General features: G+C 41.3%; 1 protein-coding gene across 4 annotated transcripts; it reads right to left on the minus strand.

Moving 5' to 3' along the window:
- Positions 1 to 24799: 24799 nt before the first annotated feature.
- Positions 24800 to 60146, minus strand: opa1 (OPA1 mitochondrial dynamin like GTPase). 4 transcript variants are annotated; one of them, XM_085372685.1, is made up of 31 exons: positions 59985 to 60146; positions 59118 to 59442; positions 58918 to 59014; positions 58677 to 58784; positions 57519 to 57572; positions 55984 to 56066; positions 54230 to 54373; positions 52891 to 52944; positions 52698 to 52802; positions 52328 to 52414; positions 51842 to 51955; positions 51536 to 51616; positions 51357 to 51431; positions 51197 to 51268; positions 50866 to 50965; positions 50631 to 50761; positions 50148 to 50220; positions 49496 to 49568; positions 49293 to 49408; positions 47935 to 47999; positions 47646 to 47722; positions 46652 to 46817; positions 45496 to 45648; positions 45205 to 45313; positions 44836 to 44915; positions 44482 to 44622; positions 44262 to 44378; positions 43960 to 44053; positions 43227 to 43337; positions 26494 to 26567; positions 24800 to 26406 (listed from the first exon to the last, which is right to left on the minus strand). In XM_085372685.1, the coding sequence occupies exons 1-30, from the start codon at positions 60011 to 60013 to the stop codon at positions 26503 to 26505; spliced, it is 3099 nt and encodes a 1032-aa protein (XP_085228811.1). In that variant the 5' UTR covers positions 60014 to 60146; the 3' UTR covers positions 24800 to 26406; positions 26494 to 26502. The 4 variants fall into 4 exon arrangements, with proteins under 4 accessions (XP_085228811.1, XP_085228812.1, XP_085228813.1 ...); XM_085372686.1 differs by lacking the exon at positions 57519 to 57572; XM_085372687.1 differs by lacking the exon at positions 54230 to 54373.
- Between the last annotated feature and the right edge of the window lie 4773 nt (positions 60147 to 64919).

Raw genomic sequence — 64919 nt, forward strand, 5'->3', positions numbered from 1 at the left:
TTCCCTTCTAAGAGTGGATCTTCCCTGTATCCCAGTCTCTATGCGATGAGCACATGTCCCTGAGGGTACATCTGCATGAAGTTTCAGATTCTCTGAAACACATATTGTCTGGCTTGAGATGAACAGACAAGGAATTTTGGCAGTAAAGGGGGTTATTCTGGCTGAAGGGGAGAGGGAGCTAGTAGTGGGATCTTTCAGGATCTCCTGGGGCTTTGTTGGCATCCTGCACAGCTTTGTTATCGACTCCAGTTGGGAACTCTTAGATATTTAAGGGGAATCCTGGGCTGTGAGCTGAGAGGGAGAGATCTGTCCCGTTTGATTTATAGTACATGTACAGGACTTTTAGAGTCTATGGTTTACATCAGGATGGTTTTGTTTTTTGTCTTTTGGGGGTTTTTTTTGCATGTGTGTGTGAGTGCGTCTGTGCATTACTATAAAATATGTTTTGTTCCAGGGAAGCTGTAATCTGAGTTACAATTATTCAGACAAGTGAAACTTCCAGAAACAACGTGCTTGTCCAACCTCAGCTTTTGAAACAACTGAAGAAATCCTGCAATAAGTAATTTTATCTTTTATTTCAAAGTTCCCGCACATTTTGTTTTTTTTAGCACACAGCTAATTAGAGCATAACTTAACTGACTTTAGCCTGGGACATCATTCACATCCTGTCAGGGTTCGTCTGTTGACACATTAGGTGAACAGGAAAATCATGTCACATCAGGATGAAGGAAAAACACGAGATTCAACTCAAATGAACTGTTCTTTTGGTCACTCCCTAAACCACGGGATCAACACAACTTTCGTATTCATGGTTTTATACGTTTTTCTTCTCTGTTTTTCACCACGTAAAGCTGGCTGTGCACTAGCTAGTAAAACACTGATACAAAATAAACAAAATATATAATGTGTGTGTGTTTCTGCCCTGTCAGGAGTTGGGAAGCAGCCTGACACAGTAATTGTGAATTCAGTATAAAAGCTAATTAATGTGCAAAACAATAAGATGCATTTTAAATGAAGGGGGGGGGGGGGGGGGGGATCTTTAACTGGGGTAGATTCAAACTTGAGAAATACCAGGCCAGTGGAGAAATACAATCTCTGCAGCTAATCCCGGGTCTGCCCCGGGCCTCTTCCTGGTAGGACATTTTCAGAGCGCCTCACCCAGTCGGACGCCTGAACCACGTCGACTGGCTCTTTTCGATGTGGAGGGATAGCTGCTCTACTCTGAGGCCCTCTTGAACAACTGCAGTCTTCACCCTATCTCTTAGGAAGTGAAGAGTGCAGCCATTCAAGAGGGGCTTCCTGGTCACCTTGTGTAAAAATGTTTAATGCACAATAAAGTTATAAGCATATTATTTTCAGTACAACTTAGGTGACAATAGGTCAAGTTTTGGCTTTCTGAAAATTTTCTGCCAAGTTACAACCCTCCAAATAAAACAAAAGTAACTTTTTTCTGTAGCACAGTTTTGGCAAGTCAGTTCTTCACATTGTCAGTAATGACTGTGGCTTCAGGGATTTTCATGAGCAACTTCGAGGAAGATTTTCTCTATCTGAGTTTTTCTTTTTCACACCACAATCTGCTTCTGCCGCTGAGTCTCAAAGGGAAATGTTTATCTGACACTTTTAGTTATTACTATGATCCATCATGCAACAAATAATAAGTTTAAGAGCATAAAAGTCACAGGAGACATTTTCTGAATAAAGGACTTTTAATTGTTTGGGTCCATTTTTCTGGTTATACTTACATACATGACATATTCTACATAGATCTTTTACAAGCACAGAGGTCTTTTACTACTTTTATTAAAGTGTGACTGCTTCCTGCACCACAGGCTTCAACAGATAAAAGCATTGCTCTCTGTGACTGATTCACTGTACCCCCTCAGGGACACGTGGGTTTGTAGCATTGACACACCTTGGCCTGTGTGTTCTGCTCCTGCTGTGTGTCTGTCATTTGAGATGCTGCAGGCCTCTCAGCCTCTCAGCTGCTTGCATCCTGTGCCTCCTCGGACGGTGAATAGATAGCTGCTAGGTGAAGCCCCTTTGCCTTACAGCACTTTCACCTACAGAGTGAAGGCAGCCTGGATAATACAGGATCACCTTGCACTGCCTGCAGCTTCATTTTACACACACAGCCTGGGGATGAGCTGTTCAATGACAACTGCATGTGTGTGTGTCTGTGGAGGTATGTGTCGGGGTAGTGTAAAGCAGACTATGTGTGAGTACATTACATGTGTACACATTAACTTCTCAAACAAAGGGTCAGCTTGATCTCAGAGAAATGAATCCCGCGTCCTTTTCAGTGACGTTCAGAGGAATTTTCCCATTAAAAAACCTGCTCAGCTGCCCTAAAATTACTTCACAGACTAAGCTGCCCTTGTCCTCACTTTAATCTAGCCTTTAAAGTCTCTAATCATTATTATGGCACTCCCAGGCACAATGAAAGCAATAGAAACATAAAGCCTCTCTCAGCAAGCTAGCACAACACTCTAGGACAGCTTCCACTCTGGCCTTTGTGGGCTTTTGGATTATAGATTCATTTTTGCTGGACGTGTGGTCAAATTCGTCCCTGGGAAAAGCCCTCAGTATTCCACTCTTTCATCTCAGTCTCATTTTCAGGGTATCTAATGGTCATAATCGAGGCGGCCATGCTGGGCGTGTGTTTGAAGGAGCGGTCAAGGAGCCACTAATCCCCTCATACGCTGTTTGTAGTGGTGGCCCCCGATACAAGGGCTGATTTTGTTACCGAACACTGAGAAAGAGAGACGGAGGGGTGGGTTTGGATTTTGGCTCTTATGAATATACACACCCACTTACACAAAGACACAAATACTCCGGCGGGAATCCTGAGATTTCTGGCACAATAGAAGACGAACGTTTCAATGCCGCAGTGAAATTATGGAAATAAAAACTCAGCAAGCATGGCCAGGAGATATTTTCAAAAGAGTTACCGTTTTATATCCAGGTCAGTGATTGACCTTCACCCATGGGTAGCAAAAAGAAATGTTAAATATTAGTCATTAAGTTTTCCAGTGCAAGAAAATAAGAACTCTAAAAGATCACAAAATGCATGATTAAAGTGCAAAAACATTTCTGGCAGCATAACAGATACATTTTCTGTATATGACCCTCAGCAACCTCTGCAAATTGGTGCAATTCTCTGATAAACGATGTAAAAACTATTTAACTATTAACCTGGCCTTTAGATATTACTCTATAGTGCTAGCACTTGAGAACTGCTTAAGAGTTTACACACCATCGTCCTATTAACAGAAGAATTCTTACATAAAGCAGTGTAACAGTATATAAAACTACAAAACCCAACAGTGCTGTCAGTCCTGTGCTGTATAATCTATTTCCAACAAAACATTTCAAAGCTTTCAGCTTTTTAATATTTGTCCCACTCGACAGTCATAAAATATGCTTTACACGTGTTTCCAAAGACTCTTCAAAAGCCCCAGCAGCTATGCTCTCTTCTCACATCACTCAAGGCTTCAGGTCTTTTGGTGCTCAGCAGATTACCAGAGTCAAGTGCACCATAGTTCTCGGCCCCAAAGTCCACTCATGTCTCAGCGAGGGAGACGCACAAAACGGCAGTGAAGATGCGCTCTTGAGCAGCAGCCAGTGAAAGCGAGGGGACCCTCACTGTTAAATGCTGGGGGCCATCTTTGGACAGATAGCAGCGGGGTGTCTGCCTCCAACCTCCCCCCTGCCCAAGCGATCAAGTTCACCCTCTCCAGCAGCACCTGGCCCCTTGGCTCGACTGCCTGTCACTCACTGAGAAAGGAAAGGAAAGGAAAGGACAGCCCTCCTCTCTACTTTTTTGAGCAACGTGAACACCAGAGTGGACCGTGTGGAACAACTCATTCCCTACATGCTCTTTAGTTTTCCATGTTTCTTCCATGTCACCATGTCTGCCCGTCCCTTGGGGCTGCAGGTTTCTGGTCCAGCAGCCTGGGACAAGGCCACCATTAACTGCAGGGCTGTGCAGAGGGCACATGGGACAAAAAGCCCAACACGCTGTCCCTGCCCTCAGACAAGTCATGAAACAAATGTTACAGGCCTGGCACAGAAAGGAATCATCCGGCCGGTGTCACTGAATACATTTACCTACCTCAGAGCCCTTTCAGTCCAGTGCTTTGTTTTAGCTCAAAAAGAAGGGAGGGCGTGAATGGAGGGGCGGGAGGAGGTGGTGACTTGGGGGGAAGTCAGTGTTTGTGTGTGTGCATGTGATGAGAGAGAGAAAAAAACACAAGGAGGGAGGAAGGGAACTGAACGCATGAAATGGACGAAAGACGCTCCAGGTTTCCACAGTGACAGCCCGAGCCCCGAAAACACCACAGAGTTTGTGAGGAATGGAAGGAGGTGTGTATGCGTATGTGTGTGTGTGTGTGTCCTCCCCCACGAGGACGCCAGGAGGTCTTGTTGATTGTTGTGTTTTTCTTTCCCTTTTTTTTGGCCTTCTTTTTCTCCTCTTTTGTCTTTGCTATCCTTCCTGTGTTCTTTTTAGGCTAATTGGAGACCTGGAGAGCAGAGCAAACTCCAGACAAGACATCCTCCAAACCCCTTGACTCCAGTTTGGCCAAATAATTAACAGTGAGAGACAAGCATTCGGTCAACAGGAGTGGAAGTTAGAAAGTCGGATTGCTGTTCTGAGTGGCTTTCTGTTGTTTCTCTTAAAGTGTTTGACAGAAGTTTGAATTCCTCACAAGCACAAGAGGTTGCACTGGAGTACTCGAGGAGATACAGATCAGAAATTTAAACCAGCTCTGCAGACACAGCTGTGCAGTGTTTGACTTGTTTTAAAAGGTCAGACATTTCCAGTAGATGGAAAAGTGAAAAAAAACGTTTTCTCTGTCATTATGCTCTGCATATATTTAAAGTTTTTTTGTGTTTCTAAGTTTCTAAAATGTTTTTTACTTTAAAAATCAGCATTTTCAGAGGAGAGTGCACATTCTTTAAACTAGTGTTGGCTTCATTTGAGAATCCTGAATTGAATATTTTCAGAAAGAATGTCGAAACATTTTTAATAGGGCCTAAAACTTTAATTTAATTGTCTGATTTCTTTTTTTAGATTTCAGAAAATTCAGAAAATATCAGTGACAGTCTTCAAATTCATGCAAAATGATATAAATCCTCTGAAATTTATCAATTCGTATAAAAGATAAAACCCAGATCTAAGTGATGTTCATCATTTTGATGTCTATGTCTCTATGTTTCAAAAGCCACTGTGTCCAGAAGTAACTCACAAAACTTCAACCGTGCGCACACCTCGCTCAAGTTTTAAACTCAGATTTGTCCCAAACCCCAACAGAAAGTAATTAGTGTGTCATTTCTCCCATAATCCCTTCAGCTAATCTCCTCCAATCCACTGGGTTTGATTCAGTCATCTTTTCTCTTATATTCTAATCCATTTTGCCTTTGAGTTTTTGTGTGGGTCGCAGCGCGCTGGTCCGCTCACAAAGACCAGTCACTGAGCTATGACATTAAAGGTATTGTTGAGCTGAGCTCGGCCCAGCGGCCCCCTTATATGGGCTCACTGTGCAAGGAAGTGCGTGCTTTCATCCTTGTTGTCATGGGGATGAACACACACACACATAAGTGCACAACTGCCCCCCTCTTGTACTGATTTTAGCTGACATAAATTCATTCTTTTGAGCGGGACGTGCCTTCTCGTCTCCGACTGTGCAGCCGCTGCTTTCATCACTTTAACTTTAATATATGAACGAAAAACCTCAGTGTTCCTGTAACATAAGAGGAGTGGGTGTTTTGGGGGGGGACTATGTTTTATGATGCTGTGGCCTGGGATGAGAACAAGGTCTCGTGTATAACTCAGGCCGTGCCACAGCAACCTGATGGTGCTATCCATAAGAGCTTTCAAAGGAGGCACAAAACGGATGTGAAACAGGCTTAACGTGAAACCAGGTGATCACGATCAGAGTACAGACTGTAAACTATGAACTCAGCATGAGAACCATGAGTGGATGCTGTTCTGTGAAATAGTGAAATACTACATTTTCCCAGTTTTTGAGCTTCACAATATATTAATATTTCTGCTTTTCTTATTCTTCTTCAGTAAAAAAATCTAAATCAGTCGTCTCTGTCTGAAGATTACAGCTCAAACAGTAATTAAGCTGTTTTATGCACTTTATTTGTTTTTACTTTCAGTGTAAAAGGAGAAGATAAAACTATGACCCAATGTAAAGTCTGCCAAGAAAACTTCATGCAGAGACACAGAAAACAACGCAGTAATTTCCTCTAAAGTGTGATAAAGTGGAGCTGTGCAACCACAGCTTCCTAACAATTGTAGTTATATTTGAATAAATGTTTACAGAGTTTTTAAGTACATAAAGCAGGATTCAAATGGCTTTTCCACTTTATTTTTGGCCATAATTTGCAATTATTTGCATGTATGAAAGTGTGTATGTTAGAATAAATGCCACACATTGGTTATATCTCTGTATGTTTGAACGTGTATACTTTTCTTTAGTCTGAGTCTTTATTCAAACAGTGAAGCACTTTGTAATTTTGGAAAGTGCTATACAACTAAAGTTAATATTATTATTGTTGTTGTTGTTGTTGTTGTTATGATAAACTTCTGAAGTACAGTACTTGGGTAAATATACGGACCTCACAGAGTAAAATAAAAATTTCTGTTCTGTAGTAAACAGACGACAATATTAAGTGTGTGGATTATTTTGAGGAGCGAGGACTTTTTAAATTCATTAATTAATTTATTGATTACTTTATTTATTTTGGGAAGTCTGATTATTTATTAGCTTGTTTAATTAGTGCCACAAAAATTCACTTCATTTTGTCTGTCTGACACGTTTATCAAATAAACCTAAACCAGCTAATGTAATATGGTGTGATAAGGACAAAGCTATATGATGTTATTTAACCCATTTTAAGATTACAGATTAAATGAGATACAGAGAATCGTCTCAGGACACGCCTCTGAAAGATCTTCATCCGCCGTTATTATCACTGTCTTACTCTGCCTCGTCACTCCGGCTTTCTCACAGTCTCAGACAGTCTCTGATCTGTTTGCCACTGTCTCAAAACCACCAAAAAGATATGTTTGCCTTACATTCACCATGGCCATATGTCAAAATAGAGGTCCTATTGTGGCACAAGACACCTCCTTCAGACCTCTATGCTGGCTAATTGAGTTTGTCTATGAAGCGTTCATTCACTGTCAGATGTTTGACAGAGAAGAGTGCCAAGTCCTCCCTTCGTCAATCTTTTTCCAAAAGTCAACACTGAGCCAGACATGCATGCACACGCATTGAGTCACACACACTACAATGCAGCGCCGAGGGGTCTGGGACATCCCGCAGACAGCATCCTGTTCCCACTGAATGGCTCTTGTGTCACAAAGGACAATTTGGCTTCTCTCTGGCCCAGCTACCTGCGTGGGATTTGAATGCTTCCCTGACTGACTTGTGGCCTCAGGTTTTTGTGTTTTGTTTTGGGAACGACTCGCCCTTCTTCCCTCTCTCCTCCTTTCTTGCTCCCTCGCTTTTCTCTTTCTCTTCGTCTCAAGTGGTCTGCAGAGGGTGTCCTGGGAACCTGGCTGGCTTCCCCGCTGACAGCCCCCCGACTGCTACCACCGCCACCACCACCACCACACACACCCCCATCCCTTCAGGATGGACCGCTGAATTAGCCCTTGTTATCCCAATGTCTGACATTGAGGCTGGCAACTAACTGATATGCACACGCTTTACATATACACAATGACTATATATAAAGCAGGCACATTAACACACAGGCATGGTGACAAGCAAATACAAGCCAAAATGCACACACACGCACGCACACACACACACACACACACACACACACACACACACACACACACACACACACACACACACACACACACACACACACACACAGTCCTGACAATGGCAGAGTTTAACAAGCAGTTTGCCAGAGAAAGGCCAAGAGGCATGGGAAAAGAGCAATTTGCCAGAGTGAATTTTCTACTGCACAAACAGAAAGGAACACGCATGCATGTGACACACACACACACACACACACACACACACACACACACACACACACACACACACACACGCAGCATCAATCTTCAGAGAACAGTACACTGACTTTAATTTATTCCCTGGAGAATCAAATATTAACAAAGCTGTAAATTTTCTACTTTTCTTGCCCTAAACTGACCTTAAAATGTGTTTTGATGTTACACAGACAACAATTCGTGCTCACATTCACACCTACAGCCAATTTAGAATCATCTATTAACCTAACTCCATGACATTGGACTGTGGGAGGACGTTAGAGTACCTGAAGAGAACCCACAGCATGGGGAGAACATGCAAACTATCACACAGAGAGTCAGTCTGTGGATGCAGGACCGTTCAGCTGGGAGAGCAGAGCTTCTTTCATAATCTGTTTATCCACTCATTTAAATTTTTCATAATGTGGCTTCACAAAAACTTTTTTCAATTCAGTTCAGGTTAATTTATATAGTGCCAATTCACAGCAACACTCACCTCAAGGCATTGTATATTGTAAGCTATTGACCCTTTAAAGAAGCCCTATGAGAAGCACTTGGCAGCAGTGGGGAGGAAAAACTCCCTTTTAACAGGAAGAAACCTCCAGCAGAACGAGACTCAGGGAGGGGCGGGGCCATCTGCTGCGACCGGGTATAACGGGAGAGAGACAGAGCAAAAGTCATACTATGGAAGAGAGCCAGAATTTAATATTAACTAATGATTAAATGCAGAGCGGTGTACAAACATATAGAGAGTGAACAAGGGTGAGTGAATAAAAAACACTCAGTGTATGATGGGAAGCCCACGATGAGGTCTTTAAGTTAAGATGGGACCTGATTATTGAAGATTGTGAATGCAAGGAGAAGGATTTTAAATACATTTCTGGATTTGAAGAGAAGTTAATGTGGGAGAAATATACCCGCCGGGATCAACTGAAGGCATTTCAAGATGCTTTCAGAGCACCCTGATATTAAGGAATTACAATAGTCCACACTAGAAGTAATAAATGCATGAACTAGCTTCTAGTTCCAACCATCCATTCATTAAATCTGCTTAGGTGGTGTCATTTAACTGCATTCGTCTGTATTGACATTTCCTTTTATTTTATAAAATTTGCCCACATATTAGATGCCTTGCAAACTAACCAATGCAAAACATCATTATCTTTATGTGAAAACACCCTGTTTCTATTCATTTTTAAAATGTTATTAAAGCTCAACATGAACTTGAAGCCAGCAGACGGAGCCCAAACCTTTAATGCATTAATCAAATGATCACTCACACTGTCTGCTTGCGCCTGCCCCACTGTCCTTTTGTGTGCACTCAGTGTAACTCAGCAGTGTGAAATCACTCACTGGTGATTCAGGCTGAATGTGATACAGCACTGCTTTACCCGGCTCGACTCAGTTTCAGTGCGTCTTGTTGTAAGTGGAGAGAAACGTGGCAGCAGGCAGCAGTTCCCCCTGAGGGTCCTCGCTCATTACCCAGAGGTCAAAGCCCACGCCTGGCCACTTCCTGCCTGACCTCCCTCAGGAGAGCAGAGCATGCTGAGCGATGGATCACACGTGCTGGTCGCAAACAATCCCACTTCCTGTCCCAGATCGGGTGAGAGACAGAGAGAGAACTAGAGAGAGTGAGAGAGAGAGTTCTGGCTTCTATCTGCCACTTGCTGCGCTTACTTCCTGCACTCTCACGCTCTCTCTGTCTCTCAGTCTTATTCATTAGCCTCCTGACTATTCACCCCGGCCCAGACGGTCCAGCCCCAGCACTGGGAACAAAATACTCACTGGCCATCTTGTTCCAAACTTCCTCCCACACTCCTCCGTTCGAAGACATGACTCATATAGGCCTGAATCAAGCATGAATGAGGAGGTTTTTTATGTGCGGGGCTTCTCAGAATGCTGGGGTAGTTTAATGAAGTGTCCTACTTTGGACTTGAAAGCAATCCTTACCAATGTGTTTAAATTTTAACCAAAAGAGAGAGAGGAAAAGGGAATAAATGGTGCAGCTGTGAAAATTAGGAAGTTTAGGGTTGCAAACTTCTCTTCGTGTAAATGCAAAGCTAATGAATATGATGCATGCTGTTGTAAAATGCCTAAACACACTCTGATGAATTTATCCTTTCATCCTTTCCACATAAATTAAAGATAATAATAATAATAATGACAAATAAATGGTGGGTCTCTTCAACTTTCTAAAGGCTTTCTCATGCCTGTGCAGGACAGCCTGAAATTTTAAATCTAATAACTGATAGATTTCACACATGGTCGCTTTATTTTCAAAACTTTAGATCTATAGCATCTGTCACTTCTTAAGTGTTAGCCAATACTGGGCACTGAGCACCCAGAGAGGACCTTTTGCTGAAAAGCCACACAAAATGAAGACTGATGTGCTGAATAGCATCTCGGGACATCTTATTGATGCCAGATGGGCTTTGTGAGTGCTAGATTGGCCCCAAGAAAGAGGCCTTGCACAAACATTATTGTTTACCAGTCCAGAGTCCATTGTTGGTGTGGCTTACGTACCAGCATCCTGCTAAATTAGACTGCACTGGCAGGGGTGCAGCTATGCCCTCGCTTTCATGCTCCTGCAGCCCCCGTGGCTTGACCACAAGCTCTTTTATCGTTGGTTAGCGACTGCTACAATGAGCCTCTGGGAGACTGACCCCCTGACTCACCACAGGGAGCCAAGCCAGGCCTGAGCAGGGTCAGGGCAGCAGAGGCTATTGGCTGGAGGGCACAGTTCTTGGTGTGGAGGTCAGTCCAGGGTTGTTGACTCTGGTACCTGACCCTGGCCCAGTCTTATCCAGAGGGGTCAGGCTTGCAACTCCGAGGACCGAGATCTCCTGCAGAGAACAGCATGAAGAGCATCTATTCAGTGTGGCTGAACCAGGAGCTGTGTCCTGTTCAGCACTGACCACCCGAGACGGAGCAGGTCAGCTGGGCCAGGCTCCTGCTGCTGGCCACAGATCAGAGCGTGAAAGCAGCCATGCTCATTAGAGAAAGCATTCTGCTCTTAAGATTTGTGTGAAAAGTCCCAATTAGCTGGAATTAGGTTGCACGGGGCAGCGACGCCCCCCAATTGATCAGATTGATCAGACCCCTGGTGTTTAGTCCAATTCCTCACATTCAACAGGGCATGATGGGAGGATAGAGTGTTTCAAATGCAACACTAACAAACCCAGATGGTGATAGTTTCTTAGATTACACGTGCATCAGTATAACAAAGCATGGGAGAAACTGTCAAGCATTTACATGACAGTAAAAGAGATCCACATTCACCCACTAACCCAAATGCTTAAGGCCATGGCAGTCAGAAAACTTCTTTCTTTTTACTGCCAGAAACACCACAAAGTCCACAAAAGTTCATCTCATTTGTATGTGCATGTTTTTGCACAATTTTGCTTGTGTGTCTGCAGTTTCATCATCAGAAGATTATGTGTAAAGCATTCAGCAAACCTCGGAGTTTTACCAAGAATGTAAGATAGCTTTTTGTCTTATATAGTATCTTTGTATTTTAGATTGTCACGGTCCTGGCCAGGGTGTTTTTTCTAGCTGTTTTTCAACATTGCTCTTCAGGTTAAGGAAAGGTTGGAGTTGCCTGGGGTCCACCTGCTGGTGGAGTTACTCCCTAAGCCCCACTCAACCCAGATTCTCCAAGTGAGAGCTCTATTCCCAAATATTAGCTTCCCGCATTAAAAAGTGCCTCGACCAATCTCCTTCTCCTTTCTTCTGGCATTTTCCGCCCAACCTGTCAGTCCAAATGTCCAGAGTCTCAGTTGTTGCATGCTCTTCTAGTTAATCTACAAACCTTGCTAATAAATCACTTAAACTGTTTGCTGTTGCTTTTTAGGGTCTTATTTTTTCATTTTCACCTTTAGAAGTAATGGCAGCCAATAATAATGAGATACTGGTGCCGGTTTAGCTGTTAGAGGAATTGATCAGGTGACTCAGAGGCCCAAGTTTGAATCCGTCCATGTTACTGTGTCTTCCAGATTTCCTGCCTTCTGTCCACTGTGCTATGAAAAAAGAAAACAAATAAAAAATAACAGAGATGTCAGTCTCACTGTAATACAAGAGGAAATGATGATCACTGGAAAATAGTGGTAGATTAACCAACATTGCCTTCTCTACAGTTCCAGCATTAGTAAAAGCACCCTGCAGAACACCGCAAGGTCTACACGTACTGAGGCGCTCTGGGTTTGAGGCTGGATTGAGGGAAAGGGCAAAAAAGTGCAGGGGTCAGGAGGTGAACTGATAACACAAAAGGACAGGTTGTGTCTTGTCCCATAAGACAGTCTCATGTCTGTCTCCTCCTCACCCATCCATCCTTCCACCCACCCACCCACCAACACATCCATCTCTCTCTGTCGACGCTATGTGACTGAGCTCAGGCTTGGAAAGGAAGCCCCTGTCAAGATAGGGCCCTTATCATAGCCGGGACTCACCCCCCTCGGTTCCCATCATCCATCAGGCAGGCAGCAACCTGGGTGACTGCTGGAGCCTCACTCCAACTTGACTGGACATCCAGGCAGAAATGACACAGAGAAGTAGAAAAGATAAGATGGATAAGAAAAGTGAGCACATTCTTGTAATTCAGCCCTTTTTTCCCTGACGTGGTAAAGGTTTGAAAGCCTAACATAAGTTTTTATACACTTTAAATGACAGCTTAAAAAATTAATAACAAATCAGGTCGGTGAAATTCAACACAGAAGCCTATTTCCTCTAAAGTCCAAGTCAAAGTGGCTCAGAGATGTCACCCTCTCCCCCTCACTCCTCTCCTTTTATCCCCTTCACCTCTTTCTACTCTGTTTGTTTTGCTTGTATTAGCACCCCGAAGGGCCAAATTATGGATCGACGAAAGGACATCCATCTCCATCTCGCCTTAGCCCCTCGCTCGTGCTAAAGTAAGTGGCCAATTAACTCAGCGACGACCGTGTGTGCTTGTCCCCCATCTCGCTCTAGATTAATGACCAACCAACGCTTTCCCTCCCCAGGCCCATTTATCAGAACCCACAACTAGGTCAGATGATGATTAAACATCCGGACCGCTGGGGCCTCCTGGGGACCAGGTCCCAGCATTACTGTGGGCTCCAATTGGATTTAATTGCTCTCCCTTCTCTTGGCTTTGAGAGGAAAAAGAGACAGTTTCATTGGCAGGTCCTATTAGCCTGTGAGGCGACGAGCACTAAAGAGTCTGGGATGTCGCATTTCCTGAGACTGTGTGTTTGAAGAGGACTTGTAGGGCTTAGTGCACTTCATTAAAATACACTCATTTAGACCAACTGGACATCCCTGGAGTTGCTACAATGTGGCTGTCTTGTATCAAAGACTCGATGGCCTAGAGTAAGTTGGTACAGGAGTAGAGAAGCTGGGAAACAGGAAGGCCATTTATTAAAGAGGAATTCAAGTTTTATATAACCTGGGTCTTAGTTTTGGCCATCATGTGATACTATAACTGAATTGTCAAAGTAGCTGATTGCTCAGATTGGGGACTGAGTTCAATTCCAGCCCAGCAGCAGTAAGTAGTTGTATGAGGATGTTTTTTACAAGCTCCTGCGTCATTAGCCAACCTAGCTGAACACGCTATTTTAAATGATGCAAACTCCTCGCACACCTTCGTTTTGGGTCCTGAAGGACCTTTCAGTGGCCCCGCTCGCACCCACCACGCTTCCTCTCCCTGCACGTGTAACTGATCAGTACTTGCTCTGCTGAATGTGTGAGCAGTGCGTGAAGTAAGTTAGCCGGAGATCCTTGATGAAATTAGTTTGGGAGACAGTTCTAATAGAATTAACTCAGTCAGTCAGCGAGTCAGTCTCTTCAGGCGGCCCAAAGCCATCAGCAGCTGTGTGAACTGAAGTGAATTAGGAGTCTGGCAACATCTTTTAATCAGCTGCTAATTCAGTCCTGAGTCAACAACTGGAGGAAGTACTGTGTGTGTTTGTGTGTTTCTCTGTAATTGAATAGCCTGCTACACTCCTCCAAGACTCTTTTTTAGTCCTATTTCCAATTAGAAAAACTAGTTACACAAAAGCTCTTCTGATAAACATAACTGCAGCAACAAGCAATATTTTTTTTTTTTTTTTTTTAATTGTTGTTAAACAGTAAATCAAAATGAAACTCTTGACTCTCATAATTCACTAAAGGCCATTTCTGATTCTACTGATGATTGGTAAGGAGACGAGGAGAAATTTTATATTCTTGAAAACATCCTCGTCGCCATCGTGGCAGAGCTCGTCTGTGGCTGACTGCTTGTCACGCGGTGCTGGCCAGAATGAAGGAGGGTATCGATGGCATTTGAAAAGCAGCAGAGCGCTGTGGCCAGTCTGACCCTGTCATGCCCCGTCCTTTCAGCACAAGGCCTTTCAAACGCAGCTGGACAATAACAAATGTCGTCCGGCCTCTGAGCCGATTAGGAACCGGACCAGCCACAGAGGGACAGCGACATGGTCTGACCCCAACGAAATCTAACAACACCCCTCTTACTGACCCATTTGGGGGGGGCATAGGGGCCAAGGTCAGCGGCCAAGGTGACCTCTGATCTCCCGCCATGTTTGGACACGTCCACACACAATGCGTGGCCTAAAGCTGGTGATTAGAATATGTGGCGATGAAGGCGGGCAAGAGGGCTCTGAACTGTTGCAGGCAAGTTGTTTGCATCTGTGTGTATGTTGTTGGCATGGTGACCTGGTCAGTGGACCTCAGACCACCGGACCTTCGCTGAAACCCCCTCCTTACCTCCCCCTGATGTGCAGCTCTTGTCTCAGGTCTCTTTGTTGCAGGGCCAGGAGGGAGGAATTACACCAGGGATGATCCCGTATTACTGGGCCTGCCTGCCTTTCAGGTTGGGCTTAGTTTTGTTGGCTGGCTTTGGTCTTATTCTCCTCGTAGTCTTGCCACCAGTGAGTTGATCCCTTTGATGTCCCCATACACTGACCACCAGATTGCAACAATTCCCAGTTTATCCTTGCACAAACCTGCCCGGACTGTGTGTCAGGGACACGCAGCACAGAGGGTGAAACTGAATCATTATTTTGTACATGAGGTGAAACTTTGGCTTTTACTACAATGCAATTATACACAGGACATGTTGACAGGAAGTAATTCTTCAGTAATAAAAAATATTTGATCATAAATCGTGTTTATCGGGCTTCTATTTAAACTCCAGTCTATATTGTAACATATACATACATACGTATTATTGCAACAAAAACAAAAATGAGATAAAAAAAATAATGCAGTTGTTTATTTTCAAATCATCTGAACTCGTGCCAGCATCCAGTGATGATGAAACTTTCAAATGTAAAGATGGTGAGTTGTCCACTGTGTGGACAAGTTGTTGAACAATTTAAGAGCATTGTTTCTGAGCATAAAATTACACAGAATTTAGGGGCTTGATTGGCTGCAGTGCTTAGTAACTTTAAAGAATTAGAGAATCGGATAAACTCGGTACACAAGTGCCAAGGCCAGAAACTAATAACCTGAGGAATCTTCGGTTCTCAGATGACGCTGCTTTAGAAATGAAGAGACATAATTGTCAGTGAAGACACTTTGTGCCTGCATCCACAAATGCATGTAAAACTCTATCATTAAAAGAAAAGGAGAAGAACTTAAAACAGCTCCAAAAATGGTGCAACCTACTCGAAACCTCGAGCTCATTCGAGATTGACTGGTGCAAAGTGGAAAATGGTAAATGTAGTGATTCTCATGTAAAGCTTTTCTTCTCTACTTGAGCACTCAAAGCGCTTTATGCAACATGCTTCATTTACTCATTCGCACATATTCGTGCAAGCGCTTCTTTTCTATGCCTAAGTGTTGTTTATCTAACATTCACACTCTGTTGAAAGCAACTTGGGGTTCAGTATTTTGCCCAAGGATACTGTGACATGCAGGCTGGAGCACCCCGAGATTGAACCACCAACTTTCTAATTAGTAGATGACCTACCTACACAGTTTTCCCTCTTTCTCCTGAGCTAAAGACACCCCAAAAAACCTCTCCTGTGGTATGATGTTTCAAAATCTGAAGCTGTTTGTAGAAATCCTCCCTGGAAAGGAGACCCTGAACACTTGAGGAGCTGAAATTCTTTCTCAAGTAAGGAGGGGAAACACTTTAAGGTCCAAACTACAGTAACAATAATTGAAACATGTCCTTCTTTTAACTGTCACTGAATTCCATTTTTGTTGACATTTTACTCAGCATCCAAACTTTTATGAAGACGCTGGTTTTAATTTGCCATCATATTCATGAACAATGTGGATAAAATCAAACAAGCATGTTTTTGATACTGAGGTTTACACTTCGCCAGCTTTGCTCTTCCTCGTCTTATTTCGTTTTCTCACCATTTCCTTCTATTGATCTTATGTTTTAATCAAGAATTATAAAATCCAATACCACTTTCTTTTTTGTGTCATATAAAAAATGTAAAATCTAGACTAAGCCGTTCCTGATCTCTACAGCGTCCCCTGCATCCTGTAGCTGGCCCGTCCATTTGGCCCATTTGGACTGTATTAATCTGCGACCCACAGCTAACCCCTCACCTGGCAGCGCTGTGCGCATATGTAGGAGGCAGTGTAGTGAGACGCCTTGTGTGTGACCAGTGGTCCAGGGTATGTGCGTGTTTGTATGTTATTGTGTGCATGTGTGTCGCAGTGGAGCAATAATCGCTGGGGGTCTCGCTCTAACGCCCCTGTGTGTACTCATTCAGCACAGAGGTCGTGTGTCAGGGGGTCAAAGGGTCTACTGGGGGGAGGGGGATGTAGTGGTTATCACTGGTGGTGACTTGGGGGTACGAGGGCGGCGAGTGGGGAGGGTGCAGAGGGGGTGGTCGGTGCACATGCCTCAAGGTAGATAGACTATCTTAATTGGCCTCTGGAGATTACAGTGTGTGTGTGAGTGCTCACTGTCTGGGAAGATAAACCTGCTGTATCTCTATGGACATGAAATAAGAGGATAGGATGATGATGATGATGTGCACGTAAGTGTGAGGAGTTTTTGTGTTTGTTAGCAGAAATGTGTTTGGGCACAGAAAACCTACAAGTGGACATCAGCTGGATTCAGCTGGAACACTCGAGCTTATACAAAAGAAAAGAAAAACTGACTTGAAACAAATGAGCAAAACAAGAAAAAATGATCGATCCAAAAAACGAACCTACAAAGCAAATAAATGGAAACATTTCATCTTTGGCTCATCAAACCTTAGTAAGACAGACGGATCCCTAGTGTTGGTGTGCGTGGCTTTCAGTACTCTGAACACATGTAGGAGATCCTCAGATCCTTACACATAGCAAAGATGAGGCAAAGACTAACACATTTCTCCTTCACATTCTTTATATCTCGTGTTTTCTGAAAGCAGCTGGCCTGTGTGTGTGTGTGTGTGTGTGTGTGTGTGTGTGTGTGTGTGTGTGTGTGTGTGTGTGTGTGTGTGTGTGTGTGTGTGTGTGTGTGTGTGTGTGCACTGCTATGCCCGTGTTTGCTCAAGAACAGTCAGTCTTGTGCCCTGTGACCACATTATCCACCTATTAAAGTCCTTATTTACCTCCCTCCTCTTAAAAGGACAGGCCATGTCTGGCTGATAAAAGGCTGCTAAGTGTGTTTCTCTCAAGGCTGGAGAGACGACGACGACTACAGTCGCCGAGTGTTGGCAGAGCAAACATTCCTGAGAACTCAGGATTACATATACACACACACACACAAACCCAGGCAATGGCTGATAGAAATGAAGGTTTAATCTAAAGGAAGCAGACTTGTTAACAAGCACATGCAAACACACTACATGCAAAGAACTACATGCATTGATATCATTGTATCTTTTTGCTTGTTTTAATCTATGAAATGCATTGCATTGTGGGAAAACATTAAGGACAAACATTAAGGATTTTGCTGGTCTTTTGACAGTGAGTGAGTATGCAGTCAAGATTTGGGACATTGATGTTCTTTATGTATATTCAAATGATGACACCAACTTAAACTGATGCACCCCACGCTTAAACTCCATGAAAAAAACCATACTCACACACACACACACACACGGCCTGTAGTTGTCCAGCAGTATTACAGCTGCTCTCTAGCAACAGTCAAACTCAGTGGGCGCAGAAAAAACTTGACTGACTGGTTCAATATTTGCTGGTCCAGAGAGGAGGCGTGTGGAGGTTGCAGGAGGTCAGGAGTTCAGCGGGGCGAAGCGTTGACCTTTCAGCTCTGACTCGACTGACCAGCAGGTGAACAAACAGGAGGATGATCGAATGGCACAGAGGTGGGTTTTACTTTGACAGTTTAGTTTTGCAAGATGCATGGGGAAGAGGGGGCGGGGGCCAAAGAAAGGCACAAAAAGCTTAAAGTTTACATTTTGAAGACATCCCTGACAAACTGCGATCAGACAATGAGAGCTAAAAGTCGCACACACAGAAGAGTGAGGCAAGTTTATTTGAAAATACAGCAAATCAACACCACACAGTTTTGGCGTCATGTTCAATTTAAACAAACGTGCCTTTCTCTGGGCTGTTCGTCATTCGGTTCAGCATCCTGCTGAATCCCGTTTAATCTCATTTTCAGGTCTCATTTGTGCAGAGGTCATGTGAAAAAAGGTGTAAAACAAACGCGCAAAAATTCCTGACAACACTGAATACGTAACGTGGCAATTCTCTTGTCTTAATCCGGCGTCATGTCAGGCAGGTTGAAGTCCAAGTATTCTGGGAAACACTGAACCATTCACGTAACTTAAGCCTGTTTTTTACTGTTAATTCCCTGAACACATGTAAAACAGGCTGGGTTGAAAATGCAAATCTAATTAAAAGTGTAAGCTCAGTGAAAATGAGATTAGGACTCGGTGAAAAAAGACAAAAGGCGCGCAAAGTTGATTACTTTACCAAAGGTGTCGTCATTTCTGCTCGGCTTTAATGCACTAATGAAACAGAGCCTCGCCTCAAACATTCACATTCAGCCACGCTCTGTGTTTGCGTTTGGTTTTAGTGCCTGCTAAGATACTATTGATGGCCAGTCAAGTAATGTCACCAGACCGTTTTTGGTCTGCCCTCACTATGGCACTTAGACGATGAAAGCCGGTCCTCAGCGTCCCCCATCCTGCAACAAGTGCAGTCCCCTGCCACTGCCACTGTGCAGGAGGACTGATGTAAGTAGTGTGGACAGATACAATTTCAGCCTGGCAACACAGCCAGGATCTGTCAGCCCTCCCCTCTGTTTACCTAAAGGCTAAGGCTGCTGAGCCCAGGCCTCACCTGCTGGCCTCACTGGTTGCCATGAAGGCTCACATAATCCCACTAAGTCCATGCAAGCCCAGAGCCGCTTCATGTGCTAAAAGCTCCACATCCCTCCCTCTCACTAAGACCTCCACTCGATCAAGAAACAGTTTGTGGGGTGATCGGTTTTTCCATGGCAACTTTGCATATCTCTATTCTGCGGAGGGAAAGTTCCCACCCCTCTGTCACACACACACACACACACACACACACACACACACACACACACACACACACACACACACCTCTGCCCTGGGTTTCAGCATTTCATCACTTAGCTGAGCCTAACTGCCATGAATATTTGAGGTGGGATGTTCCTGAATCCCTCCAAAAGCGTCACTCATTAAGACTGCAGTCACACTGTAAACTCAGTTCTTTATAGAATCAGCTACAAAATTAGGACAATAACTTGTAAAAATTTTACCTTCATACTGTGAAAATTGTCTTAGTTTACAGGCCCCTGAACTATACGTGGATTGGTTGAATTATATCTTAAGTTTTCTTTCCTGTATTATTAAACCTTTATAACATCACAAGTTCACAATAGAGCCACATAAAAGGGCACATTTGATCTCTTTAAAAAATGCAACTAAGTCAATTTTACTCAAAGTTCCACAATCTAAAGCTACAGTCTCATCTTTGTTCAGCAAAATGTTTCTATAACCATCTTTAGGCATCAATCTGATAAGAAACACTGTATCATAGTTTCAATAGTAAAATAGTAAATCTATTCAATTCAATTCAATAGTAAAATCGAATTTAATTATTTAACTATGATGGCTTGGAATAACATGTTTGCTTCCTTAATTTCAAGAAGTGCATTTTGGGTAAACTTTAAAGGGTCGTATCAAGCATTCAGCACAATCACTCATCGGTGTAGCCACCTAATCACAGAGACGCCATATAAAGGCACGTGTATGAAGCAGTCTTGTTTTTAAATAAAATGCTGTTATACTAGTCTGCACACAGAGTTCAGCATCCGTTATGACTGGATTTGTCTCTTCGCATTGATTACCCAGCAACAGAAGAATTAGACACATTTTTAATACTACTAAAAAAAATAAGTGATTCAGATGTGAGATAACCCTTTGATGTGATACTTCATGTTACGGTTTGGAGTATGTTTGTTTCTCTCACACAGCTGAGCCTGCGTGTGGGTTGGTAGGAAAATACAGGTCGGCCTGTGGGGATTTATTCATGGGGACCGGTTCCCCTCGACAATGACCTGATTCATTTATGACGTCCTGCGCTGTGAGACGATGAGGTCATTTCATGGATTCTTTCGGGCGGGATGTCAGACATGAATGGTGAGAACATGCGGCGGACCTCTGCAGCGCCACTCCCGTGGACACACACACGCTCACAGATACAGGACCACCACGGGATTCACACGGTCGGCCTTCGTGAGCTCAACATAAGCACAGAGCGCTGCAATAATTTATAACTGGCACAGAGCAGGAACCGGCTCTCTCTATGTGTGTGAGCCTGGGTTGTGACAGGGAAGGTCAGTGACCTCTATGACTTGGCTAAAATCCCCATGGGCCTAATTCAGCTCTGGAATGGACCCCACAGAGCAATGGGAAGATGGCTTCAACATAATGAACACAAAGGCCAATTGTGACGCTATTCTCTGCAGGGCAGAAAGCAGCGGGCCCCGGGGACAGTAGAAGGTTTGTTGGTTAAATCAGAGGAGGAAGCCTGTTGCTTCAACAAGCTTCTGATAAGATTCATCAGCAGTGACTCAACAGTGGCCGTTTGTCTCCTGGGGCACAAAGTGTTAGATTTACATCCACTGTTTCCACTGAGGGGCTGATAAGTGCCTCCCATCAGCCAAATCAGTGTCTTTTATGTATTAATAGTGTCCCCTTAAATTTTACAAGTAGCCCGTCATGCAGCGAGACTAACACAGTGTTTCTTGTAGTATATTTCCTATGGTCTGTGGAATAAATTGCCATTTCTTTAAATATACTGTAATTTTAGCATTTTACTGACTGTTATTGATGTATTCAGATGTTAGGTGCTACAAAAGCAGGATTGGCCCCATTCATCATTTCTTATTTTTTTGCATATTTATCACACCCAGATGCTTCAAATCACCACATTTTTATATTTGACAAAGATAAAGAAAAAAAATCAGACTCAGATTTATTGTCATTCAATTATTGACATTATATCAACAAATAACCGATTCTTTAGGTCTTGGCATTTTCACCAAACAAGAGGTGAAATAATTAGCATAAACACTAGAATAATCTTTAAAAACAAAGCATTAAATATGCCAAATAAAAGTAACGAATAATCCTCATCATGCCATCTGACTGGTTACAAATTCATTTTGCAACACGACTACAACAACATACCGCCAGAAACATGAAGAGCTGTCTTTACTGGGAGACTGTGACTCCACCGTTATGGATGTAATAATTGAAAGTCCTCTGACTTTGCCTTGCACAAAATCAAAAGAGAACAATTCATTGAGCAAGCACAAGAGTGGATGTCTTTAACCCTCATCCACCAGAGGATGTTTTAAATCAGCAGACATGTACAATAAATTCTGAATTTCTGCCTCTCCCTCTGAGTCAACCAGCAAGCCGATAAGAGAGGAGACAGAAAGGCGAGAACAAAGTGGGTGCTGCCAACAAGAAGGCAAACAAATGCTAACACTGCTGCTACTGCCAAAAAACGCCCATCCCCACAACTTATTACCCTTTTCTTGGACTCATTCAAGGTTTTCATCATCTGCCGAGCCACCACACCCCCAGTGAAAAGGCCCTGAATGTGTCTGTATGATTAGATGGTGGATTTAAAAAAAATGAAGCAACAAGATTGGGCTTTTCTTTTTCTGCAGAAAGACTAGAAATGAAGCTTTGTGCAGGTCCACTGCTGTGGCACATTTGACAGGTCTGGCCTGACTGCTTTTGTGTCAGCAGCATAAAGGGGATTGAGAGAAAACACAAACCGCGTCACTGTGCTGTTGTGGCGCCTGGCTATTAGTCAACGTGACGGTCTTTGCAGATGCTAATGGGTTATAGTGTGTCCAGGCCGGCCTCCCTCGCTCCCTGAACATGGCTATCTGATAGCACAAAGGCCTTCTGCTGAAGGTTGACTTTTCCCCCTTTCTTTTCATGACTGCTAGAGTCATTAGGCTTTTTTCTTTTTTTTCACTTTGTTTTTAAGAAAACAGCGGGATATAATAGTAGGACAGAAAGAAGCATTTTCATGTGTAAAGCCTCAGGTGATGGTTCAGAGGCTGATGCCCTTTGAGTAATGCAAGGATGCAATAACAACCAGGCTCTTGTGAAAGAAGAGAAAATGCCCAGAAGTGGAGGACCTCTGGACTCTGACTTATTAATCAGGCAGAGCCTCTCCCTGCTGCCTCGGGCTACAGTGAGTTTCAGTCTGATCTGGGATAAGATAGCAGCCTGCAGAGTTTGTTCAAACCCGGGCCAGGGGCTTCACTCCAAACAGCAGTAGCCAGCTTTATGATAAAAGTACACAACATGATAAATCCATACATAGAACACATAGACGCTTCATCAAACAGGGAAGTAGCAAGCTTGACATCACCCCCGACTTGTTCTGTCTTCAAACTTCAGGCTGAGTATTTTTACTATTGCCACGAGTGTGCTTTTAAACCAGATGTGATGAGCGTGGGGCAGATTTGTATGTCTATATGATATTCACCTGTCAGCCACAAGTAGGCTGTTTATTCATTTCATTAAATTTTCATTCAATAATGAATGAAACTAGTGATTGAGACCACAAAATTATCAGTAAAGCATTTACTGAGAAGGTAAATAAAAAAAACATCTGTCTTTTATATACGGTTCATGTTACAGAGCAGACAAACACTGAAGGTTCAGACAGATGGAGTCTCGACTCTTAATATTTTATTACGTACACCTTGCTGGTACTGGACTAGATCCCCTTTACCTGCCTTCATTCTTCATGGTGCAACAAGATGCTGGAAACATTTCTCAGATATTTTGGCCCATGTTGACATGATAGCATCACACAGCTGCTGCTGCTTTGTTGGACATCTTTCATGAGATGCTCCTGTTGTACCTCACTCCAAACATGCTCTACTGGTGTGTGATGGCTGCAGCTACAGCCATACAGTGGTAATATCTACCAAACATCAGGGTGTTTTTTGTCTGCTGATCAGCCACCATTTATTTCCCCTTTGTCTCTTTAGGCAGGTCTGCTTGTTTGAGTTTGTATTATTGGGTGTCATCAGCTTTTGAGTAGAGTTCTGTTACTTTGACCTCTTCTATGGGCCCAAGATTTAGATTTCTCTGCATAATTTAACCACGTTTGTGTTTGGGTTAAACAAAAAGACTTTAACCTGTGCCTGGCTTTCCTTCACTGCTCGGTCCATCACATGGTGACTGTGGAGGCCATCCGAGTACAGTAAACTCAGTTTTGTAACATGGTGGTTATCCTGCTTTCATGTTGTTTTTATGCTTAATTCTGCCATCTGAATGTTGCAGTAGGAAATCAGACTCAGAAGAACAGGCAGCATTTTTTCTTCTTTTCCCTGGTTTTGGTGGCTCTGTGTTAATTGTAGCCTCAGTTTCCTGTTGTTAGCTGACAGGAGCGAAGCCTGCTGTGTAGCACATCTGCATCAAGGTTTGCCATACTGTGCACTGACAGATGCCTTTCTGCATACTTTGGCTGTAACAAGTGGTTATTCCAGTTAATCATGTCTAGAGTTTCTGTCATGTGATTGGCTAAATAGATATTTTTATGAATGTGCAGTATAGGTGCACCTAAAGACTGACAAGAATGGAAGGAAACTACGTACAGTTAGTGTACTGGAGGCATTATAAGAGAATCATAAAGAATTCTGCCTTAAACTCATTGGGAAAATTTATTAAGAGCAAAACAGCCGAATGAGATGACAAGAGGTTCTAGTGATTCTAAGAATTTACTTTATTTCTCTGTGACCAAGGAAATGAATGATTATTTAAATTGGAATAGCAGTTTGTAGGACGCTGAAGTGCTGGTTAATACAATACCCCCTCCACTGCTGGATGGCCAGAACAGCTGCTCTGTGGATTAAACTGCAAGCTAATAAGCTCACAGTGATAATGTTCACATGCAAACAGGTAGACTGCACAATTTTAGTTTACCCGTTAGTCTATTAACATTAAAACAACCTATTAAAGTTTTTTTCATGTAATTCAGAAAATCATAGCAGCACAAAGCTATCACGAGTCACCCAGAAAAAGCAATCATCTTGATGATGGTACCTTAAACAAATCAGAGGGTCACGATAGTATAATTAGTCATGTTTTGGATCCTGAATATAAAACTGTTATGTCAGTGTAGACTCACCTGAGTAGCATTGTTAGAGGCCACTAGCATGAACCAGCAGGCAAAACTGCAAAAAGCTTCCAGTGCTGCAAACATCGGTTTAATGCTGACATGTCATGAAACAACCAAACAAACGAAATAATGATTTCTTTATTTGTCAATTTTATTTTCAATTTGTACTTTTAAACACAATTTAATAAATAAAGCACAGCGGATGGGATACACCATGCAAACATTATTTTCTACAACATAAAACACGTTTTTGAACCAACTCAACAACTCTGTTACACAGTTCTGCGTTCAGGTGCTGTACATGATAGTAGCTCCACGACTGCCCATTAAGTTTTATATTTTATCTTTTCCCCATGTACAGATAGGAAGGAAGGAAGAGGAACTAACACGGTCTCACCACCACCCCCCTTCAGGCAAATATAAACAGTTTTCCCAGCTTGGTACAATGAGCAGATGTCTACGTGGGTGATGGAGGTGCAAGATAAGAGGGGCTGAAGATAAGAACAAGGAAAGAGCAAAAAGACTGGAAACGAGTGGCTGATGGGAGAATCTGTGATTTGACCAAAGCATTTAAAATCTTCCCTTCCTCTTTTCTTCTTTGTGCGCGATCAAATGCTTAAGCTACAACAGCATAAAGAGGGGACAATCGTGCCTGTGCTGCATACACAAACATTACCGCGAAAGAACATGAAACCTGGTGTAGGTTGGAACCAAACCCACCCTGAGTGACTGGACACTGGACCGGGATGGACTAGACGAGTCCACAGAAATGTGCGATAACTGACAGATGATATCAGCTCTGATCTTTCAAAGGTTATGTAACCTGTTGTGTTTGTTTACTGAAAGCGCCTCAAGCAAACTGCAGAGGTCTTTTTAGTAAGGTGTTTACATTATGCTTAAGTATTCTAAATTAATTAAGAATTAATTTAGAATACTTGTTTTTGTATTGCACAAACCAAGAAACGCCACATAGACAGATCTGCATGGACTCAGACATTTGAGCTTGGAGCTAAATCAGGTAATTGTATGCAAATACTTAATTTTTGCTAATTAAACTTCAAAAGAACCAAATAATAAGAAATAAAATCAAAGTGTTGCATTGTATATTGTATATCATATCCTCTTAATCCTGCAAAGAAGTAGTATGCAGTATTAATTGACTATGTTCTGCAGGTTGCAGAAGGAACACCTAATTTAGGGGAACATATAGCCTGCATGGAGAATCCCCTCGCAGCACAGAGAGACAACGGTAAGTGCTTTAAGTTGGAAGTGCAACCAAACTAAACCAAGACTTGTTCTGTGCCTACCAGCCTACTAACTTGGCATGTTTTAGGAGCACCAGGTGAGACAAAAGGAGCCAATGGCAATAGGGTCTCTCTGTACACAGATCAGTGAATACACACCTGCATAATTACATATACACAAAGAAAACCAGGACATAACGTAAAGTGGAAAAGAAATAAGAAAGTTGGAGATAAACATGTACACAATTTACTCATTTATTGAAAACAAGCGGTCAGACGTCTGTCAGGACTCTGCAAGCTTCTTATTAGGTTTGGGCTCCTGTACAGAAGTCCCTCTGGTCACCCCAAGAAAAAGTTACAAGAAAATCGCAGAGAAAGCCTGAAAACTGTTCCTTCATCTTATCGCTCTGTGCAGGTCCGTCTCTCCATAGGTGTCCGCGGGGTGGAGGGGTGGGTATGATGTGTGTGGTGAGTGTTTGGGGCGAAGACAGTCATTTACAGATGAGTCGTCTTTGCTCAGTGCATTTCTCTGTTGTGATCCAAACTTTATTTTCAAGAGCTCTGATAACAACAAGAATATAAGACGGGCTGCGTTTAGTGAACAGGGCATCAGTTTGGTTAGGAGCTGACAGTTACAGAGACAAATACCTGGTTCATCTATTTCTCCTTGTGAAGAGCTTCTATGAAGGCTTCAAGTTTCTCCTGGATCTCACGAACTTTCTCTGCAGAGAAGCAACGGTGGGTTTGTTAAGAGAACAGAATCGTCAGCAAACACAAAATTAGCTGGCAATAACTTCAGTAACTTTAAAATTGTTTGTCCTCCACTAATAAAAGAAACCACAGAGGTAAAGTTAATATATTACTGGGAACACGTCATACTTTTTAATCTCCGAGGACCTGGCGTCCACGTATGTGGACATTACACTTTGGGTTGTCTAGACCAAAATAATAAATTTTGCTCTACAAGGGCCTGATATCCACTTATGAGGATGTTATACTGCCACTGTTCTATTGAAATTTGAAGCAAATGTCCTCCTACGGGGATCTTATTTTTCTCAGAAACAAAAATGAGGTGAAAAGAAAAGAAAAAAAAATAAAATCACATCATTCTTTGTTTTTACATTCATCAGGTCCCAATCAGCCCAAATAGCAAAGAGAAATTAAAAATGAATGCCATGAAAGAGTTCAGGTCTTAGGAGGTTAATAACACAGTAAAGTAACATGTTACTGTACGAAATTGAGTAATTAAAATGACCTCCTAAGACCCGAACTCTTCCACGGCATGCATTTTTAATTTCTCTTTGATATTTGGTCACATTGGGTCCCAATGAATGTAAAAACAAAGAATTACCAGAATTTTTTTTTTACATTATTTTTAAGAAAAATAAGAGCCACATATGAGGATATTAGTTTAAAATTTTAGAGCCTTGTAGAGCAAAATTCTGTATTTTGGTCAAAATAACCCAAAATGTGATGTCCACATATGGCCTGGTCCTAGGAGGTTAAAGTTACAATTATGTTGTTACTTGTGTCGAGTAGTTCTTCAGTTATCAGCATGTCAGGCAGACAGAAAGCAAATAAATAGAATGTAAAAAACAACATGAGCTGATTTCAGTTCATGACGATGTTATAATATTTATTTATTGTGATTTGCCTGCCACAGAGAAAAAACCCCACTTAAAGTTTTGTACATTATTTTTACAAGAGCACAACAATGAAGTTCAAACTGCATCCAGGACAGAAACAACCACATTATTACTGCTAACACAAACTCAGCTCTTTGCAACCATCTGCACAGACAGCATGCTAACACAGAGTGACCCAAGAACCCAGAGTGATGCTGAAGCTGACTGTATGCTGACACCAGCCCAGCAGCCAGAGCCTGAACTTAACATAACAAAGGCAGTGATGACCAATCTGGACTTTAAGCCTCCGTTTCTACCTGTTCATGTTTCTAAGGTAGAATCACTGTGAAGATTGCTTTGAAGTCTCTCTGTGAATGTGTTCATCTTTGCGTTGTGTTACTGGCTTTGTGTTCATACTTAAATACTAAGAGAAAGTACGTACGTGTCCTCGTTAGGATGGGGATTTGTGTTGGCGTGTGGAGATGTGACCTGAGATTTATACAGTGAACTGGTAATTATGCCACTTTGGCTTTCAGATCATCGTACATGTGAGGAACATAACAGTAATTAATGAGTTGTGTGACGAGTAATTAAATAACGTACTGCATTACTGTTAAAAAAAAGTAGCAGCTAATGAATTCAGCTTTTGTTGAGTAATACAAGTTATCTGATTTGTCTTTCTCTGTTACATATACAAAAACTATAACTATGTGGACAAATACTGAGCTTTTATTTGCTTGCAGAACTTTACTGTGATTTCCTGTGCATCAGCCAATTTTCTTTAAAAACTGAGAATTTGATTTCTGCAGCTTTTGCAGTTAAGAAAACACTAAAATGTCAGTAAACAGAACCAGGATGAGGTGGAGGTTTAATAAATCTGCTCTCATTCCTGTGATATACCTCTACAGTTAGACACTTCAACACATTCTCCACCAATACACCAGATGGTCCCCTCTGACAGTGACAGCAAAACCTCAAGGCAGGCCTCCTTCGCACATCATGATGACGGCTTGCGTACCCATTCCCGGTTAGCACGGACCACATCAAAGCTCTCGCTCCCCCTCCCCTTTTTAAAAAAAGAAATTACTATGTACCTTCAGGGCAGACACGAAGAGAGACACCGTAACAACAACATTTCACATCAATGGGGGTCTACTGAAGAAATAGTCACTCACTTCTTTTCGTGATTAAACTCCTATTGTCCTGAGACTGCGTAAGACGAGCAATCCTTCCACCCAACGTGTACTGTCACACGAGATGAGCGAGCCGTCTAAAGCGGACTTAATCGCTGATTAAACAGTGGTGGAAGGAAGTCTGCGGGCCAGCGCGGGAGAAAAGGAAGCCGTGGCTTGCGATGCCAGCTGTACCTCCAGGCCCGGCTGGCTGGCTGCGCAGCTTCTCTGTCACCCTTGTTAATCTGTCTGGATCTCCCCCAAGCACAAACTCAAACATGAGCTCTGAAAAACAAACTAGCAGTGCACTATATTGATCAGTCAGCGGCAAAGAGATCCAGAGACGAACCATTGTCGATTGTTTTCCTACGAGGCAGGCCGCAGAAAACACGGCTTTTAAAAGACTTTTAAAGAAGATAAATCACTGAGGCTTGGACCCCGGAGCAACAGTGACCAAAGTGTCCATTTCACATCAGTACAAAAGTGATAACTGCGTGCGTGCTTTGCAGTGAAACTAAATATCACACTCAGGCGCTTGTTTGCAGCCCCCCCTTTGAAGGGAGCATGGCTGCTTAGGTATCCTTTCCTTGATTGATGGGAAGAGAAACAGTTGTTGGGAGAGATGAAGGCACGCCCACACTTATGTCCTACAAAACTGAAAACTGGCAAAGCTGAGAAGTCCTGGATTACAAAAATAACCTAAAAAAAAAAAAACACAGACACACACACACACACACAGGTAGGCAGAACTGAGAAAAACTGACTGACAGCCAGAAAAGCTTGGCTGTGAGACGCACACACCACCCAAATGTCTTGAAAACCAGCAAGCGCTGCACAGTCATGTCACCTCCACCTTTTTTCACCTTCCCACACATTTACCGCTGGCAGGTGGCAGGGAAAAAAAACGAAGGAAAAAAATCCCCGGCCTTTGATACTCCGTTAACACACTCGGGCAAAATGGCAGGGCGTTAGGGGGAGATTACAACACCTAATGGAGGCATTAAAGGGGGCCTGTCGAGGTGCACGCTGACAATTCGCTGCAGCAGGTGTGGGGCTGAATGAAACCTAAACCTCTGGTATGCCATTCGAACACGCAGCGCACAACAAGGCACGGCTCAAAGGCTGCTCGCAGAGTTTGGCTTCACAGGCTGTGTGTCCTGACCACAGGACAACATAACTCAATCCGACCCAATAAGAACGGGATTAGCAACATCTGTCCGACGTGAAGAAAGAGATGGGAGTTATGGGGTGAAGGGGGAGGTGAGGGGGTTTTGGCTGGTGTGAGGAAAGGAGGATACTGGCTGTCAGATCATCAAAAACTTGGGAAATCCCCTGGCTCAAGCTTCAAAGCTTTGCAGTGGGTTTAGATGTGGCTGATGATAAGGTGCTCTATAGAGCTTCAGCATTTCAAATATAGACTGCTTAGCACAGGTCAAACATTAAGGATCCTTTCCAGCTACCAGGCAGAGATGCTGAGCTCTGCTAGCTCACTGGAGGCAGCAGTGGTCTAGAGGTGAGATTAGGGGGTTTGCGATAAAGAAAAGACACTAGTCTAATTTCCCGAACCGCCTGAGAAAGCTTACACTGGGAGGGTGAAATCCACTCTTCTATAACACCTGCTGCTGAGGCAACTGAAAACCCATCACTCATCCAGTGGACCACAGTATTATCTAACTCCTATCAAGTTAAGTAGATGTCATTACTATTCAGGTGTATTTAGAGAATAATAGTGGTAGAGAGCTGCTGAATGCAACTCTTTTTCGCTGCCTTGGGGGCGAAACGGTAATTTGCCGGTCACCATTATATTTTGGAAATATTCGACAATGGCTTGTTACTGCATTACAAATGCTATTCAAACTTTATTTTAAGACTCTGACATCTGGGCCTGTAGGGAAGCTGTCAGAGCTGGTTTGGTTGATTATGTTGTGAAAGGGTTACAGGCTTCACGCCGACAGTTTGTTTACTCTGTTACAAATTCATTGACGGGTTTGTAAACTTAAAGCTTTTACCTGTGATTCTGCTTAATGTTTACGCAGAGACAATGTTCAGCCCGCTTACTGGTCAGGACGGGAGCAACAAAAGTAAACACAGGAAGCAGGTGCTGTGTTCTGGACTATTGGACAGCATGAAGAATTTACATTTACAGCTAGTTGCTAGCCCATAGAGATCTTTAGCTTGCCTCATCCCAGAACAAGAAGCTGTTTTTAGCTCATACTTACAATGTACACCTGGTAGTTGTTCAGATCGAGGTCGGAGCACGTTCACACCATAAACGAACCGCTCCGGAGACCCTCCGAAGGGTCTCAGTGCGGCTGTTCTGGTTAGCACCCGAGTGTGATTACTGTCTTCACCTCTACGCAAATGAACTGCACCGAAGAGGAAAACAAACCAGTTCGATTTAAGCAGACTAAACACCACAGACGTGAAAACACCTGACACATGGAATAGCAGGAAAGCACTCTGATAAAACAGGCTGGTTGCTTGTAAAGTTAGATCCGTGTAAAAAAAACAAAAGCATACATGAAGTGTAATGGCTTCAGGTAGACTGTAGCGGAGTTTGCAGTAAAGCAAAACGTTGATTTATGAAGTAACTTGCTGTAATTCATCAGTTCCACTTGCAGCCATGCTCAATTAGCTGTACATCAAATAGCCATATATATTTTATTTAGACTAGATGTAGATCAAAGGAGCAAAGCCCATTTACCATTCTCTTAAAGCAGGATGCTTAACGACTTTAAAATGAGCAGCTTTCAGGAGCCCAGGAGGACACGGGTGGATGTGAATGGCATCTTTCAGAACAGCCAATATTTTCTGTGGATAGAAACTGTGAGGAACAGATATTTATTCCCTCCTTTACCATCTGTTTGCTACCAAAGGACCGGATAAAAAAAAAAAGGCCACAACAAGGCTTTCTTTTCACCGTCCTGTGGAAACGCAACAAAAAAAGTGGACAGAGTCACCATTGCCTGTTCCACACTGAGCAGTGGGAGTAGCGATCTAAAACTCAATTTAAGCGCCTGTTTACCTAAGAGATGAGCCTCAAAACACAGTCATTCAACCGCTCACCCCTTTATCTGGTCATGAATATTCCCATAATCCTCTGGCCTCTATCCCAGAGGCCCCTTCTTTAAGATGCTTGGTGGTGTGTGGGTTACCAAGTGTGGAGGGACTGGCAGACTAAAAGAAAGACAGGGGAGCCTTTTCCGTAAATCCTCTTTTTCAAGGCCTTCCCTCGGCTGATCTCCACATGAAATGATATCTCATTCACTCTCACTCTGTAGAAACCCCTAAGCCTGCCATGGCTGAACTGCTGGCAGAAGGACTGATCCCGAAAGCCTTTAATTGACCTGTAATTAGACTGTGTGGCCCTGCTGGACAAGTAGCCACCACAGAGGAGAGAGAAAAAGACCTGGGGGAACTGCAACTTACTGTGAAGAAGGAGGGGAAAAAACCTAATCCCCTTCCTCTGGGATGTGGTCACTCTTCTTCATTCAATGTGAAAGGGAGGGAGCAGTGAAGAAAAGATGGCTGTCGTGAAAAAAGTGGCGACAGAAAGATTTCGCTGGATGAGTTTGGCGCCAAGGTTCAGGCTTCTTTCGCATGCCGCTCTGACAGGAGAGCAACAGTTTGCAGAACGGCCACTGGAGAGAGTGGCGTGGGGGCTTGGTTCCTGTCCCAGCCTGTCATCATTCACGAAGAAACTTTTTATAGCTCATGACTGCCAAGGTCATAGTGTAGGTGGGGACAGCGAATATTTAACTCTCTGGCCTTTCCTTCTCCGAAAGCTGATCTCTTAATGTAACAAACAGAAAAGCCATTTTCCTCAGCATGCTATTGCTTGATTTGTCACTAAATCTGGATAGTCACGCTATAACAGAAACTGGTCCATGGGAGACCCCGGGAGTGCCGGTATGTCAACAGCCCTAACGCCATGTCAGTGACAGAGCAATGAATCAGCCCTCGCACTTGAGTCTCTTATCTAGAAAACAGATGCCTGTGAGAACGCAGTTTAACCTGGGGAAAGACACAGAGTGGTCTGAACAGGTCAAAACGTGGGGTCAGCCAAAGGGCAGTCTAAATAAAAACAGCAAAATGCTTTGAAAAGAGCCAGGTGATGACTGCTGGTCAGACTTTTAGTGCAAAAGATTGTAAAACTGGGGACAAATTTGGAATAAATTTGCATTTTCGATGGCTTTAACTCTACGGTACATAACAGACATATTAAAAATATATCAGGAAATTCTATAAAACAAGTCTGAGACAGTAAATCTGCTCTGACTCATGGTGTAAATCACAGCTCGTCAGGAGTAGACGTTTTCCGAGACTCACCTCGTGCACTCAAATGGAGGCCAGTTGTGAGGCTAAGTGGCAATCAATCACGAGGATCCACATGAGCCCGGGGATGTGAAGCAGAGTCTGGCTAAACTGATATCTTGTCATGATTCCTCAAAGAAACTCCCCTGCACTGAATCAGCCACAGGTGTGCGGCTAAGGTTAACTGCCAATGAACTCTGCATTAAGCACATGCAAGTAAGACGGGGCCAGCGTTCCTCATCCCTTTTCCACCCTCAGGTAAATACATGCTTCCAGCTGCTCTGGACTCCACACACCTTATATCGATATAACACCGGAAAGACAGAAAACGCCTAAAATACCTTTGAGCCACAAAAACTTGGTAACTTAGTGAACTGCAGGTGTTTTACCTGCAAAGATGGAGAAAGTAGCACCGTTTCCTCTTTTAGTTTACAAGTATTCTTGTAAAATACGCTGCTCGAGAATCCCTTTTATTTATAAAAAACACTTATGCAAACCAGCCGGCATAATAGATTTTTTGGAAACCTAATGATTTCATATTTGCGCCTGTTTAGTTGGACCATTTCCTTGCAAGCTCTCCAATCAATCCTACATTACTTTTATAATAGTATAATGGAAACAAAATGCATCATATTGGCAACAAATCTCTCGCATTTGCACCACATTTTTATTTTGCTATACTGCAACACAGAATCCACAACAATAAAAATCCATTATAAAAAACAAAAACAGAAAACTACACCATGTGCTGTTTTAAACTGCCTACAAGAGAGAGCGTATGGTTTTCCTATTACCTCATTTTAAACAGCACCTGATGTCAGAGCTTGGTGTGTGCATGTGTGTGAGTGACACGGCGATCAGTGGGAATGGCTCCCCGGTGGCCAAACTGTGCTGGGAACATGTGAACAGAAGCCTTGCTTTTCCCTCCCATCACCACACATCTTTCTCTTTCCTATTTTCCCACACTTAACTCTCTCTTTCCCTGAGGGGAATGAGAGATGGCTTCACAATCTCCTTCATTTTTCCCCCTTTTTTTGTTTGCATCACCACTTCCATCATCACCTCTTGCCTGGTTGTCATCTAAAGCACGCAGCTTTTTTTCCTGCTTCTGTAGTCCATTTGATTTATTCACAGATCTTCTATCTAGGGAGGATATTTCCAAGCAGACAAACGGGTGTTACGACGCTGTGGTCTGAATAATGCAGTCCAAAGATTAACAACAAACTGAATAACACTGGAGCTGTTTCAATGAATGAAACTCAATTTTTTAATCTTGTACTGCTTGCGTTTCTTCCTCTTTTTCTAAATTAAACGGTGATGCAAAGGTAATTAAGTCCTCTGTCTAACCCTGTTTAAACAAATGCTCATGACTAATGATCAGCAATAACAACAGCTTGTCAATCATATGATGGGCATGCCTGTGTGTGCACAAGTGTGTGTGTGCAAAACAAAGATTCCTGGTGCTTGACATGGGAGGATGGATAGATGGATGGATGGATGCGCCAGAGTGCAGGAAGGAAGCGAGAAGTCAGCGAGGAATAAAGGGGAAGAGACAGATGATGGGAAAGTGGAAAGAGAAACAGGTCTTGACTTTGGTAAACGGTGGCAGCTGGCTGGTGGGAGAGCTTTGATAACAAGAAAAGAAAGAGCCCAATGAAAGAGAAACCAGTAATACACAGCAGTTGGAAAAAACTGTTGATGGTATTATAGCTGGAAGTAACAGAAAGGAGACTTGAAGAAACAGTTAAGCCGAGCAAAGGTAACGAGGGAGTAACTGAAGAAGCAATCCACTTTATTGTGGTAGGAAGTTCAAGCTAGACAGTTTCAAAAATTACCTTGAAAAACAAGACAAGACGCGTTGAAAATCAGCTGGCATTTATGTAAAGATAGCTAGTCTTATTAACCACTCAAAACGCAATTGTGAACCACTATTCATTCACACACACACACACACACACACACACACACACACACACACACCTGGAGCTATTTGGAGTTCAGGAGGAGGAGAGGGGGAGCTGGGAATCAAACCAACAACCTTTTGATTGCTAGGCATCCTGAACAACGGCTGCTCTCCGTATGACAACAGCAACAATCAGCGAATATTACGGGGAAATAAAACTCCCTCTAATAAAGCAGATATTATGGAAAAACATCTTAGTCTCTCTTCACTTGTACTTTACTGAACAAGTGAACAAAGAGAGCTGTCAAAATGTGGAAAAACCAAAAAGGATTTACAGATATCTGATTGTGCCTCACAACAGAAAAGCAGTAAGTCCCACAACATTTACTAAACAACATGAAATGAAATACACAAAGTACTGCTTCATATTTGCCAGTGTTATGACAACTTCTAGATCTACTGTTTGTGTACTTAATGCTCCCAAAGAGAAAATGAATCATCTGGCAGTGACTCTGCAGTCTGAGGTTTCCTTCTTTGTGGGGGGAAGAAAAAAAAAACCTACTTGTAACACTAATAAGACTCCCGGTTTACAAAACCACACTTCTGACTAGTGTAGATGCATTCAGAGGCAATTAGAGTTAAGGCAGGATACCACAAACAGCTACACACGTCTGATTGGTGATCAGATATATACAAAACACAAACGTAGTACACACAGTAGGTGGGAGGTGACAAGAAGCTTTATACTATGTAGTTGCCAGTGGACCAAAAAAAAAAAGCTTTGTTAATAAGTGAGGACTAACATTTAAGAAAAAAATAGGAGTGCAGAAAAGTCTGTCTGCAAAATCACTGGTCACTGTAGAGCATGGGTGTCAAACATAAAGCCCTGATACCGAACTTCGTCTGACAAAGATGAATCCAGCCAATGGGAAGCTTCAGAAAAAGGTGAAAGAGGGCATACAGTTTGGACTTTTAACTTTTCACAAGTTTTACAGCTTTTCCTACTGATGACCTCCCCCAAGGCCATTCATACTGGACCAAAGTATTTAAGTAATAGAGTGAAGTAATTGATTTTTTATATATTAAGATATCTCAGGAATTAAATGTGTCGTTTAACTTATTCACACTGTCAGAAGAGGGAGTCAGATCTGGGTTGTGGAGGCAGCAGTTTAAACTCAAACATTCCTCATCCCAGCCAGCTGAGGGACATAATCTCTTCAGCCTTTCCTGGGAATGCCAGAGGGGAGAGTCCCAGTTGGACATGTTCAAACCCCTCACCACACACATTCTGACAGTTCCTAGACAGACGTCTGAACCACTGCAGCACGGTCCTTCTGATTTGCTGGAGTAACAGCTCTGAGTTCCTCTCTCTGAGCCCAGGCACCGTTTCTGCTGCTTGTATCTGTAATATTGTCTTGGTCGGCCGTAAAAAAACAAAAAAACAAAACAATATAGTGGCAGTTCTGTCTTCACAACAGCAGATCAGTACAGAGGCCACATCACTGCAAACACTACACAGAACTGCCTGTAAATCTCAGGTTCCACTGTACCCTTGCTTCTGAACAAGACCCTGAAACAGTTGAATTTGTCCACTTGGGGCAGCAACTCATATTTAAACCTGAAGTGGGCACTCACCCTTTTTCGGTTGAGAGCCATGGTACACGCTGCAAGAGTGTGAGCTTGTGGTTGCCATTCAATGAAGCCACCAGGCCCACATCCTCAGCAAAAAAGACAACCCGAGATCCTGAAATCTGGAAGGTGCTGGGTTTCATGAATATAGTCAGTGACAAAGGGCAGCCCTAGAGGATTCAAACACCCGCTGGGAAAGAGTGTGGAAATGCTGTGTTCTGAATGCAGTTGTACAGAGATTAAAAATTATTCATGGAAATTGGCAGCTGTGTTTATTGTAAATGTTCTCATTCTGAATAAAAAGACACCTCTGACCGTGTGCCATTGTAGTTTGACATAAAAACATAGTTGAGGAAAAAGCTAGTTAAGCATCTTTAATGATTGTTTGTGTGCAGATCTGGAAATATGTCTAATTCTAAACAAGCTTCAATAGCAGCAGCATTAATTCCTAATGAATTATGACCTTAAAGTCATAAAGAAAAGCAACAGAAGCACCGCAAAGCTTTGTACAAGCAACAGCAGCAACAGCATGCCACCACCCTCTGCTCCCCTCTCTTCTGAATGAGGGAACATGTGCACACAACACCTTAAGATGATACGTCATCCCTTACAGCAGGGGAGAACAGAGGAGCACTTCTCAATGAGCCTTCCCTAATCACTCTGGAGGAAGCTGCTCAAAAGAGGACGAGGGGGAGGAGATGAAAGGAAACGAAGTGAGCGTGAGGCTGAGAGGGCATTCCGCTGAGCAAGCCCAGACAACCACAGCCTCATTGTGTTCGGCTTCCACGCGAGAAAAAGGAGAAAGTGACTGCATGTGCAAACACGCAAAAACTTCACACATTAGCACTGTTTTCAGAGCACCTTCTGTTGACACCTTTCATTCCACGACCCTCAGCTAACCCTCGCGTCACAAAAGCTCAAATCCATAATTTTCCACACGCTCTTGCATTTATCAGAGCCAATGAGCCTGCTGCTGAGGAGATGAACTTAATGTAAAAGGTTATTCGGTCCCAGGTGTTCATCTGAATCGACCCCTCCCAAAATGTGTCAGCAACCAAAGTGTGAGACTGATTGATTTTGTTGTCCAAGCAGCGTGAAATGCCTAACTTCCCGTGTAGTGACAATCATGAGCTGTCAACATGGATTCAAACTTTAAAAAAGGAAAGAAAGACTAAATGTGTTTTATCATTTCTCCTCAAAACAGTCAAACACATTTGTGGTGAACATTGTAATCAATTATTCAGAAGTTTTACGTTTAAAGCAGAGATGCTCAGTCTTGTACAAAGGAATAACAGACAATAAGTTCACAAAAAAGATATCAAAGAGTGATCAAATACATTTAGAAAAATCAAAAAATCCCCCCCAAAAATCCCAAATAACAGATCCCAGAGTAGTCATGCATCGCTAGCAAAGCTGAGCAATACATTTTTTTGTGCTTAAAAACGCCACTGCAGCATGTTCATAGATAGAGTCTAGTCAGTGTTCTGTTAATGGCTTATTTAATGAGTCACAAATACACAACAGTGGCAGTACAGACTTACTGCAGTTTCATTACTGTTTACGTTCAAGTTCTGCCATGATGGCTAACACTGGATTGGTGGGTCTACTGTGACTTTTTGAGTTGGAAATCGAGTTGAGGGGGGCGTTGCAGATGAAAATACCACCTGGGAACTTGGAAATTCAACCGTAATGACCAAATCTGAAATATATTATTACAAACAACCATGACCAGGTTTTAAACTCGCCAACTAACCTATTAAAAATAAATAAATAGGGATGTAATACTGTATGTTGAAAAAACCCATCCATTTGTGGAGAAATATGAGTTTTTAATCTTGGGACTGAAAATATTTTGGGGAAAGTAGAAAGGAGGTGCAAATGTGCATTTCTATTTATATATTCAGGGACCAGTGCACTGTGTGCACGTTCTTCAACAATCTGACAAGGTAGATAAAAAGCCACCAATGTGGGAGTGACTGCTGGAATCTGCTCCTTCCTGTTCCAAAACAGCCAAACTGGCTCTAGGAAGAAATAAAAAACTGTTCCACCTTCCATTTACACACCGGATTTCGATTTGTGGACACTGCAAGCAAAGCAGTATCTATTATTGTATGATCTACTCTGCAACATAAAGCGCCTTGAGGTGACCGTTGTTGTGATTTGGCGCTATATAAATAAAATTGAATTGAATTGAACTGCAGATGTGTGGTGAAATAACGAGTCTGCATTTATACTAATAATAGTATCAGATGATTTTTTTTAAGTATAAAAACGCATGAATACACATGAAGACACATGAATACACTAAACTCAATGTTAACATAAACATTAAACACCAACTCCTTGAACAGATCTGTGTGTTACAACTGACAAATATCTCACACAAAACAAAGTGCTGACATAGAAAAATGGTGCAAACTCACGACATTAAATACGACATTCACGGCTTGATAAAATAAAAGCAATCCTTGAAACAATGTGGTACAGTGCGCTGTCTATAATCAGCCACCACAGTAGCTCTAACAAGCACAGACGCATGCAAACACACTCAAACACATACACACTGCACTACGTTTCTATGAGGGTCAATGAAGCAGCCAAGCGACAGCCCAGTGGTCTCCTAAGAGGGCTCTGCCTGCACATTAGGCCTGGGCTTTGCTCCAGAGACGGCACTGTGCCATACAGCTGGTCCGGCACACGCTGACAAACACACACACACCCCCGCTTTGCAGCGTACTATTAATTAACAGAGTTTTCATGCTCTCCCTCACGCACACACCTGACCTGTATTTGTAACCTGAGTGATCGTAGGTCTGTCTGCGAGTAGGGGCAAATACGAGTTTAACAGCAGTCCACCCCTGGAAGCGCATTTCTGCTTTTAAGTGTGTTTATCTTTTCTAATGTCTCCCATCTCTCCCACTTTCTCTCCTCTCTAACCGGAGAGGCTATAAAGGTGAAGGTGAGCCCTCCTCTGAGATTTGCCCATTGTGTTTTTCTTTCCCTCTGCCAAGGGAGAAAAGTGATAGACAGGATCAGGTGGATAGATTTTAACAGAGGCAGTGAAATAGGGTCAGAATGACCCAGGGAGTTGGAGCCAGGTTAAAAAAAAAATAGCTGGATCAAGTAGCCTATGGTATCAGCTGGCTGACCTGTGGGGTCAGGCCATAGTTTGGGCCTGAGGCAATCTGACCTGTTGTTTCTAAAAGGTCTGGAGAATGAAGGAGAAACGATATTGCAAAGAAAAGATGATTTCATGATTGATGGAACTACATTGAATAAGGCTGTTTCACACAGATGCAGACAAAAAAAACAAACAAAAATCTTCTCCTGTCGAGAACTGCATGTTTCGGAAGGAACCATGTGTGATTCCTATCATGTGTTCTTAAATGTAGTAACCGCCTGATGTTGCTAAAGACAGATTTAGGGTCTCCTAACAGCGGAAATGTCCTTAAAAGTACAAAGTAATCACTACCTGATACTTCTAATTAAGAATGCTTAAGTTGGGTTTTATTAATTATGCTTTGCCATGTCCAGTTACTATATTTGCACGAGTGAAAAGCTTCTGCAAAGGAAACCTTTATGATGAGCCTTTCAGTTAAAAAAGGAACTAAAAAAAAAAAAAAGAAGAAATCTTTGCCCAGAGGAAATTGAGGCATGTCACCAACTCAGCCCATAAGCCACGTGGTTCAGTCTAGACTCAAGGACCCACATACCCACACACTTAGGTCTAGGCTGTGTTACACCGAATGCCCTGCGCAAAGTGTCCGACAGCTAATGACCCAGATCCTCCACTCACCCACTAACTCAACCTGACAGACTGACAAAGCTCAAACTCTGGAACATACATTTTATTAGCAGGAGGAAAAGAAAAAAAATTGACATCACTGTAAAATTAGGGCTGCAAAAGGGCGGCGTGCTGTGAGGTACATTTCCAGCAGACTGCAATGTTAGGCTGGAATGTTAGTTATGAGTTACAACAAAATAAGTGGTGTTATATTTCAGTCGGCAGTAGAGATAGGAGTGAAGGGAGTGAGATATGAGGAGTAAAATGCAATAAAGAAAACTGCATCTCATGGTCAGTGGTTCATGGTGACTCACAGAGCATTTTATTCTGTTTACATTTACGTTCATTATACCTTCAAATTACAATAAACAGATTTGTTTTTCCTGATGTCAAAATTCCCATCTGACCCTCCAAATGATGGCTGCTTGTATTGATGCAGATTTAAAGAGTGAAGTAAACACTTCACTACAAATAATTCATAAAGAAACAAAATAAATGTGTGTGCATGCACAGGTGTGGTCCTACACTACATGGTTTCTTAAGAAATTCCAGACACACTCCTACATCTATTAGTGAGGACAGTCTTTCCAGATGGAAAGTGGGGATGTCATGTTTGGAAAAGTTTATGGATCCACTTGCCTTATAGAATTTGCAAGGCCAGGCAGGTCTAGACATGGCTGATGGTGTGTGGAATGGAGAGGGGGCTCTGTGACAGAAAAACCCTCAGCAAAAAGCTCCGTGTGTGTTTCTGTCTTCTCTGAGTGCCTCTTAATGTAGCATGACTATGCCTACTTAAATACTGTACATGTGGTCTGCTGTTGTTTACATGGAAGGTAATAAAAGCACTAATGTGTTTTTGACAATCAGAGCTTACATGCAACATATGAAAGTCAACAAAATCTAAAAGAAGTTGACAGGAGAATGATTCCTGCAAAAACTGACTTCACTCTAATGTGTGTATTTGAGGCACGTATTGTTCTTTAAACTCTGAGATCATGCAGGCATTTGCAGTGTTTTAACACTGTGCTTTGACTTGGATTAAATGTGAGAAAATTACAACTTAAAGGCAAGTGTGTCTAAATTGTTGTGTACTTCTGTGGTGACAGGAACAGTCATTGTGCATGCGCATGCTCGTGTGTGTGTCACAGATACTTCTGAAATGGCAGCAAGCCATGTGTGCCACTTTGCAAACACAAACTGCTTAGCAAGCAGAGCTTCTCTGAATAAGACCAATGCTGGAGAAGACTCATTGCACCAGCTTTTAATTAAGAGCCTTCAAAAGGCTGACAGGTAAAAATTAGCAGATATATCGGTCCACCCCCGAGAAAAGTTTCCCAAAACTCACTTACAGAGGAGATACAGCACATGTGCACTGTGTCGCTGTAGGAACAGAGTGTCTTATTTTGTAATTAACATCAGTACGAATTACTTTTGAGAACGAGTCATTTTATTTGCAAAAACATATCTGTGCTTAAGCAAGAGCAGTTTCCTCAAAATTACAGAAGGAAAGGAGGAGATGGGTCAATCATTAATAATCAGTTCTTGCTAGAGTCCAAGTGAACACTTGTGCAAAATTTAAAGGAACTCCCAGTAGGCGTTGAAGAGATTATGTGCACAAGATTAAAAATCTCTTCTGGGGTTGTGTCAGGAAGGGCGTACCACGTAAAACACAGCCAAATTAAACGGGCAGAGCTAGGCGCTGTGGTTACCCCTTATCAGATTGCTGAAAACAGCTGCTTCTTTTTTTTAATAAAAAGTATAAATTTAAATACACTTCTATTATTTAGCTAATGTCTTAATTTCTTTGTTTATTTAAGCTTAATGTGAGAGCATCTATGCTGCGTGTTGTCATTTATATTAACCTACTGTTACTTGATGACGACTGATATAGATGAATTAACCTCAGCGATTTCTCCAACTCTTTTTAGTTTTAAAATGAGAAGCAGTTTTATTAAACTGAACTATTGCCTGAGCTCCTCTCCATCTCTACTCCTCAAAGACTCAGCATCTCTTTTTATATCCAATCATGTATTTGAACCTATTACTAATTCAATAAATTAGTTCTGAAATGTTCCACGTGATGCGTTTTTAAGAAACACAAAACTTTTCTGGTCTTTTCTGTTATTCTGTTTCCCCCGTTTGAACTTCTCATTGCTGTAAAAAATAAGCTTACATATAAATAAATATTCCTTTAAATAATGTTCTTCTGCTTGAACAATTCATTTGTACGTCTTTGTACATTTTTCAAATAGAAACAGCTTTAAATGATTTACAAATATTTTCTGTCTGCTTTTACCTACTTCTTAGAGAGCATCCTATTTTCTAGGCAACTGAAAACAGGCCTTTTTAGCCGGCCTGTACTGTTAGCTTAACTTAAATGCAATAATACTGCCATACTGGACTAATCAATATAAATTCCTGAAGCATCACTGCCACCTACTGATGACTCTAGGATTTTATAGAATGGATCCACGTGCTTAATATAACGTAGTTGACCTGAGTGGTCAAAGTAAGATATGCATACAGTACGGTGCAAAGGTTTTAGGCAGGTGTGGGGAAAAAAAAGAGAAAGTTTTCAGCCGAGTTCCTTCAAAAACTGTGTGCAAGTGTATCAAGAAGAATTGATGCTGTCTTGAAGGCAAAGGGTCGCTACACCAAATATTGATTTCATTTAGATTTCTCTTTTGTTCATTCACTGCATTTTGTTGATTGATGAAAATAAATGATTAACACTCATTCTTTGTTTACAGCATTTTTTTTCTTACCTGGCTAAAACTTTTGCACATTACTGTATATAATATCTGATAGTGTAGTAGGTTAGCATGCAAACTACTGTGACGTTGAGTTAAGAACTGTGAAGCTTAAATAGGAACAATCAGACTCACAGGTGTTTCTTTATAGCCTTTGTGTATCTGCAGTGTATTTTCTGCTCTGCAAGTGTTTGTGTGTCTTACTGAGATCCTCAGCCAGCTGGACTCGGCGGCCAGTTATGAGTTGGGTCTTCTTTTCCATGTCTTCTCCAAAGTCATCCAACACTTCCTTCACGTTTTTCTCCAATCGGCGCACTGGCGAGCACGGACACAGAGACAGATACACAAGAAACAATAATAATCAATGCCTGGCCCAACAACAATGAAATGCACTTTTCTGTCGATCTTTTGTTTTGATGAATCAAGTTATGAAAACACTTTATAATGATTAAAAAGACTCGGAGAAGGACTGTCACTCTCACATTTGTCTTTACTTTATAGATAATCTGGATAACTACTGGAACCTTGCTAAAGGATATAAAAATCACTAAGCCCAACAATGAAAGTGCAGAGACGACTTCAGTCAAACATTTCTAACCAACAGTGAAATCTGATCTCAGTATCAGCTTTGGGGATGGCGTGCAACTAGATTCACTGCACTGCATTTTTCACATGTTTCACACAAAGTACCACTGATGGAACAACTTACTCCACCAGGAGGGAAAAAATCAAAAGGAGGAAGTAAAATTCCTGCCAATAACCTGTTGGTTTTACAAAAAGATACAAGAAAAACAAACCCACAGAAATGACAACTACAAGGCTGAAATCATTAAAAACAGAAGGTTTGATATTCTATAGTTTTACCTTTGTTCCATAAATAGCTACAACTGCTGTTATGGAAATAACATAGCCCCCAGCCCCAGTCCACAGTGCTCACCTTCAGTGTTGGTAAGTTGCTGTCGTAGAGTGTTGGCTGTTATAACCAGCATCCTCTGTATCCTCCAAAACAGCACCACATCATTGCACTCCAACTGCAGAAACAAACAGGGATATCACATTTTTATTTTTTATTTTTGGCCTGGGACAGACACAAATCAAATGTGTGTACCCGCTAGGTCTTCCGCCTTCAGTACACAGGGTGCCCCAGAGTAAAGTTACATTTTTTCCAAACTAACCCTGACCTCAGGTGAAACTGCATAAATACATAAAAAAAAATAAAAGACAACTCTTTCTACTTACCTCAGAGTCAACAAAGTGTCTCTGGTAGTAGTAGAAACCCCTCTTGCAGAGGTTGCAGTGTGACAGTGCCTTCTGTAAGAAGTGTCGCCGATAAAGCTGATGCCACGTATCCTTGATCTGAGCAAGTATGGAAATATTTCACCAGTTAACAGAGGCCAAACATAAGTGCCAGGTATTGCTGTTACAAAAAAAATGTTTGGAATAATCCGTTCCATCTCACCAGCATCGGGTCAACTTCTACACTCCGTGCCTCCAGGTTCTTCCGTACTGTGGTGACTTCATCATTAGCCAGGTAAGCCGTGTGCTCATCGTGCAGCTTCAGCAGGCGGTCCAGCTCATTTTTTGTTTCATTCCGAATATGCTGCAAGGTTTAGAAAAGCAAGTCTTCACTTCAAGGAGCATTTGAATGTAAAATATTACATATTTATATGTAAGCTCTACAGTGTGGATGGAATTAGACCATTGTGTAAGGTGATAGCTTTTATTGATCTTCCACTTCACAGCTTCAAAGCTCCTTATAAAAACTACTGCACCATCACAACTATGACTTCTGAGGAAATCCTGCAATTCTGACCTGATCTGGTGTACGATTCTTCCAACTCAGCCACCTCTCCTTCCAGTCTGGGCCCACCATGTCTTTGATTACTGATTCAGCTGCAGGTCGAGAGCAAAGAGCAAAACAGAACAAAATTAAATCATACGTCAGAAAAAACAGCATGCCTCATTGTGGCAGCAAAAGCACCACAAAAGCATGATCACCTAAAACCTGGTCAGGACAGGTGTGTGACTGATGTCTGGGACAAAAGTAAGAACCTGAAACTGTGTTGATGTGATTCCAACTAAAAACCAAAACTACAAAGAACCATAAAAGTCTACAAATGTTTTTGTGTGGTTAAGACTGCGAGGAGAGTTTTAACATATGATCCTATCATAGCCAACGTACTGTCTTTGAGGCGTGACTGCAGGGTTTCCTCCATGAACTGGATTGCTGCATCCCACTGGGGCTTGTCTGTGATGGAGCGGTCTTCGAGGGCATTGTGCTGAATCACCCTCTGACACAACCACACACAGAGGTACAAAAAACACATTCCACTTGTTAGCATCAGTGCTTCTTTGCATCACGACTACATTCTCTATGCTGATGGCATCTCATCATGAAATTCTGTCTGCTCTGGGAGCTTCAATAAACAAGTGTGCACTTTCTGCTTGTGAGGGTATTTTACTGTGTGTTTACCAGGCTGTCCAGGGCCCTCTCATTCCACTTATGCCTCTTGATACTGTCATCCTTCACAGCCTCCTTCAACTTGTCAAAAATGTCATCCTGGTCTTTGCCTTTGTATTCAGCCATGAAGCGGGCAAACTCCTCCTGCAGTGTCTCCCAGGCAATCTGACAGGGGCAAAGTATGCAAAATATAAGGAGGGAAAAGGGGCTATTAGAATAAAGCCACTGCTGGATTTAATTGTTTTTACAAGTTCTACAGTCTGTGTTAATCGAATTAGAGTCAAGATACTCATAAAAAAAACAACACACAGCAAAAAGAAAAGAAATACTAAACAATAGAATATGACAGTGAACTAGGGCTGTGCGATATGACCAAAATCTCACATCCCGATATAAGACATCTATCGTCCGATAACGATATAAATCACAAAAATGTAACATTTTTTTTGTAAATTCTGTGAATCTCTGGCGGCTCGACTTGCGTGAAATGTTTCCAGCTGGGCGTTGTGTAGCTGGAGTCGAGTTTTTTAACCGATGCATGAAACGATACATTTTTAGACATAAGTTGTAACGGCCGCCGTTTTCTTTGTGAGTATTTATTACACGGCTTGCTGCGGGGAAAAGCCTGTTCTAACGTTTGAGTCTAAGGTCTATTTTTTAGCACCCGACGGCTCTTTTTTGCTTCTCATCCATAAACTCTGCATACTCTTTCACGTGATTCAGTTTATTTTGAAAAGTCTCAACAGGATCTTGAGCTTTATTGTGAAAGGTTTATGTGGAAAATAAACAAGCGGACACGTGACGCGATGGAGTTACCGTTGTTGTTGCTAACGACAACGCATAAATACAGGCGCTTGTCTGTCCGTAGTGTGGTTATATTAAATATAAGAGAAAGAGAGAACTTTAAGAAATTAATATAAACACTACAGTGACCATCAAAACGAAAAAATATTGCAGTAAACAGTTTATTTTTGCGACACCACGAAACAAACGATAGCGTAAAATTAAACATAGACGTTTTTATATCGTCATCCGATATATATCGTTATATCAAACAGCCCTACAGTGAACTCACCAAAATGTAATAAAAAAATTCTTAAAATAACAACAATCACTTTAACTGAATTATTCATGATATGAGCTGACTAATAAAGCAAGTGTGCTGCACCTCCAGTGCTTTGTGCGGGAGCTGCTTGTCAGTCCACTGTTTGAGCTTGATGTCTACAGTGGTGTTAAAGGTACCAGAGTCCATTGTTTGGGCAGCAGGCAGGTAGATGTTCTCAATTACATGGGTGGAAACACGTTCCCACAGCTTTTTCTGTAGAATAGATTCCCTACAAGAAGGAAAAAAAACAAGTCAGTTCTGAAAGAGATGTGCGCCGACTTGTACCAAACTTTGTAGCTCAATAACTCTAACCCATGTTAAGATCTTGAAGATTTGGATTATCACTTTTAGTTACAGATAGAAGACAGACAAAAACACAAAAAGAGTGCTTTGGACCAAGGTGTCCAGCTGAGTGCAGTTAAGTCGTCAGCCGGAGCAGGAAAACAATGAGCAAAGAGGGACGCTCGACTGTAAACTCCAACATCTATACTATGACCCTGTTAAAAGCTAACAGCATCCACACTCTCCACAGCGACGCAGAACAAAACCCAGGATTCCCCCGAGTCCCAAATCCCGCTGAGACCAGGGAAGCGTTGCACTTATCTCATTTATCATAAACGCACAGCCATATTTCATTAGGTCCCCTTTTGTTCCAGCTAGCACTCCTCACTGTCAATAAGAGCCATTTCCAATAATGCTGGCTGGCTGCTGGCTGGCTAACAGGGCCACCCCTGCTCCTGTCCATGGGCCATTCATCAGATTATTGATCAGAGAAAACTGATGCCACGCACACAGGGGATTCCCACAACAGCATGCATAGATCTCATTTAAGCAAGGTTTTACTCATTGTGGTATTCACATACAGCTACATGCAGACAAAGATCTGCTTTTTAGCTCATGGCTGGTTAAGTACTAATGCACATTTTAACACTGCTCTTTCCCCATAACATGAAATATCATTCACCTCACAAACAACTAAAACTAACAAAGTCACTGAAATGATGGTGAAACCAACTAAAGAATAATAAATCATGATGTTAGTTCAAGAGGAACTTACCAGTGTTGTGGAGTCACCTGACTCAAACTAATAACTTCATCCAAGATTTCATTTTTAGCCTTTTCAAACAGTTCATTCTGCAAAAAGATTAAATACTACATTAAAAACCTTTAATGTAATTTTAAATTACATTATGCAATTTTAACATATTAATAAACTCTTATTTCTTAAGGACATTTTTTTTTAAAAACACAAATGTAATTTATAAAATATCCATCACTAATGAGCAAGCTTGCTTTTATAAAGAACTATGTGAGAGTTCAAAGAAATGGCTGTTTGTGTTTCCTACCCTGTCCAGCTCTCTTAGACGAGGGTAGTTGTTCTTCCATTCTGTCTCCAGGTTGAATCGTGAAGCTGGTTAAAGCAGGGATCATGAAAAGGAATATTTAAACAAACATTTTCAACTTCAATATGAACAAATTTCAATCTTACGTGGTTTAAAATCACTGCACACCTGAATGACCCACAGGAAATAAACAAATAATCCTGATAAGAGAACTAACTGGTAAAAACTTCCATAACGACAGTAATGCAATTGTTGGTTTAGTGATAAAACCTCTAAATAAAGAGCAACTACTGTTATCATCGATTACATCCACACAGTTCTAAAGAGGGACCATCAGCATTCAGACTGGATGGATTGTATGAAAACTGTTTTGTACCTGATGAGGGTCACTTAGTCTGAGATGTTGTGATTTAATAAAATAGTAGTAGGTGAGACAGTGTGCAGAGGCTATAATATATTTTTAAACAGTCTTACACATGAAACGTGACATTATAATTTTAATATAGACGGCAACATCATAAAGCTCCAACAGACCCTAATCATCAAATTATCTAGTGCTCATTCTTCTGCCTGGCTGAAACTGAACACTTAAATCTTTCTTTCTTTTTCACCATGGAGATTATGCTCCATCCTTTGACAGATCTCGATCATCATCAAGCAATGAGCCTATACAGAGAGAGCCTGGCCTTTTCTCACATAGCATGATATGACGGCAGCCTTCAGTCACCAGATGGTGTTTATTCTCTAATAACAGGGGATGAGGGTTTTGCACACTTACTCTCCCTAACTGGTCTCTGGGGAGGAGGGAAGATGGGGCCAATCACACAATTTTATCAAAAGTCAGAGTTTTACCTCTCGCGTATGCACACAGAGACACACTAGCACACTGAGCTTCTTGCCCCTTTCCACAGCTCCCTATCCACAGTGGAGATTAGGCTAATTGCTGGTTTGTGGAGATGTGGTGGCGCCAAGAATGGAGGATGGAAGCTGGCTGCATGTGATTTGATGGGATATGGATCGATGCTCAACACAATGGACCTATGGGATGTGAAGTCTCATGGCCATAAATCTCTTATGCTGTTAGCAATGAGCTTGAGACTGTCTAGACTAATTGTAGTTGGAAGTCAAGACAGAGGGGGTGGAAAAGTATGGCAGAGTGGCTGAGGAAAGCCAATATAGGGAGACTGAAAAGAGTAAGATCAGCTACTCCTTTTACTGTTAATCCTAACATGCCTATTCACATTATTTTTAATGTCTGCAAACAGATCTGACCATATAAATGTTTCATTGCAAACAACCAATCTATATGAATCAATTGGTTCTTTATAGGATAAAATTAAATGCTGAAGGTGCTGTCATACCTTTGAAGACATCAGCTTGTTGCTCTACAGACTCCCGCACCATCTTCCAGAAGCAGTCAGCGACGGCCAGACTCAAGTTCTTTGTAGTCACCTGGTGAGCTTTCAGCATGCCGTCCCTAGTTGTGCACACAAATTATTTCTCAACTCTGGAATTACTTATTTGATGAACTTTTAGAAGCTGCATATTAGATGGTATAACTTGCCTGAGTAACCTAGAGTTCTGAAAGAAGTCCTCTTCATAGTCTTTGATGGAGTCTATGCTTTCAGCACTGCTTCCTGGACACAAGCAATTAGCAATAAAAAGTATGAGCAAATAATTTAACATAAATTAGCGACTATTCTATGCAATGCTGTGTGTTACATAATGTATTTCTATCAAATAGTGGCCGAGTCTTTTATTTAGCCCAAAGGCAGAAGGCCTTTATTTGAGAGCAAGCTTGTACTAAATGTAGCCTTCATTTAGTAGAATACGTGTCATGCTCATGTAGGAAGGCTTGCTGCTCTGCTCCAGTTCGCAATTTAAAAATTACTGCATTTGCATTACTGCATTTCTCTGAATGCATCACAGAAAACAATGACTTCCTTATGGCAAAGATGAATGAGACACCTTGTGATTCCCTGCACATGTTCTTTGTTTTAACAGCAGGCATCCCTGAATGCTTTCTGCTTCCCTCACACAGGGAGGGTCATCTACCTGGCTACCTACTTCACCTGCTGTTTAGTTAAGCTAAAGTGGAGATAAAACATTTTAAAACAAATTTCTCTATGGAAATGTGACATTATTGACCTAAAAGTCATCATTAAGGGACACAAAAATAAATGTAGCATGCTGGAGTTCACAGTAGTGGACGTCACCTTTTCCTGTTACAACAGCAAAGTAGCCCAGGGCTTTCATGGGAAACAGCTTGCCTTCCACTATTTGCTGAATCTGAAAAAGAAGATGGCAAAAAAAACCAAAAGACAAATATGACTGAAATTCTCTATTCTGTTGTGTGCACACTGTTTTCTGAAACCAGGTGCTGACTTGCCAAGAAAATCTGGTTAAACTGTAAGGATTTAGCGCCCTCTTGTGGTGTAGTTGCAAATAGCTCTAATCACACTGCAATAATTGCATGACGAATCAACATGATCACTTTTAAGAAGTCATTTTAACACGATGAACAACAATGTCATGATAATGTTTTTTTTAGGTGTCAAGAATCATTAGGCAGACCTGTATTTTTGCCACTACATTAAGAAATTAAAATAAAATAAAGCTTTCGAAGCTGTTAATAGTATATCTTTTACCTATAAAGTAACTATTTTACAACATTTTCTTAGATGGCAAAGACTAGTTACTCTGCTTGGGCTGGCCAGGTTCTTCTCAGCCAGGTCCACTTTGGTCAGGACAAAGATGGTCCTCTTTCCCTGAGGGTCCATCTGGCTAACCAGGTCTGTTACAATGCTCCGCTCTGCATCCACACTGCCATCTGGACAACGAGCAAGAGGGTTAGTCCACGTAGAGATCACCTCTTCTCTCACTTTGATATGTGCTGGTTTTATTACTGTAAATGGAAACATATGCATATCTTACCCTGAATACAGAGGATGATTGCATTGGGGTTTTGCATGTAGGCCTTGCTGATGCTGAAGATGGTTTCCTTAGTGTCTGTTGCCATGCCCGCAGTCACCGTCTACAAGACATTAAATAACTTTTTAAGACTGCAATTTTCACAAAAAGTGAAATAGTGACTCTAACAGCAACTTCTACACTTTAGGAAAACAAATAAATTTTTGATTTTTTAAAAATTATCTATTACATATTGGTAAATCAATATAAGGTAAATTATAGAAAAAAACCCAAATGAAATCCTAATACAGCCAAAGGAATTTGAAACATTATTATACGCAGAATATAGACTTACACTGATTACACCCGGTAAGTCAACGAGTACCATCCTCTGGATGCCAGGCCCTTTAACGCTCAAGGATATTGTCTAACATACAGAATAGAAAACATCATTTCATGAAACACTGCAGGAAAAAAAACTTTATGTTTAATCTGAGTGTTAGTATATGTACAACCTCAGAGCTGACTGTCTGTCCTTCCTTCACACTTTTCCTCATCCTCAGCTCAATCTCATGCCTGAGAGCAGCCAGCTGTGGGACACAGAAAGAAAGAGCACAATAAATACTTTAATGAAACAACTAGCTTGAAGTTGTAGTTTCTATCAAATGGATGGATTGAAGACTGTGTCACTTACATCTTCCTCTTTGGTTAGGTCAAACTCTCGGCCACTGTCCTTGAACATGGCCACGTGGTGAGGGCCTTCACTTAATGTTACCTACACAACATAAGAGTTTTTATGTATTTAAAAAAATGAGTCAATGTTGGTTTAACTTCCCAGAATGCTTGTGTGACAACACTCAAAAACATCTTTGTTGTTCCTTATGTAAACCTGTTTATGATGACATTTTCTGACCATGTTGTGAAAAAATATTCAATTAAATAAGGGCCATATAAATATGAAATCTTTCACACACACGCGAACCACACTGGCCACACACACCTTGACGGGAGAGCGTGTCATCATCTCTCCTGAGCCCCTGGGAAATATCCTGGCTTGTGCTATCATCTCGAGCACGCTGGTCTTTCCAGCACTCTGATCGCCCACCACAACGACCTGAAGCACAAGTTTAGGAAGAGGGTGAGACCACACAAAGAGACAGGGAAAGGTAAACAGCTCAACCAAACAGCGTTGGGATAATGGAAAATGAAACAGAAGGCCTTCTGGGATCCAGTAACAATAAATGCAAGTTTGGCAACATATTTACAAAGTTTTGATGCACACTCAATCATCCACGTAAGGAAATCCCAAAAAGTTGATTCGTTGATTAACAGAATCAACCTTTCGGGTATTTAGGAAGTTGTTTGTTGATTTTTATGAGTCAAGCTATCAATTCTAACACACACCCACGAACACACACAAAAATGACACAAAAATGTTGTTTCTTAAAAAACACACAGATGTTCAACAAATAAAGCTCATATGTACCCTGGGTAGGTGGTCCTGGGTGTTGTAGTTGGCATCATAGTCCGACAAGACATCCAGGACTTCAGAATACATATCAATAAGGGATTTCTACACAAGGAGACAGAACAGTAATTAATTATCAGTCTTTGAGTAATTAGCTGTCACAACAAAGAAGAGCTGGAGAATAACTAAATCTATGAAAGGCAACACTTTTTTTTATCATTAACAGATATTAATCATAATAAAATGTAACTGCCCAACACTCTGGGACCTATCTGGAAAATATTCCAGATATCTGCAATGCTCACATCTGAAAAAGCAATCCCAATTAAAGTAAAATCTAGACCAGGAAAAAGAGAATCTGTATGTGTTTAATATGTTCATAACCCACCTTCACTTTCCTTTGGTGAATGCCCTTATCATCTTTTTGCAGCACCACTTTCCTCAACTCTTTGTTTTCCTTCTCCAGTCTCTCCAGCATGCGCTGATATCTTAGCTAATGGACAAATAGCAGTGTCAAAACTAACAACCAGAAACATTTCAACATTTACATTTAAGCAAGGAGAAAGTCACAGCTACTGTACCTGAGTGCGCAGCAGCTCTTCTTGGAGCTGGTCTATCTTTTCTTTGTCAGATGACTAAAGATCACAGAAGAGACAAAGAAAAAAAAAAAAAAAAACAACAACAACAAACGTTAATGCTTCCTTTCTCTTCTGAATACAAGAGCTAACCCCACGACTCTCACAGAACACCTTCAAACAACTGAACTCCCACCGGCATCATAAAGGCTCAATCCGTGCATTCTGTCTACGGAGAGAGTTGAAAGTCAAGTTAATGCAAGAGAGGAACACAAATTTCAGGCACATACTATCATTCTGGCATCGCTCAGCTTCAATCAACACACTATGATTCACAAACAGGCACAAATCACAGAGTGAACTTAATCACAAATTCACTGCCATTACAGCTTAATTTTAATGATTGGACAAACTGTATTTTATTTTGTATATTATATATATGCAACATGTTTGGAACAATGAGATGTGGGACAGGAAGCAGGAGGCACAGCAGACATGGACAAATGATAGAAGAAGAAGAAAAGGAATTTAAAGACACACCAAACTATTTCATTAAAAACCATTTCTATACTGCACAACAGGGGTAAGAAATGTTCTTCAACTTACATTCTTGCAATACATAGCAAAGATTTTTGAAAAGCTAAGAGATCGCTTCATTATTTTTAAAGAGCTTAAGCGTGTTGATGAAGTAAATTGATAAAGAAAAGTTAGATCCACTCATGAGAGTTTAAAAAAAAAAGTGTAGCTCACACCATGCGGCAGGCTTCACTCCACTCCATGCAGCGCTTCTGCACAATAATGCAGTACTGCTGATGATTATCCAGCCACTTGCGTGGGAGAATGACGCTGGCTATAGTCACCATTTCTAGCAAACCCAGCTGTTGTGGTCCATGCAAGCCCTTTCAACAGCACACTGGCAAAACAAACTCAAACTACACAGTCAAAGAAGACGACTGCTTTTTAATACTGTAGAGGGTGGAATAAAATCTGCTGACAGGCCAATTTATGTGGACTACAAGTTTAACAAAAACAAATATATATACACCAACTTTACACCAGCTGAAAATCTTATGAGGTCACCGCTACAGTAACTGTTTAGTATACTCATGTGTGGTTATTTTCACACTTTTAATTGTGCCCATCAGCACCGCTGAGGTAAAGAGGCTTGAACCTTTCAGAGAGGAAACACTGATTTTCACTGGGTGTGAAGTTACTCTAGTGTTTTTTTTTTAAGGTAGCGCTGGCTGACATTACTTAGTCCAACGATTTAAATCTGTGCTGTAGCTATAAAGCTTTAGGAGTCTCTTGTATGATAGAGCAGATCTAAGCGGGACTGGACCTTCACCTTGCGTGACTGTTGAGGGGGGCTGGGGTTCGGAGCAGGCTCTGACGGTTGGGGGCGTGCACTACTGGCTGCAGCGGCCCGTCGGACCTCCTCCTCGTGCCGCTGGATCTGCTGCTGAATAAGAATGAGCTCGCCAAGCAGACCCTGCTGAGGTATGTCATAGTGAGAAAAAGGCAGGAGGCGCAACAAAAACATCTGCAGGCCACTGCAGTAACCCAACACAGGGCTACAGCAGAGGGCGTCTGTCTTTGTCTCTGGGATTTATTTTGTTTTTGAGTCAAAATTAAACTGTATTAATTAAGGGTTGTCATTAAAACGAATCACAGTCTTTGGCTGTGTTAATCTTGCCACCATCATCAGTGTAACTGAGCAAAGTCAGCCTCTCCTAAATCCAAAACACAGAGATGCTGAACTTTGTCAGACTGAAGGCAGAAGAGGCAACTAATACGACAACCAGTGCCTCTCAGCGAGTGGCAGCAACTGTGATACTGTTGCATTTGCTCATTATTATGCTCCACTGAGGATTTTTGGCTATCTGCTCATCATGAGTGGAACAACACTTTGCCTGAAGTTCATAATTCCTCAATAACACAACTTCTGTAAAACAAGTTTCAAGTTTTGACCAAAATGTTTAGATGTGCTGCAAAACAACGTTAAATGGACCTGAAAACAACTGGTCGGAAGTTGATGATTAACCAAGCGAAGCAGGCACTGAGATATCGGTCAGGGTGAAGCACAAAGCATACTAAATAGCAGGAAAAATAGTTCAAGAGTCCCCACCATGACGTATGTCAAATTGTGTGCATCCTTTTGCTTTTTCACTCTGTGAAATGTGCAAATAATATAATAAAAAGTGGTGTTTTGTTCATGTTGGAGACCATGATCATAGAAAAAATAGGGAATAGGAAAGTTTTGTTTTGTAAAAGCACCTCCTAATACTCCAAGTCGCTGTCACTTTCCTTTAAACTTTAGAGACTGTTAAACAAGCACACTTATACACAATCACATACACCACACATACGCACGCAGACACAAACAAGGTAAAAATAGATAAATAAATAATAGGACATGGATGCGCTGAAACAGAAAACAAAACAAACATACATACAAAGTACAAAACATACAAAACAGCACAAGGACAACAGAAATGAAATAACTGTGTAAATAAGGAAATAAAGTTAAAAGAAGCAACTATCCACCGACGTGAGACAACAGTCAATAAACTTCGCACATGTTCAGCAGTGTGTGTAAGAACTTGCAGTTAACACTTTGATTTGGTGCTGTACAGTTTGCAGGTACAGGTTTAAAACTTTGATGAAGATCAAACTACTCTAGCAGCACTTACAGACAGCTTTTTGGCAATTTACCATCTTTAATTAACACTGTTCTTGTACAAACTTTGTTCTCACTATTACACCTTTATATATCTGTGTATCGGCTGGTAAGATTGTGTTTAACTCACATTTCACATTCAGAAGAACTCACTGAATCAAAACGAACCCCAAGTAGTACACTGCTAAAGACTATGGACCTCAATCGCTGCCAGGTCTTCAAAGCACATTACATTTAAAAATGTACAATTTTTTCGAGTAATACAAACTAACATTTAAGTTTCTTGGGGGGCATTTTGATTTAAATGATCATAGTTCTTTTCCTTGAAGCGAAAAGTAGCAGACAGGAGCTGAGCGAGACCAAGCTGTGTCAGAGTAAAGAGAAGAAAAACTAGGAAGTGTGAGCAGATTCTATCTACTTGCCTTTTTGTACTGCTTGTCACCAGCTTCATGTGCGACTGCAGCAGAGGAATCTGTGGCATTTAGTGGAGGATCACCTGAAGTTTCTATCAGAGGAGACATAACAACCCAGGATAAGATTACTAATGCAAATACATAAATATTATTACATGCAGCTCAAACTAGGAGAGTTGTGACTATGGCTAAAAGACCCCCGATAGAAAAATAGAAGAGCAGAATGACTAAAATTCAAATGTCTGGAAAATGTAGCACTACATAAGTTTTTCAAGCTATTCAGGAACGTATAACAGTCTGATAATCATCAGAAAACTTAGCACAGCTAGGACTAGATGTTGAAGCACTGAAATACTGTAAATGGTTCCATCCGTTTGACGCTGACGTCTTTGACTCTGATTAACTTCCATACCTTGTTAGGAACACAGTTTTAGATGGACAAAAAGCAATTCAAGAATTGACTTCTTTAAGATCTTTACATTTAATTTTCTAATATTCCTTTGGCACCTAATCAAAACTGGTGAAATTAAGTTTTCAAGACATGTTATGACAATGCACAAGGAAAACTCTACTAAGCAACAGAATGAACATGTACAGAGAAAAATGTAGTAGCATTGGGAATAAGTATATTGATTATATCAATGGACAAATATTTTTCCTGAAGCCATTACAGGTACATTAAGTGTTAATAGTGCATGAGTAAGAGCCAGAGACACTCCCTGCTGTTATTATGACTCCTTGCAAAGGCGTGGTCACATCTGTGTGGGAATCCCTTCAGGTAAATATTTCACATACTGTTGTGCAATGAACTACCTTTATTAATCTTAACCCATTTAAGGGTTACATTATTGTTATTTAATTAATTTCAGCTAATTGTTTGGATTGATTATTAGAATTCATTTACATCTTAATCAGCTTTGTGTTCATTTTCCAACCATTTGAATAACAATAAGTTTGAGCAAAACAAACCTGCCCCAACGATTAGTGATGAAAGAATGACAGAAGCAAAAAACCCTGGTGAGAAAAAAGGGTGGAAGTCAAAGGAGGCAAAGAATACACAACACAGTAGGACAAAGCACAGCCGAGGACAGTCCGGTTTAAAGAAAGGAAAACGGAAAAGGGGAGATACTACAGGTAAAAACAATGATCTGCATTTATGAGCTCTCCAGACCCTTTCTGTAGATTTTTCTTAAAAATAAAAAAATAAAAATTTATGCTCTAAATTAACTATGGAAAGGTAAACTTCAAGGTTTCTATGAATTTGGGGTGACTTCAAGATGCAGTAGAGAAATCTTCTACCAATTCAAGCAAAGCTTAGTCCAAGATTAGACCTTTTAACCCTCATAGTTACACTTACTGAACTCGGTAAATAGTCTGAACAATGACAGCAGCATTTAACTGCATATCCCAGGAAGATGCTCTGCTACTGCCTTCAGAGCCAAAATCATGGCCACCATGCCAGTGCTGTGGCGAGACAATTGTCAGATAGCCACAGAAAGAAAAGAGGGGAGTGGGCAGCACTACTGAGAGCTGGGTTTACACACCTAACAACAGATGCAGACCAGAAGCTCCTTTGACTTCACTACCCAAACTCACACCTGTGAAGAACGTGGAGGACAACAGGAGGGTAGGGGGGGAGGAGAAAGGAAGAACAACACAAGATAAAAATCATAAAAGACAGAAGCAAAGGGATGATGGTCAAAGCAGGGACACAGCTAGCTAGATGATGTATATTAATACAAAGATACTGCTGTGCCAGAGCTTTAAGTGACCTAGCTAATTAATAGAAAACTGTTAAAATTGATAAGAACACCCTCAAATGGGCGTCATCTTGAAAAAAGCCATAAATGTTACAGTTATCATTAGTGCCTTTTCATTATGAAAGCATAACCGATCCTTCATCATTTGTAGGCAGAATATAATATTTAGTATTTATTTAAACATTAATGCTGATGTACGATGACAAAAAACATGATCAAATCCTCATCCAGTCAAAATGCCTCCTACACAATACTCAGTGAGGCTTATTAGTACAAAGTGTGTGAATGTGTGTGTGAATGGGTGGATGACTGGATATGTAAAGCGCTTTGGGGTCCTTAGGGACTAGTAAAGCGCTATATAAATACAGGCCATTTACCATTTTATTTAAATCTAAGCTTTCATGTTCCCAGGAACAAACTTGTACTGTAGTGAAATTCCTTATCACAGGAAACGTCATACAGTTTACACAATCAGTTTGTACAGATAATGTTTTTAAATGAAAGTCATGAAATAACAGACATGTATACATTTATATTGGTATAATACCACACATAAATGCTGCACATGGACCCATCTAAATGGTGACACCATGAAACCAAAGTCAGCAATAAAACAAAATCGCAATTACTGGACGGTTCAGTTAATAAGGAATCATTTAATAACCACAACCAGAGGTAGAAAGGGTGTAGCAGAAAAATCAGCAAGTAACAGGATACAGAAGTCTACTTGCTCATTCTGCTCAGGTCCCTTAGAGGTCGGAGACCAAAAATGCAACCCTTGGAGTATGTTACAGGTAAGAAGGTAGAAGAGGAAAGCAGGTTTGCTTCAGTGAAGCTACTGTAACCTTCATTCTAAATCCTGACACTCAGATGTCTGCACATGCTATTTTTTACAATAATATGTAATTGCATTAAGTGAATGCTGATGCTTTGTTTACTCACCAGAGGTGAGGAGGCTTTTGAGGAACGTGAAGTTCTCCCCAATTTTGTCAAAGTCGGGTAGTAGTTTGGCTATTTCTTCCATCTCTGGTAGAGCTTTGGCCAGTTTATCTGCAGGTGAAAATGGATAACACAGTCAGGTGGAAAAGACAGAGCTGCAGCTCATGATACAGCTGGTGGAAAACAATGTGAGGGATTTAATCATTATTGTTTGTAAAAAAAAAAAATAAAAAATAAAAATTACCAAGATCTATTTGTTCGCTCAGTTCCCAAACAAAATCAGGAATCACCCAGTTGTATTCACTAAAATCAGGCAGCATTTCCTTCCACTCATCATAGGTCTGGTAGAAAACATAAACAAACAAAAAAACATCACCGCTTCAGTATGTTTAACAGTTTTCCTGCATCTCACATGACAAGCAAAGCACAACACTCCACACTGACCTTCTTAGCTGTATACCCTCCTCCCACTGCACTCCCCAGCAGAATATATCTGAGCTTCAGCAACCGAGCAGCAAGGCGAGCCACCCAGAAGTTGCGCTGCTGCTGGTACCCGTGGCCCCCAGAGCCCGGGTGAGGCTTCGGCGGCCGCATGGGCAACCGAGACATGGAGGTGAAATAGCGGGCTGCTGTGCGATGAGGAGGGCGCTGAGGGTTGCCGTTTCCAGAGTAACGGTGATGGATAGCACGGGAGAGAGGGTGCAGCTTCTGCAAGGGTATCCGAAATCTCACCCCCATGTTGTTGGCCACCAGGTTCCTGCAGGCCACGCTGAGATGAGGTGTGGATGAAAAAAATAAAGACACCTCATTTCCACAGAACAGTTACAAAAGCAGTCATTTTTGTTCAAGGTAGCCCCAATAGACTGCAGCAACACGCAGGAAAGCAGATGGCACACGTTTTCAGGTTTGACATTGAACGTTATAAACAACCCAGTTTATTACAATAAATCACTTAACTAAGTGTACAGACACAGTTAACAGGGGTCTGTCAATCTATCGTTTTTGTTTTTAAATAACGCAGCTGCTGTACACACTCAGCGACCGAGCTAGACTTTTAGCCGGTTTATGCTAGGGTAACGTTTATGCTGCAGTAGCACCGGCAACATAAACCAAACGCACTCCACACGTAGACAGCCGTGATAACTCCTATAATATGTGTCCTTTATCTTTCTTACTATGACATGGGGCTGCTGTCATCTACACAGAACCAGGTCGGCCGTCCTGAGCTGTCAGAGGAAGCAGCTTCATATGTGCTCTCCTCACACCGTAGCTAACCCTGGCTTCTGTTACCTTCATTAAATACAAACTCACCAGGCAGCTCTGCTCCCTACACGCAGCATGATGCTGTTAAAGCAGCTTCACGGAGATGTCGTTCAGATTCACTATTTAGGTACAGTTTAATTCATCTTCCCAAACAACACACATTTGCTTGCCCGTTGTGGCGGCTAACAAGGACACAATCGGAATGACAGTCCACTTCCGGTGAGTGGTTCCACCGCCTAAAGAGCACTGACAAAATAAACGATGTAGGGAATTGGTTCCTATACGTACCTCTGCTATAATATCTCTTTTCGGTTTGACTGCAGAGTTTTATAAATCATTTTCTAATCTCCTGGCTCCGTTTTTACTGCAGATTTTTACAGAAAGTATAGAGAATAACACCCTCCCTCCTCTTACTCAAGGTCTCATAACACTTATTCCAAAACCAAACAAAGACTTACTCTTTATTGATAATTGGAGACCCATCTCCCTGCTCAATAATGACTATAAGATTATGGCTTTAATACTTGCTAACAGAATTAAAGAGGTCTTGGAAACAATTACTGATGAGACACAATCAGGCTTTATGAGAAACAGACACATTTCTAATAACATTAGACTGGTTTTGGATTTACTTGATTACTCTGATCTGGTACCTGACAATAGCTTCATTCTCTTCCTGGATTTTTATAAGGCTTTTGATACAATTGAACATCAATTTATTTTCCACTCTTTGGAAAAATTTGGCTTTGGCAAGTTTTTCTGTAAAGCTGTCAAAACCTTATACACAAATGGCAATGGTTCTATTAAAATGATTAACGGCTCCACCCCGAGATTTGACCTGAAACGTGGTATTCGCCAAGGATGTCCTATTTCACCATATTTATTTTTACTTTGTACACAAATTCTTGCAACTAATATTTCAAACAGTGTTGTACAAGGAATCACCATAGCTGATAAGGAGCTCGCCATCAGCCAGTTAGCCGATGACACCACACTCTTCTCGAAGAATGCAAACCAAATCCCTCCAGCTCTTACTGTGATTAGTGATTTCTCTGAGGCCTCTGGTTTATGCCTAAATCTAAAAAAGTGTGAGTTACTAGCAATTAAAGACTGCCCTGCAAATACTATCTGTAATATCGCTGTTAAATAAGAAGTCACATACTTGGGACTGTTAATATCCAAAGACTAAAAATCAAGATGCTCTTCAAACTTCACTCCAATTGTACAGAAAACCCTAAAAAAGTTCAACCAGTGGCTGCAAAGGGACTTGTCTTTGAAAGGTAGAGTGTTAATTACTAAAGCTGAAGGGATATCCCGATTAACATATGCTGCTCTCTCCTTACATCTGGATAAGAAAATTAGTAAAGATATTGACCGTATGCTCTTTAATTTTATATGGAAAAACCGTACGCATTATATTAGAAAAACTGTTGTGATGAATAAATATGAATCAGGTGGGCTTAACGTCTTAGACTTTTCTACTTTAAATAACACTTTCAAAATTAATTGGGCTAAACATTTTCTTAAAAACCCTACCTCTATCTGGAACTTTATACCATATTATATTTTCTCTCATTTTGGTGGCTTTAATTTTACTTTAAATTGTAATTACAATGTTGAGAAACTCCCTGTAAAGCTTTCATCCTTCCATAAGCAGGTCCTCTTAAGATAAGATAAGATAAGATAAGATAAGATAAGATAACCTTTATTAGTCCCACACGTGGGAAATTTGTTTTGTCACAGCAGGAAGTGGACAGTGCAGAAGTTATGACGCAAAAATTAGAATACAATAAGAATAAATACAGTACACAACTGTACAGAATAGAATAAAATAAAATACTATATACAGTAGAATAAAATAGAATAAAAATATACAATAAGATAAAAATAGAATACGAATGCTATATACAACTGAGTAAAAATACAACGATGCCAGAAAAGATTATTGCACTTAGTGTTATTGCACATGTGTGGATGTGTGTGCTTGATCAGTTAAAGTCTTTGTTGTGGAGTCTGACAGCAGTGGGGAGGAAAGACCTGCGAAATCTCTCCGTCCCACACCGTGGGTGCCGCAGTCTCCCACTGAAGGAGCTGCTCAGTGCTGTCACAGTCTGCTGCATGGGGTGGGAGACGTTGTCCAACAGGGATGACAGCTTAGCCGCCGTTCTCCTGTCACTCACCACCTCCACTGGGTCCAGAGGGCATCCTAGAACAGAGCTGGCCCTTCGGATCACCCTGTTCAGTCTCTTCTTCTTCTTCTTAGCGTGGACCCTCATTTATAAACACAACTTCTCACCTCACAAATACCTTATCTGGAACAACAGAGATATTTTATATAAAAATAAATCACTTTTCCTGGAAACTTGGGTCCAAAATGGGATCCTATTGGTGGCTCAGCTGGTTAATAAAGAGGGACAACTACTTACTTACAACGACTTTATTGCACTATATAATTTTCCAATCAGTGTTCAGGAATTCTCAATGGTGCTTGGTGCCATACCCTCAGGGACTTTAATGTTATATAAAAACACTGACAGCTCAATCTCTACCTCAGTCACTCTCCCTGATCCAGCTGAGTCACCAATAGGAAAAATCTGCTTTTCACAGGAACTTGGTAACAGTAATAAGAAAATACGTCGTTTATTCCAAGAAGATATCGTCTCTCTCCCATATATAATATCTTATTGGAACCGATATGTTCCAGATATCAAGTGGAAGACAGTCTGGATGGTCCCCCATAAATATTTGATTGTAAATAAGGTGAAAGAAGTCTCATTTAAAATTCTACATAAATGTTATCCAGCCAGTCACTACATGGTAAAATTTAAAAGGGAAATTAATACTAATTGTACTTTCTGTGGGGATCATCCAGAAACTGTGAGACATCTTTTTTGGTACTGTTCTTTTACACAGAGATTCTGGAAGAATTTAGCAGCTTTGTTATTGTCCATATTTTAAGGGAGTTTTCTTTACGATGGGAAAATGTTTTATTCTGTTTCTTTAAGTTCCCCAAGAAGTATGATAAATGTTTACTAACAAAACACCATATTTCTGTCATTATTTTAAGGATGTGGAAATGTACATACAATCAATATCAGACTGCACCAACAAAAAGGCTCTCAAAACAATATATGTATGTGAATTTTTGCGTGTATCCTTATAATTGTTACCTTTTTCTTTTACCCTTGGCTTTTTGTGTTAATGTTCTGTTGTTTTGTATACTTCATCTGTTCGTATGTTGTATACTCATTGTTTGTTAAATAAAGTTAAAAAAATAAAATAAAATAATAATAATAATAATATCTCTTTTCAAATGACACCCTCGTCATCTGTGTCGGGGTTTTTAGGGATAACCATAACAATGTGCACTACATATGTTTAGGAAATAAAGCTGCCATTATTTCTTCTTTTTATACTGTGTTTTTTCGATTTTTAAATGTCTCTATAGTTCAATATAATTCAATGTTATTTATGTAATGTCAATTGACAACAACAGGTGCCCCGGAGGCTACTAGAGCATGCACCTATAGTATAAGTTTGACCATCCTAGATGACTTCCTTCTTTAGTCATTACATTCACAAGATGCACAGAAAGCGTAACTTTTCAAATACCTCAGGCTTTCGTCTCCATTTCCCTTCCTTAAGGATGACTTCTTGATAACCAGCCTTTGCCCATTTCAGATGAAGCTTCAATGAACAGTGGCTCACACGGATCTCAGGTTTTTGTTGGATTTTTCCCTACTTTTAAAAAAAATGCATACGGTCTATGTGATGTAGATAGGACAAGTCGAGGAAAAAAGAAGTAACAGGCCTGAAACTCTTTCCAACACTGCACTTTACGCTGAGATATTTTCTGGAGAAATTGCCTGTTAATGCAAAAGTACGGTTTCATGCCTCGCAAATTATTATCTCCGGCATTTTACGTAGATTCAACTAAAAAGAAGGTAGAAAAATGCGATGGGCTGCTTGCACCTTGCCTAAAACGACCATTTTAATTTGGTTCTTTACCAAGTTGTCTGTTACAAGCAGACAGCATTGCTTTACCCTTTGAGTTAAGTGTCTTTTTATGCTTTAATCAGTCATAGCCCATTATAAAGAAAGTCTGGCTCCTTGGAAACATAATATAGGTTATGAGAGGTGACTCAAGACTTTCACACAACACTAACAAAAGTAATATATTTTAAAATGTTTAATTTTACATGCAAATAACCCATATCCCAGTTTGGGGGTTCAATTCTGTAAATAGGCAAGCTAATGTATTTTCTGCTCAGGTTGATTCTTGTTAAATCTTCTTCCACTTCATTTTCTGTAGCATTTCAACCCTCACATTATCCTATTCACGAAAATTACTATTATCATCAAGGTTGCTTTAAAAAACATTTATTGAAAAGAAAGAAATCAAGATAAATTTGAAATACAATCCTCAGGGAAAAAGAACTTAACATAAATAAGAAATAAATTATAAAGTACAAAATTCTTTAAAAACAATTTACATCTCTGCTAAAAAGTAAATACATATACCCTCTTGCTGAGGTAAGGGACCTGCAAATAATAAGCACAGCAAATAAATTGCCCTGAAAGAAAAAACAAAAACAAAAAACCCAGATTGGCTGTGATAAAGTTATTAAATCAACTGGGTTTTTTCCCCCCATTCAGTTTGGGTTTCAACTTTTATTTCTTAATTCGTAACAAATACATGATCAAATAGACCCAGTTCCCTGAGGAAACGACATCCACGAGTGTTCATTCACTCAGATTTAATTCAGATTAAATTTAGATTTAATCTAAATGCCATTCGGTGGTGTGTTTTAAATACATGGTTTAAATAAGAGGCCAATGCTAACTGAACAGTTGGTGTCCTGTACCTGTTTAAGAGCATAGAGGTTTCAGCATAAGATCCACTGCTTCTATACAGTTGTTACAGTAAAAGGCAAAACCCGAGTACAGGGAAAAGCAATAGTAGTACTCACACTTTGCACATCT

Source organism: Diplotaxodon limnothrissa, linkage group LG15 (genome assembly GCF_057381915.1).
Source record: "Diplotaxodon limnothrissa isolate DT_005_m linkage group LG15, D_limnothrissa_male_GT1.1, whole genome shotgun sequence".
Taxonomy (NCBI): Eukaryota; Metazoa; Chordata; class Actinopteri; order Cichliformes; family Cichlidae; genus Diplotaxodon; species Diplotaxodon limnothrissa.

Excerpts from the sequence above, each read along its gene's own strand:
- opa1 (XM_085372685.1), bottom strand. The coding sequence starts at position 60,013 with ATGCTGCGTGTAGGGAGCAGAGCTGCCTG. Across the intron at positions 57,573-58,676 it reads CAAAAGCCTCCTCACCTCTG|GTGTGAGTTTGGGTAGTGAA; the intron begins GTGAGTAAACAA and ends CGTTCTTCACAG. Across the intron at positions 51,269-51,356 it reads GACAGACAGTCAGCTCTGAG|ACAATATCCTTGAGCGTTAA; the intron begins GTTGTACATATA and ends TCTGTATGTTAG.